Consider the following 68,150-nt stretch of genomic DNA (forward strand, 5'->3'; position numbering starts at 1 on the left):
GGTTTTCACTGAGACCAGAAAGCCGGGCTTTAAAGACAAACTTGAGTGAGGAAATCAGCACTATAAACTGCACTTAGGAAAAATACACATTTAGAAAATAACTGCTTGCTATCATAACCATATTGTTGGAAGGGACCTTGGAGGTCAGCTGGGACACCCTACTGCTGAAGGTCACCAATACTAGGCTGGCCATGGTTTTGACTAGACAAGGCTTCAACACTTCTGGGGATGGAGGGCTCAGAGCCTCTCTGGGCAACCTGTTCCAGTGCCATACTACCCACCCAGCAGAGATGTTTTGTCCTAGTGGTCACTTCGAGACTCCCACCCTTTAGCTTGTGTCCATCATCACTGCTAGAAGAAGAGCACTTTCTTTGTAAGTCCCCTTCAAGTAGTTGTAGACTGCTGTTAGATTCCTAGTTAGCCATGCCATCACCAGACTTAAGTAAGGCCAGATCCTTCAACATCTCCTTGTAGATGATACGCTTTAGGTCACTGAACATCTTGGTATCCCATCACTGTACCAGCATCTTAACATCTCTCTTGAATTGTGCTGACCCCCAAAACTGGATGTCATTCTGGGTGCAGCGCTGCCAGTGGCAAACAGACCATTTAATCTGCCCAGGCAAGATTTGCTTGTCCAAGGCAAACGTTATTCACAATGAGAGCAGAGACAAACAGAAAATAGGAAATCTGCTGAGTAGGTGTCATGCCAGGGCACTGGCTGTCTTCAGAGCCCAAGCCCGTTCCCACCTCGGATGCCCCACCACCCTGCACTCCCTAATCAACGGGGCGAGTTGCAGCACAGCTTCCTGAAATCACAGCCTGGCTGTGCAGCATTAAGACAACAACCTTCACATTTCAAGACATCGGTGATTTGTTTCCTCTACAATCTCAATCGGAGAGGGGGATAATTAAGAAGGTCTCGAGAAGGACTCGATCCACGAGTGATTAGCCTGGCTCCAGGCACTGTGCTGATCGCTCTGCCTCCCTCGGCAGCTTGGCTTCGAAGCGATGCAGTCTTTTGCTGGCAGTACATGGGTCTAAGAAGCCACCACGCTGCCCTGAGAGAGCCCATCAGCTTCGATAGCATCCATGTTCACAAAGATGAACGGCGGTGTCGCGCAGGAACGTGGGCCAGGAGAAATCCTCTGGCTGCGTGGGGCGCAGGTGGGAGAGGGCAACGCCAGGGGACCGAGCCCCGGCAAGCTGGGGGCAGCAGCTGCAGGGCTCAGCCAGGGACGGGGTGAGCTGGGGGGCTTCAGAGAGTCGATACCACACGCACACAAAAATGGAAAGTTCCATTTGTGGGGTAAGGGGGTAAGGAACGGCCTCTCCGCACAGCTCTTGGGTGCACGGCTCCTGGGTGACTTCCTTCGTTGCTTGTAAGACAGTGGAGAAGAGCCCGGTCCCTGATACTGCCACAGGGACTGACCAAACTGGATTTGCTCCAGTGGAAGGAAGCATGAGGATCTGTCTTTTTGGCAAGCCTCAATTTTTCCATTAAATAATTACAAATCTACAAAATTCCTGCCCGTTGGTACCCAGCGTATGGCTTCTTCCCCCCGGCTGCTTCTCGGGCGGCTGCTCCTGGGTACGGACCACCGGCTGCTGCTGTACGACGGGAGCGCGGCAGCAGCAGGACCGCGGCACCCGGCTCCGGGGAGATGAGCGTGGAGCGCTGCGGGATGCGACGAAGCCACAGGACCCTGCGGAGCTGAGGGGTCTTCTCACCCGGGGAGGTGACAAGATCGCGCAAATCAGCCCAGTGGAGATGACGCAGAGTTTGAAGAAATCCTGTCCCTGTGGTGATAACGTGCTCTCTGTGCGGGCACGAGCTCTGCCAAAGCTTTCCAACCTTTGTTTGGGTGAAAATACATTTCATTTAATTCTACCATAATTACCCCAAAAAATTAAAATCTGGGAAACTGGAAGCAAGAGAAAAAAATATTAAACAAATGCAGCCAGCAGCAGAGTGGAAACTAGAACATACGCTTCCCGACCGGCAGTTGGGATGTGTTACACATCGTCACGTGCAAGACTCCTGATGCAACACAAAAATATCTTGCTTTTCCAGTTGCACTTACAATTTTGCCAAAGGTTGACTATTTTGATAAATTAGAGTCTGACTTTATTCTTCATTGTGCTAAAGGATGACATGTCCAAAAGCCGCCTCCCCAAATTGCATGCAAATCAGTTTCTAAAAAAAATCTGCATTAAAATAAAAAAATCAACTTTATTTTCCCTATTGAAATGATGAACAGCAGACCTTTTCCCCCATTATTTGAAATGTCAATCTCCTGGAGTGCTCAAGCCTCCCAATGGTGCGATACAACACACTGTCAATAAATGACTGCTGTTGGTTAAGTCAGGGGCATTTAGGACTAAAAATAGTGACTTACTGATGATGAAAAAATATAAAAAATATTTTCATTAATTTGTAAGTTGCTAAACATCTATTTTGCCAATATTTTAAGTAAGTTACTGATTTTGACATTGAAATTGGTTCCTCTGACCCTATTTTTTAAGTAAATGAAGACCTGAGTGAACACTTCTTTAGGTGTTTAGTAGTACATGTCCTATAAATATGCAACAAATGTACAGAGTATTTTGGAAAAGGAGACATAGCATTTCAAGTAAAATTATGTGGGTTTGAAAATCTCATTTCAGTCAGAGTTTTTAATTAAAAAACAAACAACCAGCAAAGCTGTTTTTCTCAGTAAGAGAAAAATCAATCCAATAGTTTATGCCCTCGTTTCTATTTTTTTACTAATACATAAAGCTGTCAGGGTAACATACAGCTGAATGACAACAGTTAAGCCATTAGGCTTCATCTTATTTTAAAAACTCGAATTATACTGTGCCAATTCATGACTTTTTAGCTAGCAAGGGGTATCCATGCTGTCGCAGGTATTTGCAACCCTACCTCAAGCCAAAGCCTGCAACCCACAACAGGTCCCAGCGTCCTGTAAAACTTCTGCAAAGATGGGCTTTGGGCATTGCCCAAGACTTTCTTAGGCTCGGTTTAGTCAGACTTAGCAGATAATATTCTAGCTAAAACAGGTTTAGTTTTACGTCAAAAGTAGCGGTGGTGTTTTGTTTTTTTTTTAAGTGCTTGTTTGTTCCATTAATGAAATCAATTGCTGCATTTTTTTTACCATTTTTTGATGCATGTGGAAAAAAGGTCAAATCAGAGAAAGCAGCCATGCTATGGAGAGGCAAGTGCTGTTTGCAGAGGAGGCCAAGTAAATGCTGAGACACCCATTCAAGAAAAAGTATTTTCCTTCCTGGAATTATAGCTGTATGTGATTTATTGAGAAATTTGCCTTCAGTTATATGGAAAGACATAACAGTTCAGCTATTTTGTATTAATTTTACAATGTACTTTGCTATTTTATCATAAAAATGTTAGTGCTCTGTGTGCAATTCGATTTTATGTGCAAGATGTATCATTCCCACCGCAGATGCTTTTAAGACTCCCTTTGTCACTTAGGAAAATTTCAAAAATTAAATCCACAATTATTTTTTTATGGAAAAAAACCCTTGAAGTCAACAGCGCAAGGCTTAGGAGGAGGAAGAGCTGAGTGCAGTTCAGGTGAGAAATTAAGTCTGTGTAACGATGGAAAAGGAATGCAAGATGAGAGGAAATTTAAAATGAGAAGTCCCAGTTGGGGGAGTCTCCTTAGAGAAATATAGAATCATTTAGGTCGCAAAAGACCTTTAAGATCATTGAGAACAAGATACTGAGAATTAAATTAGAAGAAAGCATTTAGGAACACAGTGAGGGGAGTAATCTTGCTTTGCTTATTGTGGCATGTTTCAGGCTACCCGGCAAATCTTTGCCAGAGCCATTGGAAGCTGCCTACAAGCTATGAATGACTCGCGTGTCGTGTTGGTGAGTATTTCCACGCTGGGAAAGGCAGCCGGAGGAGAGAGAGCACGTAGGCTGCATCCCACTTCCTAAGCACGGGGTTACACAGTTTGCAGTGTCTGGATTCCAGTTGCATTTTTGACAAGTGTAAAGGTGTCAGATGGAAAACATTTGGGTGGACGCTTCTAAAATAATGAACTGGTTTTGGGTTTCAGATGTTTTCTGCTTGGGTTTGAACGACAGAGGCTCCACCTAAAGCCCTCAGGAACACCGTGACCTCCACACCTTAAAGTGGGATAAGGCTGCAATCAGCATTTTGCTCACGGGTGCTGTCACAGTCCCTGTGACGGGTGCTGCTGTTAACTCTTCCTTTATTAACAAATCACCATGCAAAGCGAGCTGGAGACAGAGGTGTTCGCTTTCCCTCTAGCAGGACATTTCAGTAGATGTATCCAACCAGGTGTGCTCCTGCTTCCAAGTAAAATAACAGGCTCACATTTTCCCTTTGATCAAACAAAAAGCCTCAGGATAATCAGCTGAAGAGATGATGATGATAGCTAATGGTTTCCTTCTGTATCAGAGATCTTACTGATGTGATCTGGATACACGTCACGGCAGATGTGAGCTGAATGCTGCTGCATTTGCCAGATGCTTCTCCCCTTTTTGGAGGCTGTCAGACAGCAGAGAAGCATCCTAAACCTGGGCATCCTCCCCCCATCACTCACAGTGGTTCATTTCGATCGAGTGACCATCAATCTGCCATGCAGAGCAATTGTGACTCCCTGTATTTTTTGGCCTGAACTTGAAAATTTTATCTGAAGACAATTAAATTTGTTGTGGGTCGTTGACTAAGGATTCCAGGCCATATCTCCCATTTCACAAGAGGAATTAAATTAGTGTCAGGGCTATAACAAAGCTGGCTCCTCTCTACGGCCAGTGGTAACCTCCTGTAGCCCTGAGAGGGAAGCACGCAGACCCCCTCCTAACTCCGCGGGCAGCGGGGGCTAGTTACCGAGCTGGCACAGCTGCACTTGACACCACAGCCCTTCCTACCCCTGATCCTGAGGGCTCCGGTTGGAAAAGGGACTCCAGGTTATCTCAGGGCTTTCAGAGGCTGCCTGCGAACGGCAGACGGCCACCCTCGGAGCATACAGAGGATGCATGTGTCTTGCCCAGTCCCTAGGGGGGTAAGCCATACCCTCCTAAAAACAGGGGAAATGGGGAAAAAACCCTTGTGTGTGGCAGGAGATTTCTGTATAGCTATGAACAGGACTAAATGGACTTGGTCCTTATCTAGCAGGAGACTTGACCGTGAACATACGTGAGGGACACACGCAACCATGACATGGTCGAGAAAGCAGGGTATCTGCAGGTATGCTGTGTCTCTGAAAAAAAATCAGATAACTCGAAATGAGTTTACGCTGAACACCTCAGTTCCATAATATGCCAGAAAACTGGGTGCAATGTTAGAGTTGAATGAGAATCAACAATTAGAAAGGAGAACAGTTGTTAGTTTTGTATCATGAAGACATGTTGTGAGAGGCTTCCTATGGTAAGAGGACATTTTTCTGCTTCTTGTAATGGGTGCTAAAAATGTTCAGGTTTGTTTCTCTTAGTGCTAGTCTAAAAGCTATACATATTCCAGAGGTATGTATGCATTAATCAGTGCTTTAAGTGCAGCTTCTGTATCTATTAAACATTTATGTAATGCAATAATCTCAAGTCGGAAGGACTTTAAAATATTTACAGGTCTTAATAAATGTTTAAAATGCAATTTTTTTAGCAAACAGCAGAACTGGACTTCCTATGAACTGATGGACATTTCTACATCTTCCCGTGTCTCTAGTAAGATATGAAAATACAGAGAACATGGATTGCAGAGGTATCTGCAAGTTCCCATCCCATATGAAGTCAACAATGTAAAGGAGAACCTAAGTAGATGGTCGAGACACCTTGGGCAGAGCAAAGGCCCATGGAGCAGAGTGGGGGCAGCTCAGTAAACGCCTTTGGATGGGTCAGAGGAACTGTTGCATGGACAGTTTTTCTTTCCTAATTTTCAGCCAAGTCGTACTATGTACCAGCAACACAGTGGGTGTCTCAGTGACGGCTCTTCCAGCTATAGGGCTGTCTGAGGTGAAGAACCCCGCACAGCCAGCACTGCATATTCAGCACAGAGCCAATCCTATATAGTGCCATATTCTGTATAATGCCAAGACTATATAGTCAGACTTGGCTCAAAGCAAGGGATTTCATTCTCTCTACAGGGCAAGCATAGTCATAGCTCATGTCAGTCTCATACATACAGCACATAACCAGACATGAGCTGGGTTTCATGCTCTTTGGCACGGTAACCTTACAGTGCCTTAGAAAAGTCTTTAAGAAAATGAATCAGCTTTCTAATGTGGGAATAGGGAAAAGGCCAGCTAGGAATGAGAGTATCTTTTTGTACCTGAATTTTCAGCATTTTAGATCTTTCCTTTTGCACAAATGACATGTAGGTTTTGTAGGGGTTTTTTTTCAAAGGTCTTTAATGTCTTCTATTACAGAGGGGGACCACAGTTTCCATACATATGTGATAGACTTACACTACCATACTTCTTAGTGGCCCTAATGGATTGGCTCTAAAGCAGCAGCAATGGCAATCTCAAAGCATTAAGATGAAATGAATGAAACGGAGAGGAACGTTCAGCCAGTCTTCATGTATTAGATAAATATGGAGCTTGCTTACATCTCCAAATCATCTACACTTTTGTCCACAAATTGTGATGATCTTAGTACCTGAGCTGATCTCAGTTACCCAATGTGGTCCAGCTTAACAAGCTAACTTCTATTTTGGAAATGCTCCAAATTCCAGAGATACTCTTCTGTTTCAGGTGAAAGCTACCATTCATCTCCCTAGAACTAGAATCAATCAGACATGGCTAAATTTTCCTATGTAATGAGTAAAAATTGGCACAGTCTTCAAAACAATTGAGATTAAGTATGTTCTAATGCTGCTCCAGAATCTTTGGTACTATAAGAGAATAAAATAATTGGTTGTATCAGCACAGGGAAAAACACCTACTTCAAAAACAAATAGGAAAAAAATGGCTTTGGATGATCTAAAACTAACCATAGTGTGAGGACTCACAGGAAAGTAGTCTAATGGATGATTGCTTCTCAAGTATAAAACAAGTATTACTGCTTGTAATTTTTGGAAAACCATTTATAATGTCCATTTTATTAAAATGCTGTTCTACTGTAGACAGGACATGGCAACAACTTCGTTAAACAAAACCAGGAGATGACAGAAAAAATTAGCAAACAGACAAAATCTTTTTTAGATCCTGTTCATAGTAAAACTTAGAATGTAAATCTGAAAACTTAGAGCTATTAAATCTTGAGGAACTATTCAGAAGTCAGTTATTCCCAAAGATGTCTACCATACCTCATTCAGGACCCTATTTCACTTGCAAAAAGCAGATTTAAAATTATTCAAAGAAAGCACTTCCGTGACTCCTCAAGACTTTTAGCAACTCTTGAAGAGGAAACAATCTCCCAAAAGAGCAAGTTGAGGAACGCTAATTAAAGGAAGAAGGAAATTTCAAATATAGTTTGAACTGAGAAATAAAAGCATAGAGCAGACAATGAACTATCCTGCATATTAAATAAAAAGCTAGCAGGACTTGAAATCAAATTAATTTTTTAGCTGCAGACAAAGTAAAGCCCATCCAGCCCTGCCAATGCTGAATGACTAAGGGGTACACTGCTGCTCTTGGGTACCCACCCAGAATATGGCGATCTTATATATCTACTAAACATATTGGTTCTTAGCTTTAATTGTGAATTAATCATGTTTTGTTAATACTCGATTCCCGAGAGTATCCATGCACAGCATGCATGATGACCAAATTTTCACTGAATTTAACAGAAAGACTTTCCTTTATGACTATCAGAATGAGGCTTCAGTGACAAAACACACCTCATTTCTTCCTCCCCACCTTTAAATACAGAAAACTGATTTTTTTAACTTTAAGTACATATGGAAAAATGATAATCCAAAAAATAACTGAACAAGAGACTGGCTTGATTAGGAATGGATTAGAGAACACACTTAAACCAATGTATTGTATTACAGAAAACCTAGCCAAAAAGAAAAGAAAAATCCTACTAAGAAACTTCACATTGCTTCCAGTACCTTCAGTACTGTTTTCAAACATCATGTTATTCTTTTTAAAGCAGGTTATAATTCAATTACCATACTCTATTGCCATTTTCTGCACCTCTAAAGAGACTACCTCCTTTGCAATAGCAATTTTACCATTATAATAATAATAAGGAATTTCAACCACTTAATTTCACAGAGTGCTTATACTACTGTTTCCCGATGTGTGTATTCTGGGTTATTCTTGAACTTAAGAGAGCTTTTCGTGATGCTCAGAACTAAAGTGGAATAGTAAATCCATTAAAAAGATGACAGGTCTTATTTTGAGTCCTGATTCTGCAAACTATTCTGCATTTATAAAGCCTTAATCCTCATGCTGGTTTAATCTTTGTATAAGAAAAGTCTAATTTAGTTGGCAAATTGTAAAAAGACGTGAAATTAATTTGCTGCTCACCAGTTTCTCAGCAGCATTCTAAAAGCCCCAGTGAAACTAGTATGTTAAACACATTAGTGGAGGATGATATTGCAAATTTGAACATCACAAATTAAGGCAAGATGTACACTGATGCTATAAAACTCAAAATATTGATCTAAATGTGTTAAAAGAAGAATACTCCCCTATATCAAACAGCATAATAAAGCTGTGGAACTATCTGTATAATCACTCTAAAAATAAGCTGGAGTCATTCAGTGACTCACTAGCATGCAAAAATCTTTTCAAAGCATTACACAGGAAAAGAAAATAAAACACCTATGGTATGAAATGCTTCTGACTCCAAATTTTAAAGCTGCATTTAGTGGTAGTTTAACAGAAATCATCCCCTTTCATGCATGCTCATAGAACAATTGAAATGGCCACAAACTCCTTCAGAATGGCAAATGATACACATTTCAAATAACCTGCCTCTACTTCTATTTACCCTAGAGATGTTTCTGAAGTAGAGGAAAAAAAGAGAAGACATTGAGGATGACCAAGCAAGAGCACTCCAACAGTTACTCAGCATCAGGCAGGAGATAGTAACTGATAAAGGCAACGCAACAGGAGCTTCTGGCTGGTCTAGCTCATCAGCAGAATGAAAATGGTACAAGAAGTTGCAGGAGGAGCTTTAAGATGACCTGCAGTTTAAATGAGGTGAATAAGCCAATATGAGCAGGAATCAAATAGAGAAAATGCTACATGCCGACACAAAAGCAAAGAGACGTGAACTGGCCCTAGCCCTAATTAGGCTAGAGATTATAAAGAACGGTATGAAAGAATCTTCTAGCAGGTGGAGGGGAAGAAAACACTTAATGAATTTTAATACAAAGACTGATCATCTTATCTGCAAGATTAAAAATATGGCTGCTTTGATAACAAGAGACAGGATAACATCTCAGGACGTCCCTTTCAATTGTGTGCTTTAAGCAGTATAAAAAGCACACAATTTGCCTCTAATAGAATTTTTAGTAACTTTTCTTACCCACATATATAGTGAAGTAATTGACTATTACTGAGATGTATTTAAAGAAATCAAGTTGGAATACTGTGGAGGGGTTGGCTTGACTGGAGTTAAAATGGGTTTAGGGAGTACAGCTTTTGAGTAGATGAGAGATTCTCTGGTATCCAAGTACTCTTTCCTGCCTCCCCCCATATTATCTTCATGCAGTGGAATAATATTGTCCCCAAACTTGGTGGTAAGAGCTTTTTACCTCATAACACTAGGTAGCAAAGTTAGCAAACCCTTTTTTAATATGCCCCTTCCACATAGGAATCAAACTCCTTTCCACATCATAGATTACTTCTTATTCTTCTAGATGTCAAGGTTTTCCCTGCTTTATCAATGTCATACTTTCCCCACTCAAACTCCTCTTTAACCACATCTTACTGAAAGAATTCTTTTTTCCTCACTTCCACCATTCCCCAAAGTATCTTTTTTTTCCCCCAACTCCCTTCAACACGAGTTATATTTTAGTTCCCTTCGTGAAAACCAAGTTTGTCTCTGCCTTTTTATTCTTTTCTCCAAATAACTTCCTTCTGCTTGCTCCTGCCTCTCATAATGAATGCTGTGTGAAAGTTTGCACCTCTTTCTTTCCCACAGTATCGATTTTGCTCTCTCCACCACACAATGAACTTTCCTCTTCTTGAAGTACTAAATTTTCACATTACCCTTTTCCATAATTTACTGTTTCCATGCCCAGATTATTCTAGTCTGTCAACATATTTCCCCTTTTCAAATTTCACTGAATTTGTCCCGTTTAATATTTTTTCCTCAATTCCACAGTCTAAACACTCACCCATCTGTCAGCAAACTGTACCAACAGTTGTTTCTTAATTACTGGGAAAATATTTAACACACTAAGGATATCACCATGACTAAATACTACAATGCCCTTGCGCATCAGATAAGCACAGATCACAAGTATCTCAAGAAATTTTAATTTTTAAGAATCTTGCAATTCATTGAAAAAGAACTTTAAAATCCAGTAACTCTAATGAGAAAAGTGCTTGAAATGGCAGCTTAGTTGATTCAGATGGCAGTTCTATCAGAATAAAAAAAATTTGCATCTACATCTGTACCAAAACTAACCATTTTGGAAAAAAAAAATTAAAAATTAGTTACATCTAGTCCATTTAAAACAATTTAATAGGAGTATTTCCCACAATGCTACAAGAAACTATTTTAAATAACATTAATACAAACTAAGAAAAGTCAGAGAACCTGAAGTTAGAAAGATACCATCTTTCTCTCACATAATGAAAGATAAAATACATACAATTCATTCAAACAACTATATTACCATAACTGTAAGAAAAAACTTAAATAAAAATGTTTAAATGAGGGAGCTGAAAGTCAGGCATCTAAATCCATGTATAGGCACTGAATAGCTGGTTTAATTTTCAGAACTGCAAACACTTTCAACTTCCACAAAGTTTAAGGTGACCGACACCTACAGAAGTCCCATTAATACTTATTCACATAATTAACTTTATTCATCTGAGTAGGTCCATCAAACTGAAAGGGAGGATTTATATGGATAGATCACATGACTAATGTTTACAGGATTACAACATATGCTGATATATGGATTTAGTTGTCTAATTTAAGTCTCAAAATGTAAAACTTTCGATCACAACATTTAAAATATGAGTTGTTTATGTAATGATGCATTTAGGTTGTATGCTATAGTCTTTAAAAAACATATGCCATGAGGAACTCCCACTAGATTTGAAAACAGAGCAATTAGTACATTTTTTCAAAGTGGCAACCAGAGTCCTCATGATCAATGTATTATTTGAAATATTGAGGTATACAAATAAGAGAAATTATTCAGAAGCAGCTATTTTCCTTAATGACCTTATTTCCTTAATGACCTTCCACAGTTTGAAAGGTGAAATCCTGTTAGCAAGAATGGAGATTTCTGCTTAGAAATGGATGACATAGATAGTTCTGGTATTTTAGAAGTCTATGTAACTTCCTAAGTGCCTAAAAAAGAAACGTAATCTTTTATACCCCAACTTTTAATCAGGGATCAGTATTTACATTTGAATCAATACCTCTAAATACGTCATTAAAATCAGGATACTGGCCATCACAACACAATTAATTTCAGTTCGTTAAACATCTTTTCAGTTGCTAAATTAAAATACACTTTCCAACACAAGCATTTTTAATCATTCATCCATTATTACTTATCAGGTCAGTGTCACATTATTTGTCTTTACTATGCTCTTGTTCTAACAAATCACAACAGCAAAATAATTAGGTTGCTCTTTTTAGCAGAAAAAAAAAGGGCTCAGCCCTATACACACTTCTCAAGTGTCTAATTTTATAAATGCTGATCATCATATTAGTATACATAAAATAAAGGTTGAGAAGAAATGTTTAGACAATCAGGGTTCAAATCAGCATAACAGTTACTACTGATATCAAGTCTGCAATGGTCAGAAAGCTACAGCACTGAAATTGCAAAAGAAGAACATCACCATCTAGTCAGGTAATGTCTATGAAACTGAATTCATCTGAGGTCTACTAACCACTTCTGTGGTAAAATGAAAATATATATCCACTTTGTTCCTGGGAGGGAAAGACAAGGCAAGCCGCTGATTGGGTCTTACCCTCTTCTTTGTCACCACTGAATGAACAATTAGAGATTGTTCTGGTTTGCAACACAGGTAAGGAACTGTTCTTTTAGAAGACCAGATCTTTTAAAAATGTAAAACTTGATGAAGGATTGATTTGACCTTCATTGTGTCCACCCAGATGTCTTCAACTAGCAGGAACCCATCTTGGTTTCAGAGTAAAGGTCTTGACTATCCTTCTAGTTCCATCCTATTTTTTTAAAAAAAAATCATTAAGGCTGTTTTATATCTGTGTCAACTTGATTTACTTATACCAAATTGAACAATCACTTTGAGGACCTTCAAGTGGAATGATCAGTCTTGTCAATACTCCAGGAAAAGTCATTGTATCCATTGGAATAATTAGTCTCCAACATCGCCATCTCTGTCACCTATGAGCCACAGAAAATGAAAACCTACAGCTAGTAAGGCAGTTCCAAGGAGATCTCCCAGTGCAGTAAGGTAAGGGATAGAAAAACTGTCAGGATCTTTTCCTTTTTTCCAGAAGTGGTGTACCATCCAGTCAGCAATCCATAATAGAGTAAACACCTATGCAACATCAAACAAACAAAATTTGTATTATTATCATATAAGTTACACTGAAAGGAAGTCAACAGCCAACATTATTGTCTCCTTAGTACACAGCACTATTGTATACAATATTTGAATTGTACTGCTATTCAATACACATTGAAATGTATACAGCATTTGAAAAATATAAATAATGTATATGAATTAATTTCAGACTAAAATTCCCCACACCTAGAGGCGGGGACACTTAGCCAACTTCTCTCAGCCAAACACATGCACAGGCAGAAGGAACATATTGAATCATTGATAGCATTCTTCACCCAGTCTATGCTTGAGGACTTCTGAAAATGAGAAAAGGCAAAAACTCCAACCAAACAATGCAACTGCACTTCTCACAGAAGGCATCGTTCTGTACAGTGAGAACTAAGTGGGGCTTAGAGATCGTTCAGAATCGACTGACGTTGCCCCAGATGAAAACACTCAGCCCAGGCGTAACTTTTGTTTCCACAGGTCTAGAACTGACCTGAAATCAGACATGATATAAGGAATACCAGGTCAGATTAAGAACAGTTTCATCTCAGTTTTATGAACTGCAAAAAATGTCCTCAAAGCTACTTTTATACCTGAAATACCACCTTCAGCCCTTCTGTAATAAAGCACACCTGCAATATATATTATGAAATTGTCACTCCAGGCTGAAGTTGTCCCAGAGTAAAAGATTTCATTCCCAACTGTGAATGTCTGAACATTCGAGAGGTTTGATCTTAATACCAAAGGTATGCATAATCATTAATCCAATTTTAGAAAAGAATTCTTTTAATGTTGCACAGCTGTATGATAAGAGATTCTGGTTCAATGGAATCATGTGGTGTGGCATTGGCACAAGATGAATGGAGAAAGGACCACTAACTGAGCTTTCATTTCTTCTTGTCTCTCCTAAGGAGTTCCGTAAGATGAAAAATCACTGTATTTTATGTATTTTTAGTTAATTAGATCTTTGGGAAGGGTAAACTTAAGACAGTTACTACCATCATTAATTTTTTAAAAGTCTACTAGGTACATTTAAAAGAATATGCAGTATCAAAAATAGTAAAAAGTACAAAATTAATATTTTATTTAGTCAATGATCAATTACTGGTATCAAAAGCATCTTTATATATGTATTCACTCATTTATTGAAATACTGATATTTGCAAGACACTTGTCCACAATGCAAAATAAAGTAAAATGAATGTCATAGAAAAATTGTGTTGAAAATGTTTCTCAATTAATCTTTGCTCTGAAAAAGTATATGTTAAAATGCAAGCCTGAATTTCTAATTTAAAAAAAAGAAAGGGAGGAGTATTTGCTTAATGAAAAATGCATGGCTTATTTATATAAACATATCTTCTGAAAAGGGAACTCTGTAGTCTAAGCTAATTATGCAAGTCCTAGGTGTGCTGACTGGAATCCAAACAAATATATTTAAAACAGATGTTTTCCTTGGAAGACTATCAGATTCTTTGAGTCAGGTCCTTCTTCTAACAGAAACAAAAAAAGGCCTGTTTATAAAAGATATTGTACATTAACATCTCCTACAGGACGTGCAGAGAAGACCGTGCAGCGCCCCACATCAACAATAGTTACACATGTTCCATTAGAAGATGAGAGTGTTCGTTCCACGAATAATTTATAATGCATTTATATAACACAACCAATTAGACATAACATACACAGTCCAGTTTAAATGACTCTATACACTTTTTGGCTCTTAAAAATCATGGCATGAAAACCTTTAATTTGTCTATGTTTCCATCCTGAAATAACTGACTTAGACTACTGTGAAAAATGGGTAGTTTGGAAATTAAGTTTTGTGAACATTCCCAAATAATTATATTTGCTGTATTAACTTATGGGTGCATAACAACGCAAATTATAACAAACCTGGCTTCTGTAAATAATAGGAGAAAAGTTATAGCATATTATAGTAACTGATGCCTGTAACAGTGTATGATGACAGTTAGGACATAGTGCTTACAGAATGTTATGAGACTGCAGTTCACAAGCCGTTATTCTGGTGAAGGAATAATGCTATCATCATGCATTTGCATGGCTAGAAACTCACTAACATTTAAGAATTATGCAGATCAGTCTTTGGAAATGGTTACTTATTTAGCCACAGTAGTTGGTGTTGCAAGACAGAAGTCAATCAATGTGACTTAAATCTTTAATGAGATTTTGCTTCTTATCAATGTTGAGGGAGTGATCAAAGTCATCAATCAACTGTGATTTTAAAAAAAAAAAGCAAAAGCCCTACTACGAGTTTGCTTAATCTTTGAAAGGAATACAGTCTTTGAATTTAAAGTGATAAGAAAAGTCACTCACAAAGATCTGACACGTGTAAAAAAAAAAGAGGAAAATCACACAAAAGACATTATGAGACCTGTTACTTTAGTGGCACAACACGTCACATTTTCTGAGATTTATCGGTGACCTATACGCATTTCAGCAAAATGATACAGATGGCATAGCAGTACAAATACTGTGTACTCCTGCTCTGCTCTCATGCTATGAAGAAAGCCTTCCTTCTTCAAGTTGAAAACCATCTGGATTTGGGGGAAAAATAAAGGGATCAACATTACAGAAGAGCCTAATTGTATAGTACAAAATGTATCTGTTTAGCATGAAATGCTGTAGAAAAGTGATAAGGAAAGCTCGTAAATATACGCAGAACTGTTCAAGATGTGAGCTAGTATTTTAAAATTATTTAATATACAGAGGAAGAGAATAATTAAGTGTTTTCTGCAACAAAGGAGATAGGATTTTACTAGTAGAATTATGAAACGGAGCCCTAGGAATTCTTCCAGTCTGAAGAATGAAATAACTGCAACATTTAAAAACAGTAAAAAATAACTAAATAGCTATATACATAAAAAGTCACTGATCAAGAAAAAAAGCCCAGAGCCAGGATTGCTTTTGCAATACAAATAAATAAATAAATACAATAAATACAGGCAAAATTCCAGATGTTTTGGTATTTTAAAAGGAAGATCATGCTACATCATTACTCTCCTGGGAAAAAATTACAATCAAAACTGAGGAAAATGAATCTAAAGACATCATCAGTTTCAGACTGTGTTTCTAAAACGATCTATCAGTCACATTGTCAAAAAAGGTCCTCAGAAGACAGAAGGAGCAGAACATAGAAGTAAGAATGGGAGGGAGGGAGCTCAAATGTCATGATTGCAAGACTAGAAATGGGAGCATTGTACACTACAAACCTTTTTTTTTCCTTTATTATTGGGAACAAAATTTACTTTCATTCTTTGCAGGTCTTTGATACAAATAGCAAGATTAGCTAAAGAAAAGTTATTTTTGGTCTTTTGCATGTGGTAAGGACCCCTAAAAGCTATCTTTATTTTCTAAAGTAATTAATTTCTCATCATTTCTGAAATGGGAAAAGAACGAAAAACTGTTATTTAAAATAAAAATACATAACTCCCACCAAACATTCTTAATACTGCCTAAACTTCCTACAGCCCAATTGATACATTGCAGGATGCTATAATATTCTTATTGTTTCTTTAATCTGGGATGACCATATTTCATCAGTGAATGAAGGCACTCAAATGCATAATATTTGTAAAGTGGATTTGAAACTTTCAGGTTTATATATGTTTATACATTAGTTGCTGACATTAGTGAATTCCAACACCAAACTGGAAAGAGGAAGTTTAGGTTATATATTTGCATACGCTTTTTCACATGGGCATTATAAAAATTCAACTATAACTTTAGTATGCAGAACCAAGACTTTTTAGCAGTTTATTTAGTGTGCCTTGGACAGGATATCCTGCAGGTTGCTAGTGCTGCTGAGTCACCTTAAATTGTTTCCATGTGAAGGTGCATTACAAAATAGTTTAATTCTGCTACTTTAGACAGGAAACACAGATGCAAATAACCTGTGGTATCTTGTTTTCAAATGTGTTTTAATTCTCCTTTATTCTCAAACGTATATTGACTCAAAATTCACCTATAATGTAACTATGACAAGATCTGGTCAAGATTCTTACAAATCTATGAAATTAAAAGGTAATTTTTCTTTTAATTTTTCTTTTAATTCTTTTTTCTTTTAATTATGAGTGAAAACTCCCAATTAAGAATCTCTAAAGACTACTGTATCCTGACTCTGACATCATTCTCACCAGATTTATGGTTTAGGTCTTCTAGTGATTTTGACCTTCATTAAGTTACTTTTTAAATTATATATTAAATTTCTCAGATTCTAAATGGCTTTTGATGTCTTCATGTGAAACTAAGTGGTAACTGTAAGGCACTCGTAATAGATTTACACTGAATTTACTTGCTGAATTTCTGTTGTCTACAGCTAGAATTTTGTAGTCAGTAAACTCTCAGAGTAGGGTCTACATATATGTTTCAAAATAAATTTTTCTCCACTCTCTTCTCAGGTAGCATATCTGGTATGTCTCATGTCCAGGGGAAACAAGTCACTATTTCCTCCAAACATACAGAGATTTCCTTCAATGTCTGGCTGCAAAGAAACTACCAAACAGCAAGTTCTTTCTTGCTGCTCTTGTTTGTGTTGTAGCTAAGTGGTATTAGCTGCACTGTGGTATCCAAGTACCCAGACTGCATAGCATACATTTATGTTATGACTAAAACCTCATCTAAGTAAAAGAGAGGATACCATCTTAACTGAAGTTGTTTCTAAATCAGTTTGATTATACTGATGTAATTTTGTGGGAGGGAGCTTTTTTTAATTCCACCGTTTGAATGCAATTTCCTCAGATTGTCTGAAGCCCCCATAATCCAAGGGGAAATGGTTAGTGACCTGCTACACCACTTACACACAAGTCTATGGGGTTGGATGGGATCCACCCAAGGGTACTGAGGGAGCTGGCGGAAGTGCTCACCAAGCCACTTTCAATCATTTATCAGCAGTCCTGGCTAACTGGGGAGGTCCCAGCTCACTGGAGGTTAGCAAATGTGATGCCCATCTACAAGAAGGGCCAGAAGGAGGATCCAGGGAACTACAGACTGGTCAGTCTGACCTCAGCGCTGGGGAACGTTATGGAGCAGATAATCTTGAGCGCCATCTCATGGCACTTACATGATAACCAGGTGGTCAGGCCCAGTCAGCATGGGTTTATAAAAGGCAGGACCTTCTTGACTAAACTGATCTCCTTCTATGACAAGGTGACCCGCCCAGTGGATGAGGGAAAGGCTGTGAATGTCGTCTACCTAGAATTTAGTAAAGCCTTTGACATACAAATCAACAGCATTCCCCTGGAGAAACTGGCGGCTCATGGCTTGGACAGGCGTACTCTTTGCTGGGTAAAAAACTGGCTGGACGGCTGGGCCCAAAGAATGGAATGTGGTGAATGGAGTTCAATCCAGTTGGCAGCCGGTCACAAGCGGTGTTCCCCAGGGCTCAGTACTGGGGCTAGTTCTGCTTCATATCTTTATCAACGATCTGGACGAGGGGATCAAGTGCTCCCTCAGTAAGTTTGCAGATGACACCAAGTTGGGTGGGAGTGTTGATCTGCTGGAGGGTAGGAGGGCTCTGCAGAGGGATCTGGACAGGCTGGATCGATGGGCTGAGGTCAGTTGTATGAGATTTAACAAGGCCAAGTGCCAGGTCCTGCACTTTGGTCACAACAACCCCATGCAATGCTACAGGCTTGGGGAGGAGGGGCTGCGGAGCTGCCTAGTGGAAAAGTACCTGAGAGTCTTGTTTGACAGGAGGCTGAATATGAGGCGGCAGTGTGCCCAGGTGGCCAAGAAGGCAAATGGCATCCTGGCCTGTATCAGAAATAGTGTGGCCAGCAGGAGTAGGGAATTGATCATGCCCCGGTACGCAGCACTGGTGAGGCCGCACCTTGAATACTGTGTTCAGTTTTGGGCCCCCCACTACAAGAAGGACATTGAGGTGCTGGAGCGTGTCCAGAGAAGGGCAATGAAGCTGGTGAAGGTTCTAGAGCACAAGTCTTCTGAGGAGTGGCTGAGGGAACTGGGGTTGTTTAGCCTGGAGAAAAGGAGGCTCAGAAAGACCTTACCACTCTCACAGGTACCTGAAAGGAGGTTGCAGTGAGGTGAGTGTTGGTCTCTTCTCCCAAGTGACAAGCAATAGGACAGGAAAATGGCCTCAAATTGCACCAGGGGAGGTTTAGATTGGATATTAGGAAAAAATTCTCACCAAAAGGGTGGCCAAGCATTGGAATAGGCTGCCCAGGGAAGTCATTGAGTCACCATTGGAGGTATTTAAAAGACGTGTAGACATGGTGCTTAGGGACATGGTTTAATGGTGGAGTTGGCAGTGTTAGGTTAATGTTGAACTCAATGATCCAACCTAAATGATTCTATGATTAGAATCCTCACACTACTGAGAAATCCAAGACATTTTTGATGTGAGCAGGAAGTCATTATAAGCACTGCTGATTTCTAGGTTTTCTATTGCCCCAAACAGCCCTGAAGCACTGCAAGTTACTTCACAGCAGTAGACATCTAACTTTCATTGCATAAGAAGGACTGCATTTTGGAATTACTTATTTGCTTGGTAATAGCTCTGGGAACCTCCTATTGTTCGTTTATTCCCCAAGTCTTTAGTGTCACTGTGTGCTCAGATTTGGTTAGGGGGTGTGAAAATTCCTTAGAGGGCATTTTACAGACTCAGTGAGAACATGCAGAACAGAGGCCACCTTTGAATGCTCAGAGTGCTGTGCTGGGACCGATGGCTTGGCAATGCCAGTGCTGCTCTCATTCCACTGCAGGTTGACAGAGGATGAAATTTTACTCAGTGCATAGCCTCATACAGTTAAAAAATACTTGTGCCTTGGTGAGGTACAAGAGGAGGACTGTTTTTCAATTAATATAGTCTTTGTTGGTCAAACACCAGATTGTACCTGCATGTGGCATACTGGTATGTACTTGTGTATGACTTGGTTTTGTAAAATTTTCAAGAAAAGAGTATTCCTCTTAAATAACGGCCATTCACCAAATCTAAATTACATTTAAAATCAATACACTGGTTTTCATTAATGCACACTGGCTTGCCCAGATACTGTATGTTGCATTATGTGAAGTACCCTACATACTTACAGAGTATACCTTCCTCATAATATTTTTTTTTGTATTTTCCTCTGATACTGCCATTCATAGTGAAGAGAACAGACTCTTCACTAATTCAGACCTTTTGAAATCAAGCCTAAAAGTTCTAGTTGAATGCAGATTAATATAAATATTTGTGCAGTTTTCCCCACCTTTATGACAATACAATCGTGAAGTCTTAGCCCCACTAAAGTTAAAGGAAGTATTGCCTTGGATTTCAATAGAACCATTTTATTAATTTAATTGAAGAACATTTGAAGAATATGTATTTATTTAAAGAACAGAAACAACTGTACTATTAAAGGTAGGATGATTAAAATAAAAGAAATTAAAACGCTTTCTGGGTTTTCTTAAGTCTAGAAACCAGAACTGTTTTGTTCATAGAGAATCAGAGAAAATACAGATCATAATACAGGCTACTCATATTACTTAAATATCTTACTTTAATGATTTTTAGAAACAAATACATATGCAGTGAAACTGTACTTTGTTTTACTACATAGTGTATTTTTGGTCAATAATAACTAAATCATACTATTGCTAATGTATATCATGTCATATTAATTACTTATTTACCATAAATATTTCAATTAAGTGACAGGCTGGGGAGAGAATACCTAAGAACAGGTAGGGACAAGAGAGGAAAGAAGCTGCTAGGCCCAGGTGGTAAAAAACAAAACTCAAACAATGGAAGTATCAGAATTGGATGAAAATGAAATTAGCCATCTGATTGAAACTTTGTATAGAGTTTGCAACGCAAATAAATTCTGTTTTATCACTTTGGGAAAAGGAATATTGAAGTTTACAGGCAATCTGAAGGAGTCGTGTTGAAAAGCCAAATAGAATTCATATATATGTTACAAATTTACTGTAGAGATTACGTGGAATAGCATAAACATACAGAGGAAGAGAGAAATATGAAAGTCATAATTAAAGTTTTTGTGTTAACTTTTCCTTGATTTTTTTCAGCTTACTATAACATTCCAGTTCTACTTTTGTCATTTCCCTTAGCCTTTCCTCTTCATTTTAAACACAGAGATAGATAATCAGAGGTAATAAACAGATCTTGAAGTTAACTAAAAATCTATTTCAGTCCACTGTAAAATATGTCATTAAATAATTTAACATCTTACAACAGTCACTTGAATTTTAAAGATAGAAAATTCACTTTGTTGTGGTTGTTGTTTTTAATTTAGCTTTAATTCTTTAACACAGTGGAAAAAATGTAAATAGGTGGTATATTGCCATAATCATTATTCAGCTACTCTTTCTACCCACCAGCTCAATATAAGTAAGGAATTGGAAAGGGCAAAATAATGGTATCAAATCTCCTCAAATACAGGACTGACCATAATTAACTCTTACCTTTGGGAATCACTATGTTCTATTAAATTATCATCCACCACCTCAAACATTAAAGATATAGCCTGCAAGCAGGCTTGTAATTTTTGACATCTATTTTTATATGTCTTCCATACAAAATGAAAATAAATGCCAAGTCCAATATATTATAAAAAAGGCCTAGAATGCAGATATCTCACTGCTCAAAAGACTGTAAATGGATTTGTTTTGTTGATAATTGTAATTACAATAATTAGCTATGAGGTCTTTCAGTTTTACAGCAGAACTGGAAAAGCTCTCATTGGGAGGACAAAAATACAAAAGAATTCTGGAAAAATGAGATCAGTAAATGTTGGCTTGTACCAAAAGAAATGTCAGCTTGAAAACTGTTCTTTACTACATGCAGGTGCATAGATGATGTCACTGAAAAAAGGGAAGAGGAATGACTACAAATATTTAAGTGTTTTCCTTGACAAAGGAGAAACTTAAAAGCACACAACTGCAGTAGGGAAGTGCTTCAGACCGACAGGTAAATAAATTATGTTCAAGATGTAAGCGTTAAAGCAAGAATTGTCTCTCTGAAAATTTTAAATCTGCTCTAATTAAAGGTATGCAAAACTACAATAATCCCTACTAGAAAAAAGCCAGAATAATTAAAATGGAGAAAAGAATCTATTAAGTATTTTCAGAAGGTCTTAAAAAACTTGGGGTTCCAAGCTGTAAATCTGTCAAGACCCATGAGAAGTTATAGTGTGCGATACTGTTACTCAGTTTCAAAGTAAATACATCTCAAAGTGCCTGTTATGGCTAAAGACAGAAGGTAAAGAGGAAAAAATAATATATAAAAGGGAGCAGGGAAAAAAAAAAGCTATATGTCTGCTTTATAGGTGAAAAATCAAGAAAATCAGGTGTGGCCTTATTGACTGCGATGGGGATGCATGACTGCAAAACAGAATGCCCTAATCAGACCTTGAATTAATAAAAATCAACTTTACACGTGTATATGTGCTGATGCTGGGTCTATTAGAATTACTTTGTGATCTGAAAGTCCTGCCCTAATGCCTTAACTTGGTTTTCAGATGAACTTCTGCATTTCTCTTACCCTATCCTTTGCTGCTGAAGAAAAGGTTTGTATCCCTAAACATGTTACGATTGCAGTTCTATGAGCAGGAGGACTGTATGGATTTCACATGGATTTATGAATTCAAGTTGATTCCCATGTGAAATCTCTGAAGTCTAATAATGGCTGAAATTGCACTGCAGTCTTACCTTCAGCAGAGGCATTAACTCTTTCCTCAACCTGTTTTTGTTCAGCTTAAAGTATCACTGAGAGACCCGAGCCTTAGAAAAACTTGACTGAAATGGGCCAAAGGATTCAAAAGTAATTAGAAAGGACAGCCTGACAGACAGAACAGACAGTGAAGGAATAGCATCATTTCCTCAGGAAAACACATTATAAAACAAATGATAAGGCTGAAAACTAGGAATATTATGCAAAAGGAAAATGAAAAGTATAACTTTTAGTATGACATTCTCACTTGCAAAGGTTGGAATGTTACCAGTAATATTCTATGAAAAAAGTATAGAATTTTCATGTCAAATTAAAACAGTGACAGTGTTTGAAACTTATCTTTACTGAAACATCAGTGTGATAAACACAGAAAGACAATTCAGAACACTAAAACTTATAATTTTTATTAAGGATTGACTAAAGATCATGTTGTTTGTATTTTAAAACTAAATGGTCACATTTTGAGAAGGAGTATGTATATTAACTTATGGATATTTCAAATGTATTTTTATTGTGTAACATGAACAGTCAATTTTTGTTTTTAGGTACAAGGAAACATTATAATTAATTCAGCCTAAATTAAGCTAAAAATTGGCTTTGGATTTAATAAAAACATTTCATTTTGTATTAATGATTTTTCTAAGTGAAATTATTTCACCTTAAGACATTGCTATTTCAAAAGGCATCTTTCAAGAACTGTCCTTGCTGGCTGTGAACAGGCCACTAGGTAAGACCAGCCATAATAATGTAACAATGTTTGACAATTAATGCAATTATAATTTCTTGTACAGTGATCACTGTCGGACTAATTTTGGCTTTAGTAAGTATTAAGAATGCACCAAGCAAGCCAAAATATTCTCATCTACTGAATTTTTACTATGTTAACTAAAACAGTAATGTGAATCACTTTAGGAGATTTCTTTGAGAGTTTTCCTTGATGTATTCATTATTCATAAATGCTACTTTTCCTTCTCTCCATCTCCCCTCTAGCTGATTAAAATGATGGGGTTTTAGATGCAATGGTTCCAAGATGCATGTGAAAGAGAAAGTGCAAGATGTGATGACTCGGAAATAATGCAGTCAAGTGTTGTCTGAAAAGCACTCACAATACAGATACACGTGTGTAAGCTGTACACATGTGGAGATAAGCAGTTACTTCAAAATTATGCTGAAAGCCTCTATTAACCCATACCTTCTTGCACTATTCATGAGATTTCAGAAGTCAGATAAAACATTATTTTCTTCAAGACCTTGATTTTCTACAAGCATTTTCAAGTTGTACTTGTTCTTACCTGTAGCAGAGCTGCAAACAAATATACTGCTATAAAGATAGGAGTTAACGAAGTGTGGCCGCTTTTCATTAAGTGGATAGTGTATAAGAAAATCAGGTGTCCAGGAATCACCAAAAGAAGCAGAACTTGGGCTGATTTGTTATTTACTCCTACAATAAAAAAAAAACAAAATTCAGTTAAACTCTTCAATTACTAAATCAGATTTTTATATTTTAATATAAAAAGCAGTTTTGGAATTCCACAGCATTGACTATTGTGCAACAGGAGGCATTATTTTCTGCTAAAAGCCTCCTTGAGGATTTTCAGTGTGGGGAAAGGCCACCCCTAGTGTCTGCCAGAAAACTTAAGCAGGGTCCTTCCAGAAGAGGGTGCAAACTGTCTGTTTTCATTCTGTACTCATGTAATACCATCTGCTTTTTTGGAGCTGCAGTAACCTCCTAAAGCCTTCCTGGGAAAGGGGATGTTTTGGACACCATATTCAATATATCCTCAAAAGTACCTTATATTTCTAAAAAGTAATTCCACATTTACCATTTCCTCATCTGTTCCAATTAATTTCAAAAATTTGAAAGTGTAATACATGCTGTCGACACATCACATTTCACCACAGTTACTACATTATTAGGAAAGGGGGCAATACAGGGGAGGAATAAGTTGTGAAGCAAGAATCTAGAAAGAAAATGGAAAACAGGAAACGGAAGCCATGGACTTGGCTTAGTAATAATGTTAGATATAAGGTTTGGTCCTAGCAGGAGATTGGTTTGAACTTCTGGAGTTAAATGACAAAGGTTAGGCACAAGTAAACAAGCTAAGGAAAGATGAAAGTTGAAATCCTTCTGAGTGGGTATCATCAGTGTCCTGCCTCATCAGTCGCTATCTTTGACCCTTGCAGGGTTACACCTTTCTTTGTGTTCCTCTCTATGCATTGCCTCCTGCAGGGAGTTCCTTGTGATTCCCACAAGCAAACAGCTGCAGGCAAAGGAATCTGCCAAGCCTCTGCTGCCTTTGAATTGCATACAGCAAGTTGTTTGTTGCTGTTTCTCGCTGGGGGTACAGTCTGACATACAGGGGGAAAAAGAGGAGACATGAGACAGTAGTTTTAACAATTAACTGACTAATACATACCTGTACCATAATAGGTTCTGCATGGATAATAGCAACCCTTGGCTTCTTCTGGCAGTTCTCCAGGAATGCTATGTAAATGAAGGTAGGTAGAAATTCTGCTAGCTTGAATAGCTACTAGATTACCACCAATACCTGAAATACAAAAGGGAAGAAGTGGTAAATTTTCAACTATTTTTTCCTCTAGTAGGCAATATTTTTGTAAATTTACCAACTTCCTCTGTTTACCACAACATCCTATACACAACAGTCAAAAAGAGAAACATCTTTAGAATGTTTGTTAGGTATAAATGGGCTAACACCAAGCACTAAAATAAGCCAAAAAACTTGGGCTACAATTTGGTGTATCACTAGATATTTGGAATATCCACATAGGAAATTTGGATATTTGGAGATCAGTTTTGATTCATGATAAGTACAAAAGATTCCTCAAAAATGTTCAATCTGATGCTTTCTCATAGATGAAGCTCCCTTTTATTGCTCCCTCTTCTCTGGAAATGCCTCTTGGAACAATAGAAGTACTATGTAATTATGCCACTGCTGGATTACCTTCCTAGGTCAGTATTGCTGGGAAGTATAAATAACGCAAAGCAGATGCACTGACTACCACAAGCATAAATGCAGATTTCACACACAGAATCATAAGGCTGCAAAAGACTTTAAGAGCTAATCTATCCATTCCCCTTTGCCACAGAGCAGGATTATTTATAATCTTCTGCCATTCATAATTCAGGCTGGAAGGAGAAGACAAGTGTTTGAATAACTGATTTTTAAAAGCATGGTAGTGGTGGAGATTCTACCTTCTCCGTGACAGCTGTTGATATACTTCCCATTAGAAAAAAGGTTTCTATGAAACAAACCATGCTATGATGCGAAGTGGCTGCCATTGTTACAAGGCCACTTTCTATAATCTTTAAAAAGTCATAGAAATCAGGGGATATCCGTAACGACTGGAAGAGGGCAAATGTCACACCCATCTTCAGCAAAGCATTTGACAGTTTCCCACAGCTTCCTCCTAGACAAACTGGCAAGTTACAGACTGGATGGTTAGTTCGTGAGGTGAGTAGGAAATTGGCTAATAGGTCACACTCAGAGAGTGGTGACTGATGGTTTTTACTCGGGCTGGCAGGCTGTCACAGGTGGGATCCCCCAGGGATTGATACTGGGCCCCACACTATTCAACATCTTTAAAACTGCAAAGTCCTGCACCCGGCACAACACAATCCAAAAGCCCAGAACAGGCTAGGATCAGTGTGGCTGGGGAGCAGCCTTGCTGAAAGGGACCTGGGAGTCCTGGTGGATGAGAAGAACATGAGTCAGCAGTGTGCTGCTACAGCAACAAAGGCAAATCAGATACTGGGTTACATTCATCTCTACTTGCAGAGATAGAGGTGATCAGCCCACTCTACTTGGCAGGCCACACCTGGAGTACTGTGTCCAGTTCTGGTCCCCACAATTCAAGAAAAATGTGGACCGACTGGAGAAGGTTGAAAGGAGGGCCATGAAGATGATCAAAGGGCTGGAGAGCCTGCCCTATAAAGGAAGACTGAAGGAGTTAGTCCTTTTCTCCCTGGAGAAGAGAAAGCTCAGGGGAGACCTCATCACGGTTTTCCAGTACTTAAAGGGCAGCTACAAAGAAGATGGAGGCTCTTTTTTCACAGGAAGCCACATGGAGAGGACATGGGACAACTGGTACAAGTTGCACCAGAAAAGGTTTCATCTCAATATAAGACAGACATTTTTTACAGTGAGAACAATCATTCACTGGAACAACCACCCTAGTGATGTGGTAGAATCCCCTTCACTGGAGGTTTTCAAGTCGTGACTGCACAGGGTGCTAGATAATCTCATCTAGCCTCCCTTTCCCACAAAAGGTTGGAGCTTTCCAGATGATATTTCAACCTAGGCTGTTCTATGTTCTACGAATTTTTACTTCAATGAATAGAAAACTAAAGCCTAAATCGGTTTGTTATATCTACATTACAGAACGCAGTGGTGCTAGCGTTATAACAACTTTCCCGTTGTTATTATCCTCTAGAGTTGTCTACTTGCATGTCAAGCATGTACCTTCTTTTTTCTTCCCCAGACACTTTGCATAGCAATGGGCTGCTCTGAGAAGATATGGTTAGGCAGCAGTAATGCAGCTCTTCTTCCCACTTAGGAAGGAGAAAGTCCTTATTTATTGTAGTTGAACTGATTTTTATCTGATGCTTAGGGCTTTGTTGCAGAACAAATATCTGTGGTCACCAGAAGACTGTATTTGCCAAAGTCTTTTGGTGAGTATGGAGTGGTTTAAGACAATGATCTAATACTGAGAACTCAAAGATTTCCTGCCTCACCACTGCTTAAAGACAATTAATGGCCAAACCTAACACGGAAGTAGGACTTTTAAGCAAAAAGCTTCAAATATAAATCAGGAAATGAGGTATTAGAAAAAATCATGGAGTTGGCAGAAAGGACTGTTCATCAAACTTACCTGTATCTTCCCAGTCAGAAGATACAGGGACAAAATATGAACTACCAAAAGGTTGAGTCAGTCTTTGCAAAGAAAATTAAGATAACAGTAGCTTTTTTCCAGACAAACTACAGGAAGAGAAGTAAAACAAGGGATTTATATAAATTACAAAAGGGGTTTAAACAGATTTTTAAAAATCTAAGTCGGGTCCAAAGTCTGTCTTTTGAGACAGAAAACAATTTTGAGAACAGTAAGTTTGAGACTTCTGACTAATAAGAATAAAGTATGGAAAGGGAGGCAGAAATAAAATTAAGGATCAATACACTACATTTCAAGAGGTATCAGATAATTTCTGTGTCTGAATTATGAAAAAGCTGTTATGTAAAACTGCTTCTTAATAAAGCTGCAACGCTGGAGATGGTGCCATATGACTAGAAAATATGAAAGAGTTTCTACTTAAAAAAGAGGGGATAAAAGCAATTGGGTAATTACATGCAGGCTATCAACTGCAATAACTGATATATTCAAAACAATATTAAAAGGAAAAATTAGTAAAATCTTCTCTCACTATCCCTATCTATTATAGCACTATGAGAAGAAATAAAAAACAGAAACAAATTGGGCTGTTTTTCAAGGTATGCTTTGAGGTTTGTAGCAACACAGCCATAAACTATGTTGGCACAAAAAAACAGATTTCAAGTATTTCCTAGGATGTATGCAATTTTCTCTTGTGACTGATAATTATCTGCTTCAACAAATCCAGACAATCAGAAATATGATAGATGATCTGGACCTCAAAAAAATAACAAAGGAAACTGAGTGAGAGAAATGGATTAAGGAAAATGGAAATTTACCTATTTGAAATGGCAATAAAAAAACTGGCTGGACAACAGAGACATAGACAAGTCTATCCAAGAAGGTATGAGATGGGTTGTTAATGCTTTGATAATGTTTTTAATAAAAAAATCTTTTTACTTTTATAACCATCATTTAGAGAAAGTATGCCCCAAGCCCTGTGGTGCATGTACATAACAAGAAAAATCAATGAAAAGTAGTAATAGTGATTATAAAACAAACTGGCCAGCCATGAGATGCCAGTAAAAAGGAGGTGGTATCTGCTCTACAAAGGAAGCTGACATGCTAACCCAAACAGCCAGTGCGGAGTCTGATTTCAAGATGTGTAACAGTCTCTTTTCTATTTTAACTACACCGAAGCTGAACATATATGATCTATTTCAGCTAACTGGAAATGCAATATTCATATGTTAAAAACATTATTGTAAATTTTATTTGATCTGAGTCTCAATAATCTAATATCAGTGGTATATGGATATTTTTCAACTCACAGAACAGAATCACAGAAATCACAGAATCACAGAAACACTAAGTTGGAAAGGACCTTCAAGATCATCAAGTCCAACCATTAATCCAGCGCCACCATGTCCCCTAGACCATGTCCTGAAGCGCCACATCCACACGTTTCTTGAACACTTCCAGAGATGGCGACTCCACCACCTCCCTGGGCAGCCTGTTCCAATGCCTGACCACCCTCTCAGTGAAGAAATTTTTCCTAATATCCAATCTAACATAGGCAGGTGTACTGAAGTGTAAAAAAAGCTTCTAGAATCCACATAACCTGCTCAGTCTCAACCAGCTGACAATGTATGGTGATGGACAGCAGCAGTTACATTGTCTTTTAGTTCTGCCACCCATCTGCCAATTCTTTCTTCTATTTTTGAACCTTTGGACCAATGTCAACCATGTCCAACACAAGGATTCCTTGAGATATGAACTAACCATCTCCAAGTATGGTTAAACAAGTTAACAAAAAGGAAATGGTGGCCAGGTAAATAAAGAGAAAGAGTCAAGCCCATGCCCTTGGTGAGACAAAAGCAGTAATATGAGCTGTATACTTAACAGCATAAGCATGCCAGTTGGCCAGTCAGCACCTAGCTTGGAGCTAGGCGTGCTGCCTCTTGTTCAGCCAGCAGTTCAGTGACACGGAAGAGGAATGATGATGTTGTGGAAAGCAGAGGGAGAATGGAGAGAATGTTGTGAGCAGTGGACGTTGCAGGGACCTGAGGCTATAGGGAACACTGGGGGTTGAAAACACTAGCTGGTGCTCTAAAAACACAGGATACAAATCAGCATGGAATCAGGTCTCATTATTCTGCTGGTCACAGAATGACTTGTATAAAGCTGTGCTTGCATTGAGTGAACCACTTCAGTATGTACACAGATACTCAGTTTGTTTTGTAACAGCAGGTACTGCGCATGTGAAGTTATCTCAGCAGTATCAGATTAATCAGATCCCTGCAAGAAGCAGAAAAGATAAAACTGCGTAGGTTGACAAGATGTCAATACACAAAATTGATAGCTTCTCAGCATGTACTGAATGCATAAAATGGTCGTGTGCTCAGTAGATGCTCATATTATGAAAATCTCTAGATATATATGAGGACTGTTTCCATGAACATTTTATTCAGAATTTTTTTTTCCAGGAAAACAGTATTGCAGTCATCATAGCAAATTCTTTATAATAAAGACTAACTTTGTTAGCTTCTCTTCATTCTCATGAGAACTACAGCACAGAGGAAAATAGTTTCTTTCAAAAGTAAAATCCTACAACTGTTACTGCATTCCTCTCAGATGTGTTTATCTTCAATATGAGAGTGCTACTTTGTCAATAAGCAGAAGAGACATTGCCTGCTAAAGTGTGAAGGATGTCATGCTGACTTACATTAAAAGAAAATGTAAAACCTCATCATTTTATCGAGCCAGTTAAGGGCTAAGCAAGAGCAAATACTTCTTATGAAAATTGCTATCACAGTTCTTTTTTGTTTATCAAGCACAGAAAACCATATTCAAGTAGAGCCAAAACCATGTCATGTATTTGCAAATAGGCCTAGGGGCATAATTCTATTAATCACTATCTTGAAAAAGGACTTTTTTCTAATAATAGAAGTAACCATGCTATTCGGAAAAGCATGTTAAAAGTATTTTACATCAATGCTTCTTAAAGAATATTTCAAAGGTCTCTCCCAACCTAAATGCTTCTGTGATTTTATAAAAAAGTAAATAAAACCACCTCTTCCTCCCAACACTATTTCAGCTACATTTCAAATGAACAGAGCAAGCATTACTTCCTTGCTGCTTTTGGAAAACAGATGTATCCATCTAACCTTAGATAGGGACTCTAGATTTTGAATCTTGAGCAGACAAGGTACTTGTCTTCCAGTGATTTTCCAAGGTAGCTCACAGTTTTTCAGACACTGTTGGGAGCCCCGTGCTCAAGGTTTTCGTTTCTCTGCAGAAGACCAGGCAGAATCATAGGTGTTCCAAAGACAAAGTTCATAGTAAATGCAGCCATCTAGGTTGCATAGTAAGCTATCTGTAAATGCTCCATGTGTAGAATTGGTATAAATTACGATGCTGTCGAATAATATGACTACTATTCTTCCTCTCAGACCTCTAATTCAATGCCACAAAATATTGTCTAAATACCGCATTGACATTTTGTTTCATCCTTAGCATAAAATGAATGCCTGATAGTCTTATTTAGTATCCACTATTCAAAGCTTGAACTGAATAGAGATCTACTAGTTTCCTTTCTGCTTTTGAGTGGTGCTTGTAGCTATAAATCTGAATGCTTTACAAACAGTAATGCATTTATCTTTAAAACATATCTGCAAAGTGATATTTTTGTACTATCTGCAAAGAGCATTCTTCAGTTTTGGATACCTAATGTAAAGTATTTAAGTGGATTTTTTTCCAAAATGTTTACGTATTTAAAGCATATTTCTCAATGATTTCATTTGTACCAATGAATGTTTAGTATCTCTGCAGCTCAGATCCAGAATCTCTAACCAGGGATTCCAGAAAAAGAGAAGAATTAAGTTATTACTAATCAGTAAAAAAATCTGGTTTAAGGTACTTTTTTAGCACCAGGGGAGAACTGTATGACAGGCAAGAGCAATTTACCAAAGCAGTACTCAACTACCTTATTTATAAAGTCACCTTGTCTCCTGTATGTCCCCATCTCATTCTTCCTTCTTTTCTTTTTCTTAAATTTATATAAATGAAGGCTTCCTGCAGAAAACTGCCTCCTATGAAAGTACTGAGAGCACAAGATAAAGCCTACACACTAGCTTTAATCACCAGTGCCATAACTGTTCATGAGACAATAAAGAACAGCTGCATGATGGGGCACACAAATAATTGTGTAAGAATAGGCAAACCATATGCATACCAAATAATTGAGAATAAAGATTTTTAGAAATTCAGTTCTATGGAGACAGCTTAATCAGCCACAGAATACCATGTTGTTCCCAAGAACCTACTCTATAGCTTGCACAATGGGACTAAAATCAATTAATATCCACATAAAGGGAGAATTAGACCAACACAATTACCCAATTGATTTTTCTTGTAAATCTATCAAGAGAAGGAATACAGAAGATTCTCACTTTTGCACACTCCTGATCACAATCCATAGTTCAAAATAGTCTTGCCAACAGTTTTGCCAATTAGTCTTTTTGGACTTCAACAACAACTTGCTTTTTGATGTCATTTGTGTTATTAAAATTAAATGAAAAGGAAGGAAAAGAATCTTAGTTACAATAGTGACCAAAATCTCTACATTATTGAATAATCGGATTATCTTCCAGAAAATGCAAGATTAGTTTTTGCCTTGACCTCTCTACCACTAAGTTCAAAAAACCATGTTTTATGCAAGTGAAATACATAGATTAGAAGCCTAGCTTAACTAACTACCTTTTTATGTTGGTTTTTTTTAATCCATATTTCTTCTGTCTGCCTTTTTACTTTGTAGCATTTCTTTTAATACTTAAAAATGTTTGGGGGAAAACAGTTGGAAATTATTAGCTTTTCCTACATGGATGTTTTTTAAGAGAAGTCTTTGAGACATTATATATGCAAACTATTACATTTTATGTTTGATTTGACTCATAAATAATTTCTTTCTTATGCCTAATAAAAAATTGTTTCTTGACTGTCAAAAAATGAAAATTTTCTGGATATAATTGCACTGTGAAAACTAACAGTTCTTGAAATCTTTGAAAAAATTTACAAGTAAGACTTAAAAGAAAGAACACACATCTACAATAGCACAGAATATGCAGATTTACATGTACAGGTTAGCAACTAAAAAGTAGTAAAACTATTACCCAATAATGCATCAGAAGTAAATATTCAAAATCAGAAACCTTCTCCTTTTTCATGCCAAAATAAAGATTGAATTATGAAGCTCTTATACAGTATAGGTGCCTTCATTCCAATTCAGGATGCAGAAAAATTAATTTGCTGCCCAGCCAAATTGCTCTACTACCATACAAGCACACTGATGTTTTCACTTGTAGTTTACAGAGGCAAATTTCAGCCATTCAATGGTTATTTTCTAATGAAAGCATTTCACTGATGTATGAAAGCTGAGAGTACAACCATGCTATAAGATATTAAAATATATAAAGTTATTTAAAAATTCACTTTAGTTTTTGCGCAGGAATGTTTTCTGGGTATTTTCTTTCCATACTCTGCAAAGCAAACAATTTACAGCAAAAGTTCTCTGAAAAACCTGAAAGTCTGTCATTCAATTTATCCTGCTAATAGATAAAATAGGTATGGTTTGGGTAATATATTACACAAGCTTAACTTTCACCTCCCAGACAACAGACATTCAGTAAGTTTTGTGTTAAAGTTTTTCATACAGGTTTCTCGTATTCCTTGGTCTACATTTATTCTGTCCAGATATCAAATAAGCTTACAATATGTACAGACAAGGAGTAAGAAATACCACAACAGGTTTGTGTTACCCTTCAAGAGTATTGCTTCAAACCATCTGCAAAGGCACAGGTTTCTACATAAAGACTGCAAAGCGTTTCTGATTTTCAGGTGTTTTCAGAATCAATTTGCAGAACCTCCATTCTACAAAATGCATAAAAATGGGCTAAGGTCTACCAACATGTTGGTTATTGTGCAGTAACTCCTGAAATGAAAATACTTAGAAGATATCTCACGTTTTGTCTAAGCATACAACAAAAATGGAAAGGAAAATTGCTCTATCTGGTAACTGCACCTTAGTTCATTTCTGCTGCATATTCAGAAGTACGTAATTGTTTAAAGCATTATCTTTTTTCTGCACAAAAGGAACTCGACTACTTGCAAATTGCAATTCCTGAGCCAAATTCAACATGCTGTGATGCTGGAAGAGGATTTGCAAATTTTAACTATCTCATCCATTAGAAAACTTAAAGATCAACTTGAGTATCTAAGCTGAAGCACAGCCACACTTGGGCTTAGTTATTTTATTCAGAACTTCAGTACATCAAACACAGACATCTAAATTTCAAGTAGTTTGTAAGTATCACAATGGCTGAAACCACAAAACAATTTATTTGTTTTTAAAAAGCAGAGTTACAATTGAACCCAACCAACCATAGAATTAAAAATAATTATTCATCTCAATGGAAAAGCGGTTGTGAAATACTTCTGGCCACCAGGAGTAAAGCTGACTATAAGGGCATGTCTGCTTACGAACTATTTTAATATTCTTGGCATGTGAAATATGTTCATCTGATTCGTGTGATGAAGTGTAACCTTCTGTACTTTTATGGATTTCTCCTGCACCATAAAAAGGGGTATTTTACAGGAGAAAGTTAAACTACTTTGCTGGTATATCAGCTCAAACCAGTTTGACCACTGACCGCATAGTATTGTGTAAAGAGAAACTTGTAAAGTGCATGCATAAAGTTTGGGGTCATCCTGGGGGCACGCTGAGGAAGATTCGAGAAGACTCTAGAAGGAGAAGAGGGCATATGTATTAGAAGACACGCCTATTCATGAATATGTATTAGCAGACAGGATATAAACCAAGAACAGGAACTGTACCGCGTGCGTCTTGGTGGAGCGGAGACTCCTGGCGCACCCAGCGCTGTTTGCTTGCCTCTATTCGCTTAATAAATTGTAAACTTGAATTGGAATCCTGTTTGGGACTAAATCATTTATCACAGCAAATATTTGCTGTTATTGTTAATAGGGGTAGGAACCTTTGAGGTTGCTCAAATTCCAGACCAATATTTCTTAAACCAAAAGATTTATGGCTCCACAGTGTAACATATGTGATCAAAGTAACTTGTCTCACATCTAAAAATATGCAAACCATCTAGACAGGACCAGGTTGAAATCTACTTACTTAATGGTGCACACAGGAAGCCTAACACCTGACAGCTTTGCAGTGCATACTGTTCAGGATTTGAGATATGGCAACTGGCACTGAAAAAAACAGTGTCAGCTTGAAATCCTGGACAAATTTACACTGTCCTCAAATTTTGGCTGGACACAATCCAAATAGGTTACTATATTTCTTTGAGGTTGCCCTGGTTTCTTTCAGGTTTTCTGTGTCATAGGAGCGACAAACCTTAAGGTAAGAGAAAGGAAAAGGCACTTGAAAAGCATTTTGAGGGGAAAACCCTGAGCTCCTTTCGCTACTTAGGTTTACAATGAGAATTCCAAGGGCAGGAAAGCACTGGTAGAGAAAGCTTTCTGCAACAGTAATATTTAAAAAGCCATCTGTTAAGTGGTCTAGCACACCTTTTGTGTCAGTAAAGCAGTGTCAACAAATATGCTTGTTTAACTGAAAGATTTCCTAAACTCCAGTTTACTACATTATACTGACCAGCAATATCAAAAGGTGCCAGTAGAATTATGAAACCCAAGAGAGGCTAATCTAACAGCAACCAAAAAAATCACCTACCTACAATTTCCTTTTCCCGGAGCTGTACCATAAAACAGGCCCACTCTGCATCTTCTACACAGAACATATTTTCTTTATATTTTCCAATAGAAATGCCTCTATCCTTAGAATTCTGAGGGATGAGAGGGTTAGCACATGCACATACAACATATCACACATTACTCTCCTCTACTCTTTTGTGGACGAGGGAGAACCAGAATTCCTTAGTGCTTCTGTTGTTGCCCAGTGGCACAGCAAAAGCATTATCGCTGTTGGTAGTAACAGGCCATGGGCCTTAGGTTAACTCTGCCTTAGGCTACCATTGCAAGACTCTAGTCTTGGCCTATTAGGCTTGTTGTGAGCTTGTTAGCAGCTCCAAAATTGAGCTTGGTAGGAGGTTTGTCCTCTAACAACTTAGAGTTTAAGTCTGGGATAAGAGCAAAGGTCCTGACAGCACAGACACAGGACTATAAACAACTTGCTGATGGGCCATTACTAGTCACTGAATAAGTTTAAACTTTGAGAGCTGGGAGAAAGATTGCTAACAAGGAAAGAAGGAAAGAAGGAAAGAAGGAAAGAAGGAGCTAAGCATGAAAAATCCAGATGAACAATGGAGTAAAGCACCTGAGGTGGCTTGGAAAGTAACATTCTCAGGCATTGCATAGTAGTCCAGGGGGCAAATGACAAAGGCTAAAGACAGTCTAGAAATACAAAACTTCTTATGAAAAAGCAAGATTTTGAATGCGAGTGGTACAATCATCACAGGAATCATCACCACAGGACCACTGTGGGACTGCCACAGCTACAAGCATGCCTCTTACTGTCCCCGCCTTCCTGAAGGTCTCTTTCTTTCCTTGCCTGCTCCAATACCCCCAGCTTTCCCTCTCTTCCACCTACCTGATTCTTCCAGGACCTTATGACCTGTCAGCTAACCATCCAGGGCAACGTATGTCTTTTGGCTAGTTCTTTTTCTCTAAAAATAGTTCAAAAGAATGTATGCACGTTGCCTTAATTCTGTCGATAAGCTTATGAAAGAAAATAAGAAAGTAAATGTATCATTTACTCTTTTCTCTAGAGGTGTGTTTATAGTGAGTTGTCATTCTTAGCAATTAAAATTATTTACTTAAGTCCAATCATTAGCTAAAAATGTTAAAAAGGTACAATGTAAACATGCAGGCAATCCAGGTTTCACAGCCAATTTCTGTGAAAGAAAATGACCTTGAATAGGATACCTAGTTCCATTTACAAGAGCAGTCCCTAACTGCTACAGGGTAAAAGACCATCATCATTGCAACATCTGGTAGGAGAATGAAGCCTTAAGAAAGGTGTGTATCCATGAGATCCGTATACATTGTAGGTAGCAAGTCTAGAATAAGTAGAGTCTATAGAGAAAATCCAGAAGTATTCTGGTATTGTACTGCAGCAGAAATAGAAGTCTACAGGGAAAAGTAAGAAACAATCACCAGACAGTTGTTCGCTTTTGTAATCAAGGGATGTCATCTAGGAAAGCAGGGCCACTGGTTTGGGTACTGATTTGGGTACACCTGCCTAAAAGAAAAAACAATCCTCTTCTCTTAGGAAGGAAATCCAGGGGGTTACCAAAAAGGACCATTATAAGAAAAGTTACAGATGTAAAGCAGAAAAAAGTTGAAGATCAACATGTCTGCCCTGCTCTTTAGGTATCTGGAAATCAGAATGGAAACGCATAAAAGGTAGATGCAAGAACTTGCAATTTTGAGCTAATATAAAGGCAAGGCACAGGCAAGGAAGCATAAAGGCTGAAGTGTAAAAACTAATTTACAATTAGCAAGGAACACAAGTGGCAACACAGAAATGCTTCATATTAAGAGTAAGAAGAAAGGAAATAGACAACCTTAATGGGAAAGAAGAACAAGCAACTTGCTCTATGGAAGATTGAAATAATCAGTTCCTTTTGTCTATTGACTTCATAAAAATGGTGATATCTGGTAACAAACCTGATACAATATCTGATATGTATTAGAGCCTGAGGGTAAGTTAAATGTAGTGCGTCCTTAGAGAGCTAGATGAACAATCCATGAATTACCAGCGATCATTTTTGAAAACTGATTATCTTGAAAATTAGAGAATACCAGAGGGCTGCAATGGGGAAACAGAAAATATATCTTTAAAAAAGGCCAAAAAGGATGATCTGGGGAATCTGTATATCAGTGAAATTTATATTCCTACATGAATATTAGTACAAATTATTAAAAAGACAATTTATAAGCAATTAGAAGATATGAAATCTGTAAAACAAGAGCTAACATGAATTTGCCAAGAACATGCTTCTGTCAAAACCATACAATTTCCTCCTCTAACTGAACAGCTTGCCTAATGGTTGCAGCAATAGATATACTAACTCTCAATTGTAGTAAAGTTTATCAAAATGTTTTGGTGCTATCCCATGCTACATTTGCATTAGCAACCTCTAGATAATTAGTTATATCTGGGCAATGTGGTTCAAAATTAAAACTCAGTGTCCATATTAACATTGTATTATCAAGGTGGAAAGCAAGTAGTCATAATTCATTTAATTGATAGCTTAGAAAACAGAATAGAATATATCATATGTAATTTGCAAAGGCCAAGTTAAGTCAAAAGCACTTTGCAAGCCAAAAATTAGAAGTCAGAATCGTCTGGGTAATTGGAGAAATGGTTTAAAAATCAACAATACATGAAAGTGCAAAATAATGTAAGAAATCAAATGAAGAAATACAAAAGGTGAAAAGAATAGCTAGGGAGCAATACAGTGGGAACAGATTTGGTGATTAGAATTATTGCAAACTAAATATGTATCAATACCGTAATACTGTAGGAAAAAAAAAAAGGCACTTTCAAACTGCATCAGCCTAATAAGATAATCACTGTTCTTGCAAAATTTGCCTTGTTATCGTTAGAAGATAGAACACTTAACTTAAGGACCAAATTTTCACAAATACATTCTTACACACCTGGAAAGTGCATACCAAGCATGGGAAACAACACACATCTTTCTTGGGATATCTATTTACTTGCCTGCAGCATCCCTGTTAGTTCTTATATGTATGTACATTACATGTAAATAGTAAATTACTGTTTTGAAAATTTGTCCCTGGATGTTCATAAGAAAATCCTTCGAAATAAAATTTTTATCTACATTTTCCTCAGCCATAACTGTTTCAATTTAATATTTGAAGATACTACTTCAATATTTATACTTTCAGTTTCTTAATGCATACTTCAGGTTCCTACTTCTTACATTCTCTATCATGTTTTAATGGTTGTAGTAAATAAGAACAGGAAGCACTCCGTAGGTGTTCAAATAAACAACTGTTGACATGAAAATCAAAACTTGAAATTAATATACTAGATACTAATTAGCATAACAGAAATTTACTATAAAAGACTTTTCTCAAACCAAGGTATATCAGTTGATATATAGTAGCACATAATCCTGTCAGAGTCTTACCATTAATTACTGGGGTATAAACAACAATTCCAACTAAGTTAGGATCAGATACAGTTGTGTCCAGAATAAGGCCACCAATACTGAAAACAAAGTACAATATTTAGAATAAGCCAAGCAGTTACATTAATTAGTATTTAAAAACTTTTTTAGCAAGCTGTCTTAGAATATCTTTCAAGACACAATTTTCGTCTCAATTCATCTCCCCCCCCCCCCATGACCTCGTTCTGAGCTACAGACTAGTATTGCTACAGTTATTTATGTGTTAAAATTGACTTATTGTATAACAAAGACCATAGAACTTCAGCCAATCACTCCACTTTTAAGATTCATGGTTTTCATTTGACTAAACAATCTCTTAGCTCTGTGTGCAATTTTGACTGGAAATTGCAGGAGATGAGTAGCCTTCATTTGATACGGCACACTTTGCTCCGTCGTTGCCACAGGCTACTGCTGCCTCCCCCACTCATTCCCACCTGCGACTTAACTTTGTAACTTCCTCATTTTGGGAAGATTAAAGTTTATTCACACTTTACATTCTAGAGGCCCCTTAAAAGTTTCTTTTAAGTACAATCAGGTGTTAAATAAGATATTCAGAGGCACAGGGTGACTATCAAGAGGAAGCAAGACAAATAGACTTACCTGCTTATAACCATGGCAGTTATAACAGGCTCCCATCCTGAATGGAGAACAGTTCTGGTAGCTGGGTGTTTGGCAGCTATGACAATCCCCATCGGAGTCAGAGCCAAAAAAAAGGCACCAACCAAAGGAGATACATAGTAATATGTCTCTAAAATAGTAATATAGAAAAAAAAAAAAAGCCCGTTTTACTTTCAAGACATTCCTATAAGTTTTTCTTAATTTAGAACTCTAAAATAAATTATAATCTACATTATATGCAATTGAGGAATTTTAATAGTCTTTATCACTACTGTACCTAAAGTTTCAACTACTGCACTAAACAAGATGGTTAACATCTGCCATCTGTGATCACTATCTCCCATCTTCTCAAGGACAGAACTACTTATGTAAAGTAGGAATTTCAAAGCGGATTTTTGTATGATGCTTTATGATAAAAATGCAATAAATGTGGAATAGAAAACATTATTTTGTAATATCTACTACAAAAAAAAGAACCTGAATATATTGAAAATGCATCTTGTTTATAAACAAATTCATAGCATATGTACACCCCCTTCTTTCCAAAGCACAGACAATATGGTAATCTTCCCAGAAATAGCATATCTAAAATTATGCAAGCACAATATGTAATATAGAGACATTTATATCAGCCGCTCAGTTGTTTTTTATAATGACTCTGATCCTGAAAATTCACAGCCACAATTCTGCTGCTTGCACCTATCCATCAGAACTGCATTACATTTCAAAGAAAAAGTTATCCTAATGCGGGGGGCGGGGGGAAGTATATATGTAAACTATGCAAACATTCCACTTTTACATATATTTAGTCTTACGAGAAATGTGGCCATGAGTTTAATGTTAAATACATTTTGTCTAAACTTTCAGAACTTGGACAAGTCTTATTGCAAAAGAAATTTTAAATTAACAGGTTGAAGTAGTTAATGTAGAACACACAAACACCTTGCCAAAGAAGAATATTTAGTATACAAAAAAGTATTTTCACCCATGTTTTATGGCTTATTACAAAGGCTGCAAATTCAAGCAATTACTACTTCGATATTATCTTGGTGAAGCTAAAATTACTCCTGGAAGAATTGCTGCAGTGTCTTTAGAAGTTACTGACCTTCTGCATTGACTGGTAACAACCTCTGCAGCAAAGCCCACAGAAAAGATATTAAGATACCTTTCATTGTGTAAGCTAAAAGTAGAAAGCTATTAGAATGAGAATGAGACAAAGCCCAAAAGATAATTTTTTCCCTTCCCTTTCCAACTATTCTACAGCGTATTATCTCCTTCTTCCTTTGTGGTGCCTTTTTTCCTCCTTTCTCCTCTTCCTGTGAACTAAGAGGTGGGCCTAATGTAAAGAGTTCTTACTCAGAAGAGGACAGAGTACATGATTCTTTTATTTCATAATTATAGTTCTGTTTTATCCAACTTAATAAAAAGACAAAAATGTACTGATGTAAAGTTCTTGAACTACTTACTGCCCAGGTAAACGCATCCTTCCCTCCACTTGCAATGAAGAAAGATCCCTGTATGCACTACAGTTGGTCACACGGAAAGGCATCATTCATTCTACATCTATTTATTTAAAATTTTGAAACCTCCCTCCTTTTCCCCTCTGCTTTTTTCCCCCTCTCTCCCCCCCCCCCCCCCTCAATCATACTGTATTCCTGCTACTTTTTCTTTCTCCTTCTCTGTCTGTTCCTCTCATATAGAACCAAGGTAAGGCATTAGCATGTACCAGATGCCAAATAACTCATTTAAAGGTGTCTTTGCCACATTTTTGGAGAGGTTGCCAATTTTATTAAAAGGTGAAGTCTGCTGGTCAGCAAAGATCCTCTGTTGCAAACAAACACTGAACAGAAAAATACAGATGCAATGGTGAACATTACCCTAATTAATCACCATTTAAAAAAATTCTTTTACTTGTACATCAGCAATTAGCCCACTGTACTTTTTACTTCTACCAACACAGGAAAGGAAATTAAAGTTAAAAAAAGTATGCCTTTTACAATAATTTCTTTTTTAATCCCACTAACAATTTAAAGAACTTGTTAGAATGTGTTAATAAAAAAAGAGAGAGTATTTAACTATCTGGACCAGCCTCCAAGCTTGGAGACCTAGTCCAAGAATGTAGTCCAAGAATTACAAAGAACACTAAAAATAAGTAAAGTATATCATATAATTCCTTTCTTCTGGGAAAACAGGAAAAAAAAGCACACATAGATAAAACTGAAATCAGTCCAGCAAATGAACAATGAACACTAACCAAGAATTATTTAATAGGTAACTTCTAAATCAATAATAACTATATGTAAAATATGAAATATATATACACATATGTCATGCTGCCACAGAAATATTTTGTAAGAAGTTTAAAAAAATGCGGAAAAAAAAGAGAAGACAGTCTCGTTAGTGTATAATGATTCATGAATTATAACAAAAATAAATATAATTTATATCTGCAGTGCGACAGGACCATTTCAGAAAACAGCAAGTAGTCAGAAGCAAGGGCAGCTTTACAAATCTTAGAAAACATGACTAACCCATTGCTGATTGTCAAACCTTTCGTTAGTTGAATTCAACATATTTTAAGTGAGTTAACAGCAGCTACAGGAAAAAAGGAAATATGCATCCATAAAATGACACAACCTGTCATTTTTACAGCAAAGAAAGCAAAAGTTAGATGAACTTTCAAGAGGGTGAATATGTGTTTTATAGCAATAAAACCAAAGTGCATAGTGATATAAAAGATAATGACATGAAACAAAATGCAACCGGTGTTTTTTTACACACTAAGATAGCACTTTCAAGACTACTCAGCAGTGGCTTAGCTTTGTTCCTCTGAGTCAACTGCAAGTGAGAGGAATTAATTTTTTTGGCCTTATTGTTCAACATTTTAGTATGTCTAAATGTCTTAATTTCACCATGGAGAAAAGTACAAAACAGGTTTTATACCTGAGTCCTTTAAAGGGAGTTGGACATAAACTGTATTATAAAAGCTACACCATTGTTGCAATACTGCTGTTTCTTCTTGAAAAGAACAAAAGCCAGGAGTGGCTCTGAGGAGTGAGGGATCTCCAAGGAGAGGACACAGCCAGAACTTAGATTATTAAAAAAAAAAAAACTTCAGGTATGATAACACACTAGCACGTTGTTGGAATCCTCTGTTCTAAAATTCTAAAGGGAATGATGAATAAACAAATAAATAGGCCACCAACCATCCCCATACTGATAAACAAGGAGGAAATCAGGTATACATATTCATCTGTTTACAAATTTTAGACAAGACAACTGAAATTCACCCTGCCCAGGTTTTTTTAAGGCAAAGATGATCTAAAAATTAAGGCAAGGCAGGTGCTCCCTACCAGAACTTCTAATTCTACTGCCTGTCTATTAAGTTTAATTGAAAACAGAAGTATAGAAGCAATTAATAGTTTAGAATTATATTACAGAATCTGTCACAAGTGAGCAACAATAAACACCAGTTTCCTACCAGACCCATGAAACTACTCAGCTCCAGCCTTGGGAACAGAGTGCAGGACTTTTTTTCAGCTATGTGAAACTCTACTGTAGAACACCCTACTATAAGAATCTAAAAAGATGTTAACCTTGAGATGCATCTTTTAATAAAGGGTGGGCCATCTTCCTCTTCATACTTAACTCACAGAAGAAGAAAATGTATTCTACAATAGCTGGAGAATGGGAAGAGGGAATAAATGACTCCTCTTTAAGGGCTCACTTCACTCCATTTTTGATAGATTTATGTATGCAGGTAGCTTACATGATAAAAGGCATCTCAATCAACCTGGCTCTGCTATAGAATTTGTACCATCCAACAGTGGAAGATCAGCTCCTAAAAGCACTCAGCTCTTCAATGAACTTCTGACTGTAACCTTAAACTAAAAAAGGAAGGAGAGAAGAGGAAAGAGACAAGGTTTTCAACTGAGTCCTTACTGATCTTCATTTACTTTAAGCCCTCATGCCTTTAGTAAACAGTGAAACAAATTAATCTTCTGGTTCGCAGAACTCAGATGCTTAATGTTTTATTCCTTGTCCAGGGTATCTACTATGACATACTGTTCAGTGCAGCGTCACTGAAAACAATGCAGCCTCTACTAGGAATTAGAGGTGAATTGAAAATATACTACTTCAAACCAACTGTAGGAATCTGAAAATAATAATGTGAATCACACAGTTTGTCTTCGCAACCCACGTCCAACATCACAAGAGATAAGGGCATTTATTTAAGCCACATTCTGTGAGAAAAAAGGAAAGCTTTACAAGAAGTCTTCAGGTCATTACTGACAAATGACAAGCAACACGGACCTCCACATTTCATATACTGCGTTTTCCTATTCCAGAGCATTCCCCGTTTTCTGGTCGAGGAACCGGAGCGATGGTCCTGGGGAGCCCTCTAGTGCTCTCCCCCAGCTGTTTAACAACGATTCACAGATACAGCTCTTTTAAGGGCATTAAGGCAGAAGGAACATTTTGCTATTTAAGTCCCCATGTCTGATGGCTTTTCCATCATTTTTAAAACACTCAGATGCACTTCTAAGAAATTTATATATGATGGTGACCAAACAAGATGTTTAATTTGGCCCTAGCCTCGGTAAAAATGTTACAGTCCTTTTTCCTGGGTATACCCTTTCTCCCCTGGGTATGCCATGAAGCATCATATCAAACCAAAGGTTGAGCACAGGTGTACAGCTTTGTTACATACAAGCATAAAGCTTCTACACAAATTATTTCCCCCCCTTCCAGTCTCGTTATCTGAAAAAAACTCTTCCCATGCAGAGAGAAGCCAGAAACTTACTTTTGCTTCAGTACATTTCAGTAGTGAGGCTCATAAATCATAAGTGAAAATGGTTAATTCAGAATACAGTTCAGAGGTGAATCCCATCTGCTTCATTACTAGCCCATAAAATGTAGATTTCTTTATAACATTCCCATGGTACTTGTTACTCTAGCATTGAGAAAGCAGGGAAACAACAGAAAGAACAAAATAGTATCTGTGCTGGGTGAGGCCAAAGGTCACATCTAGTCCAGTATCCTGTGTCTGACTATGGTCAACAGTCCAGGCTTGTGGAAAGAAAAAAAGGACAAGTTTAGAGTGATGCTTGTTCCAGTGTGCTCTGCCAGCTTCTGCTGGTGTTTGCCTCAGGGATTTCATCACTCAAGTTTTTTTCTGCATCTGTCTGTTCAATACTCCTCAATGGATTCTTCTCTGATCAATTTATCCAAATAGTTTTCTAAAATCACTTTGGTCCTCTTAATATATCATGGCAGGAAGTTCCATATACCAGTCACATATTGTGTAAAAAAGTTTCTTTAACTTTTTTTTAACCTGTTGCCTATTTTTTTAATACCTCTTCCCTGCTATTCACAACTTTATATACCTCTCCTGAGCTGAAGCTACTCCATAATTTTATTCCTTGTTACTATTTCATAGTTCAAATACATGCATCTTGGAAACCACACATTTCCAAGGGCTTTGTGGTATGTTCTTACTCTAGAAATACTCTCTGTTTCCTACGAGAAAGAAATATAAAAACATTGAAAAAAAAATATAAAGAGCAGAAGCAGCCATTTTAGTGGTAACTAGATAATTACATACATCACCAAAAGAGAAGTATTTCCAGAAGACCACATAGAAAGAAAATTGGGAGTAACTCTTGAGCGCACTAATCCTTCCCCCTACACATGTGTGCAATCTGAAATTGCAGCGGCTGACTAAAATGTGACAGCTGTAAAAGTAGCAAAGGATCAGTTCAAACTGATCCCACTTCTTTCTTTATTCCTCTGAGATACATTAAGCCATATGTAACTAGAGATGTGAATTTATGGAAATGTGTGAAGGGAAGGAAGAAGCCCAAGTTTCTTTCCCCATCTTCTTTGGGAGGTTGAGTGGTTTTTGCTTGGGTTTTCTTAGATTAAAAAAAAGCATGGTTTAGGAGAAACTGAAATATTAGTAGTAACTAGTTACTCCTTTAAAAAAGGAAACATATCTGTAATTTATATAAAGCATAGGAAGCGGTACTAGATATAGTCACAAAATAATATATGTTGTTTATTTACAAATTACAATTATAACTACCATTAAAATCCAGCTACTATTAAAATACGTGTAACTACGTGTGCCTGTGGCCACAATTTAAAAAGAATGGTAAGGAGTAGAGGAAGCTGTTTAAAAACATTAAGACTCGTAATGAGTCATTTGGGTTCAACTCAGGCAATTATATAGAGAACATTACAATGCAAATACATAAGAAACTAATATTAGTAGGGAAAAGAGTTAGGAAACAAATGAAAAATCACTGGCCTATTCATTACAATGTAGTTGTAGTTACTTTGTAGTTTACAAAGAAAAATTTTAAAAACTAAACGAAGTTTGACCTATAGGGCATAAGTTTCTAAGAAACTTCCTTTGAAATACTTACTAGTTAACATTTAAAGCCTGAAGTTTAGCATTAAGTATTTTACATCAGAGACAGTCCTGACTAGAATAAATTTTAATCATAAACCTAGCCGCAAATCTAATCTCAGTATTAACCCAAATTTGGCAACCTCTTCCAACTCCACACCTACCCAGATAGCCAACATATGCCAATAATCCTAGCTAACTCTCTCCTGGCTAACTCCTTTCCACCTGGCTGGTACACCAACTTCCCTGGCATTTCACTGACTAGCATAAACCCTAATTTTGAACTGAAATCCAATCAAGCATATCAATTGTTGGGACCTGATATCTATTTTAAGCAGGATAACCCAGTGTTCCAGTCTCGTAAGGCTTTTGGGCATAGCAATAAATCTAGATAAACAGTCTCTAATGAGCTAAACTCTAATTATTATCCCAGTCCTAGCATTAGCTAGAGACACCAAATTTCATGAGAACAGAGGCTTTTGCTCTGTTCTTCTCATCAGGAGAAAAGAAAGAAAAGAGCTTAAAAAAATCTTTACTAATTTTCTTTTCACTGTAAGTTTATAAGGTTCCTTAAAAGAAGTATCTAAAGGAAGTATTTGAGAAATAAGTTATTCCAATATAAATTATTTAAATATAGTTACAATACAAACAATACAGTTTAAGGTTTTTTAGAAGTATAGAAAATAGAAAATATGGCTGTATTGTACACTGATACATTTAAGCTGACATGATGTTAACACTTTCCAAATATGAAAAATCATATACTGAAAACATAAAATTATCAGTTGAAAACTAAAAGACAAAATTGCAAGTCACACTAATGTAGCTTGAGTGTTATTATACCTTTCCTGACTGATGTTGTAATACTTACACAGAACAGAACAAATTTTTACATAAAACAGTTTGAACAATGAGCATAGACATAAAAGAATATATGTGGTGATATCAACATGTCTGGTAAAACAATTATGGACAACACAAAATTTGGCCTGTGGTATACTATGCTATAATTGTCTACAATTATGTCTTTTAAAATAGAATATACTTTAAATTGTTTCTATGGAAGGAGTCAGTTGCAGCAATAATTTATTTTTAAATATAGTTCTGAACATTATTCTCCTCCTGTGACAAAAATGTTTTCATACTTTTTGTTCCTTCACAGGGGAGATGAAGAAACAGGAAGAAAAAGACTGATTTTTGAGTTCCTCATTCTCATTTTCCAAGCTCACATCTCCTTTGTGACAAGCAAGCATTTAATTACATCAGCTACTATTTGAGCATGCTTCTAACAATAATAATTATAGGCATATTCATTTTTAGCAGACATTGTGATGATGAACCTTCTTCAGTGGTCTGTTCCTTTGAGAGTAGGATTTAGACAGTACAGGCCTTAGAAATCAGAAAAACAGTTTCAAAGGGACTATAGAAACATGCAAATCACTAGTAGAAGAGAGGAATTGCAGGCAGAAGAAAAAAGTAATTTGTAACAAAATTAGTTTGGAGTTGGTTTTGTGTAATTCACCTGTTCATATCTATTAGTGGAAAAATAAGCAGATGGTAAAAAACTGTCATCAAGAAGCCAGACAGAATTCATGCATGAAGCAGGATTAGATCATTGCCCTCTGTAGTCAGTAGTTGGAGAAGGCCTCTCCTTTGGTGCTTAGCTATTCAGAGTGCTTATACATCTTTATATCTTTCATGGCAGAAGTGCTGTTCAGAAGAAGGCTGCAGCTAAATTAGCAGATTCATGTTTGAAATATAGTCACCAAATTTAAAAGACAAAACAAAACAAAGAAAACAGAAGAGAGCAGGGCCATTATTTGGAGAAGCTGGAAGTGGTTACTTTGTTTACTGAAAAGCAGAAGGAAACGCTGATAAAATCAAGCACCAGCACAGGGAACAGGAGGGAGACATGGAAGTGTCACGCTGTGAGGGAAAAAAGAGATAGGAAAGAAATGAGGAAATCGGTATTGGAAGCTGGAGTAGGGGAGACGAGGAAACAACAAGGTATTGCAATGGGAGCTGGAAAGCACTTGGAAGGAATAAGAAGGAAATTCACAATAGTCTTTGCGTAACTCATTTAAAAGTCATAGCAATCACAAAGCACAAGTCTATCTAAAATTAGGCGCCACTTCTTTGAATACATACTTGCTGTAGACTTGCTATTGTTACTCAAATTACTTAAATTATTTTTATCTTTATTTCTGGGTATAGCTACAGCTCATGATATATTTGAATGGCGTCTAAAACCACACCTTGACAAAAAAATTCTCAAAGCAGAACTCCTCTCCCAGCAGCTTATCAAGATACTCAGTTCATCTCCTTCCCCTTAGTGCAAGGGGCAACAATTCAAAAGGGCCCTAGGAAGCAAATATTTGATTAGGGTGGGCATTCAAGAAAACCTGGATGAAGACAGCTTCCCTGCCTACCCCAAGAAAGCAGAGTAAATTCAGCAACTATAGTTTCTAATTCACATGTAGATTGACTGTGATACTTTGAGAGTCTTTCAGATATTAGTAGTTGTGCCAAGATTGTGGTTAGTGAGTTCTATCATCTTAGGGGAAAAAAAAGGAAAAAAAAGATCATGGCATAATGTTGCCACCCAAGATTTATCATTCAACAGTAAAAATGTTGACAAAAAAGTCAGTCAAACTAAAAGGTTTTCTAAACCTCTCCCTCCCTGCCTTCTCCACACCCTCCTAACCTAAAAGAGGTTCCTCGGTAGACATATACACTTAGAAACATACTTACCAAGGCAAGTATAAAGACCCTGACTTATCCATGCTAGTATAGCAAGAGTGATAAGATCTCCAAAACTTGCTGCTATAGGAGTGGCAACATTGTCAGGATTAATACCAGTCTTCTTTGATCCAACAATAACTCCAACCATTATTATACCTAGGTTCAACAAAGAAGACAGTACAGTAACCATACCTACTGTTGTAACTCCACAGAAAATTCCAAGATAATGGCAATTTCAAACTTGATAAATACAAAGTCAGTGCTTTTGTCCCAGGATTATTGTTCCTCCTACCTGACTGATGTCTGTTTTTTTAAGTTTTAGTAATTTTAAAAAATGAAGTGATATAGTAAAAAAAAAATACAGTAAACACACACACAAAAAATCAAGAACCTTCTGTACAATGAACTATTTTGCTAATGATTAGAATTAGCACTATTGAAATCGTAAATCAGCTGTGTCCTGAAGAAAAAAATATGCAGTGTATTATTTCTACACCCTATTAACTTTAGCTGACTGATATTTAAATTATGCTAGGCTGAAAACAACATAAGATTAAATACTTTGATATCTGATATTGTGCAAGATTTCCAGTCATGAATTTGGCACCAAACATCAAGCCACATCATAAATTAAAAACAAGACAACATATAAAAATGCTACTTGCTACACAGTTAAAAAAATTTAAATTAGGTATGTTGGTTTCTATTTTTTTTCTATAAAGAGCAACACTAACTTTTTAAGAGGCATTTTCCTGAAGAATGCAAGTGGTTGCTAAAAATAAAATGCACACTGTTATTAACAGTCTTCTTTGGCATAGCCTGAGTAATTTCCCTCTCATCACATAATACACATAAAAGCTTCAATTGTGTATACTCTTTTTTATGTTATTTTATAGAATTTTTGAAAAACTAGTATTATAATTTTCATGTAATACTAGCAATATTATGTATTGTAGGCTATATTATCAGTTCACTTTCAGAGAAACTGCCTAAAGTGTTACACTCCATGAAATTCTCAAAAGAAAGAACTGAAAGGATCCTGTAGGATCACGATATTTCAAAAGCACCTGTTTCACATGTAGGAGGATGAAGCTTAGAAAGCAATTTCCTATGCAGGGTCACCACCAGATGACAACAAACGTTTCTCTTCATGTCCGAATTATATATGAGAAGTGGAAAAAATGCAGTCGTGTTCCCCAGTTGTCTTGCTGCTCTTAATTCTGCGTGTGATCAAATTCAATGGCTTTGTAGTCACCAGAAAAAGTGTGTGCTCTTAATTCCATGCAAAACTTTAACAATTTTGTAATTTTCATATAAGTAAGCATATTAAATTAGTAAAAAAAGTTAAACATTTTACTTGACTTACTACTATACAAGACTACTATGTTTTTTCATTAAGAATATGTCACAAGTAGAGGTACTTTTTTCCATCCCTCATGTCCATTAGGTACCATCTTTTATAGTTAAATGTTTCCTGACAATTGGGAAGAGAAGATTAAATTCATCACACCATATGGCTCCAGACAGGAGTACTGTTTGTAGAGAGGGACTTGAACTTGGCACAAATCCTTCACGTAACAAGCCAATTTGTTCACTTCTGATACAAAGCAGAGCACAAACTAACATATAAGCAGCATGGACAACCAGGGAGTTTGGATACAGCTGAGCTATTATCTGGGGCTTACCTGAGCTTAATTACAAATAACTTCTATCTGTTTAGTATTAAGAACATATTTTGTACATTAATCAATATAGAAAGCAGGGGAAAAAAGTTCTCTATCATATTAGGTAAAATATAAAAAACATTCTTTTTGTTTTAGATATGCTCAGGAGGTCACGCAAATCGAACCTTTTCAAACAATATGACAGGAGAGGAATGCAACATGCAGGCCTGTATGGACATTGTGAAAGGACATCCTATCCTCAGCTGTGTTTCAGATGTATTATACCTTAATGGATTTAAATTTATAAGGAATAGCAACATAATATACATTCACCATCCACAGAAAATGAAATAACTGTTAAAAGTAACACACATACTCCTTTTACCTTGTAAAAGAGAAGCTATGAAGGCAGTTGCTACGCTGCTAGAACACAGAAGAATTGAATGATCAAAGCGGTATTTGCCCTCTGGAATCCAGCCCAATATAACTGCTGCCACTGCTGCCAGAAACCCAACTACTGTTGCCTGAACCTGGAAAAGAAAAAGACAGTGAACAATTCTTAAAATAATTGATATACTTGCAAGGACTACACAATCATTTTCTGTTATTCTTTCCTCCTATCTACATTTAATTGCAAGGTATAAAGGGAACATGCTCATCCACTTTGTAGTGACATTGATAACCTTGGATGATCAAGTAGAAAAAATCTTAGCCAGCAGAAAAGGCTTTACCAGCATTTCAGAGACTCAAGAATAACAAAAGTAAAATCAGGGAAAAGAGCTGAGGATATACCAGGAGCCAAAGCTGAAATGCCTGAAAAGGTTCCTAATGCCACTTAAAACAGTGAAGTTGCAGTATAAACATTCCACCTATTTTTTGAGCATGTTGTATTATAGCATATGAGCATGAAACAGTTCTTAATCTTAAGAAATAGTTGCTTTGGAGAACAAGCATTCCTCAGATGACCAGCTATTTAAAATATTGTTTATTGTCCAAAAGCTCCATCACATACATCCTTTAAACATTGAATCCAATGCAAATATGGTACTGAAAACATTTGAGAGGTCAAATTTAAAAGGTTTTGCCAAACCTGAAATTTTTCTCTGATCATCCTCAGATCCTCTCTCAGAAAAAATAAAAAGGAAATATCCTTGGTACAAGCATGAAGAATACTTTACCTCTTCCTCTGATAAATATAAACTCATATTTTTTTAGAGAACTACACTGTTCAAAAAATATCAGTCATGCAAACTTTATATGTTAAGTATGAGCCAGTGTAGTAGAGCTAGTTTCCCATTAACACTGTCCATCTCCATACTTACCAACGTTTCTGATGGACTTTTTCAATAACTTTGCTTACTTACAAGAGTTAATCAAAGTAAGTCCATCATATTTACCTGTTTTAAGGCCAAATTGCCAATTATTAGGTTCCATTTCTCAATGGGAGAATCCATTTTTCCAATATTTACCTGTCAAAGTTACAAAAGAATTTCAGACATTTGTGTCTAAAATTGTGTTACTTGAAAATACACCAACGCAGAAACCCACAAATAACTCATACCAAAAAAAAAAGACATTTTGAAAGCAAGCTAAAACCAAGTTATACTTTTCTCAAGTCAAGCAGTGCTGTTGATTTTAAATTGTACTTACGGTATCTATCCAAAAGTAGCTAAACTTGATGTCGTTTTACATAGTAACTTGCTTAACATTAGCTTCCTGTGCAAGATATACTGGTCATCCCACATTCCAGGAATGTCCAAGCACCACCAGTGATTAGATTAGTGGCTGGAAGAGAAACTTACCAGTGTTCAGTCACTTTAGACTGAACTTGTTTCTATGGCCCTTAAATTCTATGAGACAATAGAAAGATGTGTAGGTATGTGTGTGTGGACACACACACTGTCATGGAAGTGTGTTAATTGACTGCAATTACCTGCACAGAGAAACTGCAAGTACTTACAGAAGATCAGAAACCACATCTAATACTGTTTAGTATTCTAACTTTTTATTTATATAATACAGCTAGAGGCTTATGATGCTGTAAATGATAGAAGTCCAGTCCTAATGCAGTAGCTGGAAAGACAGCAAATTAATTATTCTCAGAAATGAAAAAGTATATACATACTCTTTTATAATGTATTTCCTACTTTTACTTATTTTTTTGAGTTAGAGGACAAGATCTGAAGGACAGTATATACTACTGCAGTATGACTATATTTAAAATAACTCTCTTTTTGAGATAACTGAGCACTTTTTTACATTGAGCGTAAATTTTAGTGTTTTTTCCCCATAGAATACTAATTTATAAGATAACATATCTCTCAATATACAGAAAATCTTAATGCATATTTTTTTCCTCTTTGATAACTTCTTTCCAGTTGGTTTTACTTCCGTTTCTTTTGTACTTTGTTCCATTTTGTAATAGTAGTGACTTGCGAGGAACAAAGTATTAAAAGAAATGCTAACTTTAAAACTTAGAAACATAAGAAGACACTTTATCTCAATCTACACTATAAATATTTTATAGTGTTCAAAATACAGTCAATGCTCCACAAAGACACGCATTAAATTTAAATATTACAGCAATATTTAGGAAAGGGCAGATAAGAATCCCCTTTGCATCCTTCTTAAATATATATGCTAAAAAAATGAAATGGCAGGCTATGGAGAGCTTCACTCTTTTTCTCCTTTGAAGAAGTTTTTGAAAAGTATCCCAAAAATCCTTGTTAAAACAGTAATCTTGCAAAATGCTTAATTCAGCCTAAAAGTGACCTGCTGCCAAATGGCATAGTTGTTCCCTCCCCTACTATCAGCTACACATTCACATTTTCTTTCTTGAACCAGATCTACCAACTCCATGAGTGAGTTCACAGCAACATAAATTTGCTTGCTCATTTGATGGAAAATGCTATTTTTCACAGAGCAAAAAGGGGTTATCTTCTACAAAATGATCTGATCCATCATATGCAATCATGTAACCATGCACAAATGCTCTTAGGGTTTGGAAGGGAGAAAAAGAGCAGGATGACTCCTTCCAGCTGCAGATTTCCATAAAGTAAGATGAAGTTTTATTGTGATACTGTGGAATAGATGGACCTAAACAAAAAGTTTGTAAAGTCATACTGCTAATGCCTAACCCTGATAACACACAGTCAAAACAAGCGCTTGCATGACTTTACAGGGATGACTGGATGAGTGGTGCTTTGGGTTTAGGTTGTTTTTTTCTTACTTCCTCTTAAAAAAAAAGAAAAATGAATAGGGAGAAAAGGCAGCAGTGTGAATCACGACAATGAGAGTGACTCAAACTACAGAACAAAGCTGAAGAATACAAAACACATAATATAAATATTGTGCTTGGGCATTTGACCTAAGTATACCTCACACAGTTATGCCAGCACAGCAGTGGCGGGGAGGGAGAACAGTTTACATGAACACTAACATAAAAGAGAAGCACAAGTTATGCCCTGAGGTAGATTAAAAACACAGTCTTGAGACAGATTTAGTGAAATGATTGTGAAAAGTCATTTAGTGAAAGTGGATGAGAAACTGTAAGTGACCAGTAACAAGCAGCTAAAATAGGAATTTGGGCAACAAGATGACTGAATGTGATCAGGAAAAACTTGAAACCCAGTGTATTATGGTTAACAGAAACTTGCTAACACGACAGTACTTTTTGGCTGGCTACTTAGTTACAATGGAGTAAAGATAGTTTACAGGCCCAACAGCATAGACGTGTCTACAAATTCAGTGGCAATTATAAGCTAACGGAGCAAGAACGTTATGGATTAGCTCCAATGCTGAACTCATCAGAAATTTCCTCCTCAAAGCTATTCACAGAGCACAGTCCTGCATTTACTGTAAAGACAGTATCTGGTGGGGAGATATTCCAAATTCAGGTCAGAGAAAGGAAGATCAATCATACAAGTGCTTCCAAATAATTGTTTAGATATGCCCTGAATTAATATACTCCAATTTTCACCTAGGATGAGAATGACAGAACCAAAGATTGGATGGCTAAAGAGCGTAGGGGGTCAATGAAATCAATGTGAAGGGTACAAAGGTCAGAATAACCTCTTTGACAGAGGTCTGAGAGAACTGGCATGTCAATTACAGGTCCAGTAGTAAGTGTTTTGATTAAACTCTCCAGTAAGGAATGATACACTATGACACAGCACCTGTTTTTAAAACCTGGGGGAAGGAGAGCAATCAAGGCAACTGTCCTGGAGTTTAACTTCGTATCTGGCAACTAAACCCAAGCTGTGTGCTGTAAGAAGTTACATGTAACTAACCATTAGCATTACTGAGTTCTTGTGGGGTTTTTCTGAGGTGGTTTTTTTTGCCTTTGCGGTAGGCAAAGGGATGCAAATGGCTATCCACCAGCTCGCAGAGCTGTGCACATTGCAACTGATGTTGAGCATGAAAAAACATGCATAAGAGAAAGCTGGAAGGTTCTTTGCAAGATAAAAGGCATTTTTTCTGTTTTTTCGCATATAAAAACTAAGTATAATATTGTTAGCATTATCCTGATAATGAATGATATAAACTGTTCTTATTTTGTACGATATTGTTCTCTCAAACCTCCACTGTGTTGTGGACATACGCATACACACACACTCTACAGCATTTACTGATGAGCTAGAACAAATTAGAACCAGCTAGAACAAATTAGAGCCACCCCTGGCAAAAGAGAGAACGTTCACCAAGCCATGACAAACCTCTACCTGCTCCCCATGAAGGGTGTCCAATGAACTTACAATATGACTAGGGAAGTTCCAGAAAGTATTTCAATCACCTGTGCAGCTTAGCCCAGGGTCTGTCACGATTCTTGACGAAAACAGGTCATACAAGGAAATCAGAGGCATCAGAAAACAAACAAACAACCCCCCCCAAGTCTGTTAATGCAAAGCTAGGAAATAGCTTGGTGCCAGAGGTGCTGTGACCGTGACATCAGGCAATGCCAAAGAATTTGGAAGTCCCACACACCACATAGCACTGTCTGAAGAAATGTGTATTTCACTGATTTCTTCTCAGCCAGTTAATTAACCTTCATGGTGGAAGGATGCGAATAGAGTCCTAATCCTAACCTGATTTGGCCAAGACAGACATATGACAATTTCTGGGGTGAAAGGAAGCATTCATGACATGCTAGAGTAAAAACTTCTGAATCATCAGCTGATTTATGTCTTGGTGAGACTTAATGACAGTGGTAAGTGGCACTGGTAACACTCCTCAAACTAAGCCCTCTCAGCATGGGCTGGTAGGAGCTTGGACTTCAAATGGCCAAACTGTCTCTGAAAAATCGTATTCAAGACATCAACAGATCATGTAATCACACGGTTACTGGGATACTCTTAAGAGTGCCATTTTGGGCTGAGGGGAGCAGCCTGAACCTCATGATGCCAAATTTAGTTAACTACTGAACATGCAGCCAGTGTTGTTGAAACTCCAGTAACCTTTATCTGTCTGTGTGAGAGGGAACTCAACTCCTTGACTTTTGGTAATGGTTGATGGATAATATGAGCCGAGGTCAGGATTCCCTGAAAAAGGAAAAAGGGAACCCTTTTCCAAATGTCCCCTGAGAGCTGTGAGGTTCACAAATGAGATGCCATTAGTGAGGATGGGGAAATCAGCCATTGGTTGGACCAGAAGGCAAGGTCATAAGCTCAACTGAGACAACGAATTAAAGATTCTGACCCTCTTTTTTTAAGCCTTCAGTAAGGCACCAGTAGATCTTGGACTTGGTGTATTTTTCACTATGCAGTACAGTCTTCAGGCCATGAACTGTACCAGTCAGGAACAAATTAAGCAACAGATCAACACCAAAAAAAAGTAAGGTAAAAGACAAAAGTATTCATGCCTGACAGTAAAGGCAGTAAGGTTTAAACACAAAATATCATTAAGAAACAGCAAGAATACTCAGAAAAGGCAAAGCATTAAAATAAATGAGAAAATATGACAGAATAATTAATGCTGCTGTTGACAAAGATACAACAAAACATGTCAATTCTTATGCATGAAAGAATGGATATGGGGCAAAAGTAATCAGTTTCTATAATGGGCATGACACAAGTAAACCTTCATAGGACTGCTAAGGCTACGTGCATCACGGTGTGCAATTGGGCAATAACTCAATATAATGTGGCAATGAAATTTATTAATGACAGAAAGCTGAGAGAATTTGTCAATATAAAGCATTGTAATATCGTACAAAAACTGGATGACCTTGAGGATTATAGCAATGAAAACAGATTAAATTCAACAGTAGAAATGCAAGGTGATGCACTTACGGTCTAATAATATTTCTGCCAGAAGATGGGAGTGACAGCTGGAAATAACACAAAAGGAGAAATACTAGGATACTGTCATTGGTCACAAAATGACTGCAAGGTCTAAATCTGACACTGATAAGAAAATAAGCACATATAAACTTAGAAAGTTTCAAGAGCAATTTTCAAGAGAAATAAGGTAGTGCTATTCTACAAAGCCATAATGAGGTCTCATCCAGAGTTATATACACCTTTGACCAAACATTTTCTAGAAAGATTCATTCAAGCAGGAACAGGCAGAGAGAGAGGGCCTTTCTGGAGAAAGGAAAAATTATCTTACAAAAGAGAAACACTGCATAAGCCAGTGTCATACATACCCAGTTCAGGTACCAGAAAGAGTTTAGCCACATTATTAGAACATTCTGTTTGCAACAGTTAGCCACACACACAGAAAAGATATATGGTAATTTGGCTTGCTTAGGCTAAAAAAATGAAGGGATGAAACATCTTCTGAGATGTAGAAAAGAACTATGACAAATACATAAGAAGACGTACAGAAAACCTAGTTATGCTATGTTAGAGTGTTGACACACACAAAAAAATAAGCACACACAAAAAACCCCACCACAACAAAACCAAAAAGGAGTAAAATTATTTAGGCAGAAAGCTACAAAAGAGTTTCTTACAGTTTGATCAACAAAGATCTGGAGTAGCAATGGGAGCAATGCTTCATTTTTGGTGCCACACAAATGGTCGTTAGAAAAATGTGTTCAAAATGTACACATTTTGCTAGCCTATTCAAACCCCACTGAGGCCAGAGAGATCTGTCAACCTTACAGAAAACACATGTAAATCTCAAAAATCTTCTTTATCTGTTCTGACTGATGACGTAGAAGAGACCTTTGAAAAGAAGTAAAGTTTGATGTGTGGAGATTAGAAGAGGGTTAACCTTTTAACTTTGCCAGTTTAATAACAGATTTAAAGAGTCCCTGTAACAGCCAGATTAAGCCATAAACATAAAACACTTCTCTTCCAAAGATTTATTTTCCTTTTGAAATATTTACAACATGTATCTGGAGAATGAAGAGGAAGAGAAAGTTACTCACAGCAGTTGACAGCCGGGATGCCAAGGTCATTTCCAAATTTCCTTTGAGACCAAGAAGTGCAGGAACCAAGATAAAAACTTCAGTAACATTCTTGAACACATCCCAGTGCTATTTAAAGGATATAGTGGGAAAAATTCAATTGAAAAATTCTCTTTACACCATCAGCAAAGTATTCAAAAAATTCTGAAACTCATAACTTAAGCCTCTAAAAAAATCAATATTTTTATATTAGACCTAAAAGTCTAAAGGCAGAACTGTTATCTATCTAGATAAAATAGATTTATTTATGACTGCATATTACTACTTCAAAGATGAGAATACCAAAAGTAAGAGATACAAAACTTGGCCTAAAAACAAACCTAGTTAAGACAAGATGTTATTAATCTGAAGGGTGTTTTTTTTTTTTGTAATGACTTTAAAATAGTACCAGGTGCTGTGACTGCTGTTGAATTCTGCTCTTAATTCACAATAATATTTTAATCTTTTCCCTTCCAGCTGTGTAGAAACCTCACATAAAAACAGCAAAGAATTAATTGTCAAATGGACAGAGCCTGTAAGTGAAAAAAGCTTCTCTTCATTCTTTTACTTGTAAGTGTGAAATTTAGAAGAGTACAATTCTCCAAAACCTAGATTTTATAAATCAAATACAAACTCTCCCATAATGTTGTGTGCTGAGTTGTCAGCACAGAAATGCTATGCTACTTTATATTTCTGTCAATGCATGTATTTAATTTGTAATCATCAACATTAACAAAAATAAAATAAGAAAACTGTAAAATGTCTTTGTATTCAGGGTTTTGTAATGATTTAAATTATTACTTTAATTTTTAAAATTATTCAGTTCTCAAAGGTAAACAAAATCTGAGAATTTCCTATATGTGAAGTTACATATGTATTTACTACTGGGAAAGAATAACCATGAAATGGTTTGTAAAAAAACAAGCTTAGAAGGCTTTGTTGTCTTCAAATTTTAATTTTCAAAACATGTTCTGTCACATTTCAATGTTCGGCTGACATCACAGTTTAATGCTTAGTTTAAGGTGAAAAAAAGGTAATACTGACACTAGCTATTTATTTTTGCCTTTACATCAAACCTCTCTCACACATGGTGAGCTGGACTGGGAAACCAATAAAGATTAAAAGTAATATAGAAGGAAAAATCAAGACACATCTCAATCCAGCTCAGAAAACAGCTACACAAACACTTACATTCCCTGAAGGTAAGGAAGGCAAAGTGAAACACTGGGTTGGAAGCCAGTAATGGCAGTAGGCATAACTGCCTCTTTTGGCTAACCGTTAGGCTGTATCATGAAGTACATTATATATTAAGAGAATACAAACAAAGCCTCTGTACAAAGAATAAATTGGTAAGATGTGAATGAACAAAGCACAAGATTGATGTAAAACAGTGCAAGGAAGCAGTAAAGTTTGCATGTCAAATTTTATTTTCCTTTTTCTTGATGTATAAAAGTGTCTTTTCTTTGCAATTGATTGAAGTCCAATCTTCCTTTACTCTCTCAAGATTTTGAGTGACAAAGATGGTCCACTCTTTCTCCTCTTTAAATTAACTTTGTAAACTCTTTAAGTGCAGCTAAAGAAAACCCTAAAGCTGAATTAAAAAAAAACAAAATTAAAAGCAGATTAATTTCTCTGCTGTCTTTCAGTTTGAATAATGTAGTTATTTAATATTTTTTTAATAATTTTTTGTGAATCTACTCATACAGGAAGAGAGAATCCATGAGGTTTGCATTTATAAGAAATTTCTGTTTTTTAAAAAACAGATACTAGATAGGAAATAAAAGAAAATATAGCCTTCAAAACACAAGGAGAAGCCAAGAAAATAGGCTAGCCCAATAAACCTTTCTTAACTGTTACTTTCTCCAGAATTTTCTTCAAATATCACTGCACAAAGAATTACTGCACAAAGAATTATTTCATGGGCAACTGTCACTTTTAACTCCACTGAAATTCTGCTGACATCTGCAACTGTGTTAAGCTAGAAACCAGTCCTAAAAATGTTCCATATCAGTAGGGTCTTAGTGATATAATACTCCAAAACAGGTTTTAAAAATATTATTAAACTTAAATCTTAAAATGCAGAGAAAGTTCTATTTTATCTTAACCCTGAATAATTATCATCAGTACACCTAGTGTTACATAACAAAGTCACATACACCTGAATATTCAAAAAAGCTTTCAGTCACTTCATATGAATTTCATATAACATATGAATGTAATACACATTTTCATAAATCACTTGCATTATCATGGACAGAATCTACAGAGTCTTTCAGAAATTGCATAGACTCGAAGCACAAAAGGAGATAAGATAATGCAATAAATTCTTCTAATCTTTTTAAACTCCTATGTATTGCGGCATCACAGTTAATTACAACTTCCACTTGACTACATATACATTTACTAGTGTCAACAGAATTTTGCATCATTACTATATTTCTCTTGTCAGCTAAAGAAATAACACTTACCAAGACTCAAATGACCCCAGATTAAATATTGGAACTGGTTAAGATGAGGTTTGGGAAAAAGGAGTTCATAGTAGCAGAACCATACACAGGCCTAATTACTCCTCAATATTGTAAACATTTACAATACCATGCATTAGAATTACAAACCCCACAGACTGTTAAAAAAAAATCTTCCAAAGCAAATACCAACCTGTACAATATCCAAAACCATGCCAGCAGAAACTGTTCCAAATCCTGCTAGCAAAAAAGGTACGAGTATCTGTAATGCCATAATACTACTAGATTCTTTGGGTTGTTTTCTACTCCCTTCCACAATGATATCTTCATTACTGTCACTAGATAGGTTGTCTTCCTGCAACATGGCTTCTGTTTCTGAAGTGTCCATTCCATCACAGTAATTATAACTGGTAAAATCATCATATTTAGGGCTACAGCTAGATGGACTGTGTCCATTACTACCATGAAAACTTGGTTCTGAGAAGTGATGGTACTCTGTGTGTTGTTCAGACCTAACATTAAAATTGTGTCCTGCCTGTTGTAATCCATCTTGCCAGACACCATTCACTTTTTTGTGTCTTTCATCCTGGTTTATTTGGTAAACAACAGGAACCATACTCAAAAGCAGTCTCAAAAATTTATCCGACTGAATTGTATTAAGATTTATGGTCCAGTTTACAAAACCTTCTCTGTCATGAACTTTGCTATTTGTTTTGGAGATGGTAGATCTGCCTTTACAGTTAGTCATAGTGCTACAGAAGTACAGGTTGAAAAGCACTTTGTTCTTCAGATGTCAGTGAAAAATCTTGTAGATGAGTCATCAAGTGCCACACTCGATGATTTTAAAACAGATAAACTAAAATGATCCTTTTTTGCATGCAAAAATGTTTTTTCATTGATCTCAGATCTTCAACAATTCCATAAGCAATACTGGATCTGCAAAAAAGTAAAAAGTATATATTCAAGCAAGCTTTAAAATATTTTAATTCTACAGAAGACATAAGATACTGGTTTAAATTTTCAGATCACCCAGTATCTTTCCAAATGAAGTACTTGTAGAAATGCCAATGTCCTACAACATTCAACTGCCTAAATTGAAAGAAATTAGAAAGTAAAAAGGGAAAGTTGGTGGGTGAGGCAATTTCACAAACTGGTGTATTTTCCAGTGAAAGAGAAAGAAAGAAATGTGGACTGTAAGTGAATTTGTGAAGGCCTTAGCTTTGCCTTTTTAAAGCCCAGCTAGTCAAAGTCTTCAGGCAGATACTGTGTGTAGCCCTAGATTTCCAGTGGCCTTGAAAGCAGTAGGTCCCCAGAGAAACATATTTCTGCAAGGTGCACGGGTATGGACAAATGGAACCCATGTGATGCACTGTGGGGCCACTGTTGGTCCTCCCACCCTACGCTAATGGCAAGGAGCACAGAAAAAATAAGGAAAAAAACCCTGACTCAGAATGCTATCAGAGTTGGTAAGCCCAAAGCAATATTCTGGGTGGCAAAGGCCTTATGTGTTGACAGTCTCTGCCCTCCATCTCCATAAAAAGATGACAAATCGATATTGCTATGTACAATTCAAAAGCATGTTAATTTAAAATCATAGTAACTGATTTTTTTCTGAAGCAAGTATACAAATTATGTTAAATATAAAGAGCTAATATACACATAATAAGACTGGACATTTTTTCATAAAATACTACAATATCAAGGAAAGGTGACAGTAATGAAATTCAGACCAATTAGTCTAAAGTAGTTTAAATTAGTCTAATTTAAAAATAAACCTGCAGTACTATATTCATAAATATGGCATATTAAGATTTAATTAAAATTGGAAAAAAAGTTGGGAGTGAGGATAATTAAAGAGATTAAAAATCTGATTTTAATTTAATTTTTCATGAAGAGTAGGTTGCAGATATTTCCTGAAAGACAGGTTATTCTGACGTCTAGTACAACTAAAATGTAATTATTTCATCAATATTCACACTTGATGTAGTCAGTTTGTTTTGCTTTCTGCAAGTTATGCAAATACAATATAACTTTTAAGTTTAATGTGATTTAATGAGCATTTATTTCTTCTTTGAAATTTCCATTATGGTAGAAAATTAAACAATTATATATTGGCAGCCTCAAGTCACTTGACATTTCCTCTGTCAGAAGCCACTTTACCTTCCTCTTCTTCAGTTTTCATGTTGTGATAATAGTTATGGTAATTTACTAAAAGAACAACAGTTTTCATTTGACTTGAAGCTTGTTGATTTCGGTGTTTATTACTAGACTCCCTGAATACAGCTAAATGATTGCATAAACAAAGAAACAAAGGTCTGCCAGACTGCACAAGCATGATGTGCGATAATACAATTCCACAAGCTCAAGACACTGTATCTATGCAAAGCTGGGAAAACATATTTTTACAGACTGCAGGAAATAAAAATAGTTTAGGGTTAGAGGATTTTTAATCTGTTTTTCCTAAGAAAATGAGGCTCCTAAGATCATATCATTTATGTTATGATCCCTATACTTCCCTTCCCATCCTATCAATGTTTTTAAGTTGCCCAATATTTCTGTAGCAATTTCAGATAGATTTGACAGAGAATAGAGATGTCAAAGCTTTGAATAACTAACAGCCTTAGAAGAGATCCAAATTTGTGCCCTTGCTGTAAGGCATATTCAAACATTAGTTAGGATAATTCACTCATATGCAGCCACAGCAAGTCAACTTCAAAAGTCCTGCTGGTCACAGAATATGAGTGAAGAGACAATTCAGACACAACATGAAGATTTTCCCTCTATCAACAGCTTTATCCAAGGGACCTATGACCAAGAAAGGAGTATTTTAAAAATGACAATGCAGTTTATTTCTTGATTTAGAAAGAAGACAAGTTTTGCAAGAAAAATAAATCTTTTTTCCACAAGACCAACAGAGGAATTTAAGTAACCAAGATTCCTGCAGTATCTTTTGCCGCCCTGTAGCAGATTGTGCTGTGCTGAACCTTTTAGCATAAGTACATAAAAACTCCTAGGCCTCAATTCTGGTTTCCACACACTTTAATTAAGAGTAACAAAACAACTTTTGCTGCTATCCCAGAGGAGCTCTAACCACAGGCCAAAATGGTCCTCTGTTAAGTGCTACAGAAAGACAGAACAAGAAGAGGCAATTTTGTTGCTTCCTGGCCCAAAGGTGGCATTATCTAAGTAAAAGAAAAGAAACTATACAAAAAAAAGCAGACAAGCAGAAGCAGATGTATCATTAAACTGGCAAACTAACTATTACCAACCTCTATGACAACAGCAAAGAGCTTTACAGAAGGATTAAGAGGAATACAAAAGAAAAGAAGTTCATGGAAGTTCAGGAAAATTAAAATTTCAGGAAGAGTATAGCCTTGGATGCTGAAGGTTGACGACTGTTTTATGACGAAGGGAAGTGGCCCACTACTTGTGAAGCTTGCAGAGGGAAAAGCTTTGGATCACTTTAGCCAGCTGAGTTTCGGTTGGTCACAAGAAACATCTACATCAGAGAAACTTTATGACAGAATTCAAGAATGGGATGTAGAATTAAGAAGTAAAAGTGTCCATGATGAAATACACGTACTTAGACCAACAGCAACCTCATTGGGTTTTTTTGGGGGTGGTGGTATTTCTTTGACGAGAGGTGGAGGGGTAATAAATGAAGGATTTTATTTCACTCACGGGGAAATACATTGAGAAAATTTCCCAATAGCTTTAGAAGGTAGAGTCTGGCTCTCATTGTGGTTTCTCCAATACATCCTCCAGTCACATCACCAGAGTGCTAGACCAGTGACTCACAGAAATTATTCACTAGTCTGGAACTCTGGCCAAAAATATTTGTGTTAATTAACCTTATTTCTCTAACATATGGAATTTTTTTCATTTTAAGCTTTTACTATCTTTTTTTTTTTTTTAAGAAACAAATCTTTTGGGAAGATCATGGTTTCATTTAACATGAGAAAGTGTTAACAAATAGAAATGGCACTTAAAAGAAAAAAGGAGGAACAGAAAAATGTTTCAGTGAACTAGCAAGTTACAGAGCGAGGAAGAGATTGACATGGATGGCAAACAGTTGAAATAGTACAAAGCAGTTTGGATGACAGTCATTTATGTTTTTCCTACCAAAAAGACTTGGAATGACAAAAGGTGAGCTAATGATAAATGCTGAAAAATTAGAATTTAAGAAGACAAACTGAAAAATATACTATATAGTGAATAGTAATTACTTCCTCAGAGCATGCAGAGAGGAGATAACCATGAAGCCTTCTGAATGTAACTATTCATTTCTAAAAACGTGTTCCAACAAAGATAATTTTTCAAATGTCATCTGATGCAAAAATTTTATCCTGAGTTACAGGATGCTGATATTGCTGTACTTTTAGGGGTTTTTTTGTACCTATAGATAATGCAGCAAACCATCCAAGGAACAGTATGATCTTAGGGACAAGAACTCCATAAGAAGCTTTATCATTGACAAGAACAATGCCAATTTTACTGTGTTGTCTAGAAAAAGATATAGCCAGCTCAAGAAGCAAGCTCTACTCAAGTAACTTATATGAGGAAAAGGAGGTAAAAATCTCAAAAATCACATTTCCAGTTTCTGTAAGAAGTGGAGATAAGTGAATCTGGTTTCTTGCCATATAATCAGGAGGTTACAGAGAAAGGTGAAGTACTAAAAAAATGAAAAGAGAGAGACAAAGATCCTTTGAGAAGCCAGGAAGCAGCCTCAAATTTATCATACCTAGCATGTTATATACGAAATGAAAGGACACGTTGTCTTTGTCCCTACAAGCAAAATAATGAGCTATGCCCAGACTATGAATATAAATAATTTCCACTTCTCTATTGTTTCCCAAGTATCTACTTTTAATAGTTGCTTTTCCTTCATCATTTTATAACACGTAACAATTACTGTGTGTTTTTGACCTTTCTCAGTCCTGCAAACATACACAAGCATAAACAAATAGTCCTGCAAACATACACAAATAGGAAATACAGCCATACCCTGCTGTTTGCTGAAGACATGTTCCTGAAAAGTAAGACACTGCAATCCAATGGATAACAAACCAAATTTCCCCATAAGAATTAATACAATCAATGTATACAGCAACTTAAAAATTACACACAGAGACAGTATACACAACATGGAAAATGGACACGCAGAAGCAGATGTTGTGGAATATAGAGAGGACCATGAGCTGGAAGAGATGCTGACTTTTGCAAATGGATACTTGCTTTTAGAAAAATCTCAGATGCTTCAGCTATGAAACTGAACACCTGATCATTATCATATTTTTCCACCATTCACCCTTGATGGGCTTGTTTGGCTTGATTTGGTCTTGAGGAAGATGAAGATGACAAGGAAAATGTAATTGTTCAGGAAGAGGCAGCAAGAATGCTCTTCATTATTGTCCAAATGAATTGCCAACACTGCTTCAGACAACACACTCATGATTCAGTTCCCAAGAGCATGGGAAGGAGATGCTTCTTCTATACTTTCCTATGGTTTAAAGAACACCCAGCACTAGCAGGATTAAGGGACTGGATTCTACAGCTAAATTTGATCATTTAGTGATAAGACTGCTGATAATTTATTTAAAGCATGAAAACAATTAGTAATTAAATCACCGTGCTTTTTAAGTACCTTCAAAAAAAGGGGAATGAAGAAGAGTGGTGAATCATTTGAGTATCAAACTTTTGTAGAGTCAATGTTATGACAGGCTAAAACAAGTATTTATCAAAGTCCAAGTTTAGGAAAATTAATTTCTTTCAGAAATTTCAGAGTTTAGATAACAAAACCAAAAGATAACACTTATCTAAATAATACTGAGGGCTTTCACAGTATCTAAATCTAATCACACGATAGTCAAAACCCATTTTTCCTAAAAGCTGCAAACACTTTTTACAAGTAATCTTTTAAAGCAAGAATAACCTCTGCATTGTACTTCTAAGTAGTCTACAATGAAACACAATAGCTTAAACATGCCTGCCTGAGAAACACCTCTCAGTACAAGAATGAGCCTCGGAAAGGGATATTTAGGAAAGTAATATGAAACATAAATTAAATACTGAGCTTTAATATTTTGCCATAATGAGCAAAGATTAAGCTGGATTCTTTTCTGGCTTCAAAGACGAAGCCAGACTCTTTAGTCAAAGGATGGGAGGTAGTGGGCACAAATTGAAGTACAGGAAACTCATTTAAACATAAGAAAAAGCTTTGTTTTACTGCGCAGGTGGTTGAACACTGGTCCAAACAGGTTATGGACTCTCCACCCTTGGTGATATTTGAAACTTTAGGACATGCTCCTAAGCAACCTGCTGTACTTGACCCCACACTGAGCAGAGCTGGTTGACTAGACCGTTGCCAGAGATCCCTTCTGACCGCAGCAGTTCTGAGATTCTGGGAAGTTTGAAGGTTTTGGGGGCCCTTTTTAAGTTCAGAATAATATTTACACAGGTGATACAGGGATCTGCACAGCCTCTTTTGTGTCCTGCATACAAAGAAGTTCCCAGTGTCACACTGACATTCTTATCACAGCTGTGGCTATTCACTTACATCATTGTATCCTAAAGAACATAACAGCAGAAAGTGAAAGCTACATTATATCACCTCAGCACATATAGCAAGTAAACAGACTGTATTATCAATAATCATTTTGTAGAATCCAGAACCCAAAGTGGTACACTGGGCTAAGATTATTTAAACCAGATACTTAATGTTTGGTATTAAAGACTGGAAAACATGCTGAAAATTAACAAATGTTGCATGCAAAGCAGATATATGGGCATTACATGTCATTTCTTAAATATTATGCAGTAAACTGGTTAACATGGTGTTTATTGTATGGCAGCTGTAGGTTAAATCAACAGCAAAAGAAAGAAAAGAAAAAATGAGAGGAAAAAACAGATTAAAGAACCTCCAGGTGCCTTTTTGAATATAAGACACTGAAATTGCTGCCAGCCTCAGGCTCTGTTTTCAGACAAGTTTGGGACTGCTGCATTCCACTTCCTGAACATGGCAGCTTTCGATTCTGGCCCCAAGGAAGAGAAAAGCAGCTGTGGGAAAAAGATTTGGTTTGCCTCTGTACTTTTAAGGCAACTCAATTAGAAGAGACCAAAACAGAGCCAGAAACAAGGTAGCAAGGCTGTGAAATGTGGTCAGGATGTAAAATCACCCAAATGGAATGCCAATATGAAAAATACCAGGCAAATCACATCCAGCCCATCAAAAGCAGGTGGGAAAATCTGCAGTATAAGAGATAATGCAGTCCTATAGATTAAGTAACCAACAGGTACTTACCAGGATGACTCCTAACTGTACTATTTGGGATCCTGATTACAGGTTTCTACTGTCATCACCATGGAGGGATGAAGTGCTTATTAACTCAGGCACTAGGATACAGACTTCACATTGTTTTTTGTGGATAATATCCTAAGGTATTTGAAAAGCAACACCAGTTTCACAATCCCTTTAAGGCAGTATGTGTAGGGACTGCTCTCATCTTTTCACCAGCATCACTGAACTGGTAAACTGAGGATAACTTAGGATGTCTGCTAAAGCCTGTTATGCTACCTAGAAAAGATATATGAGCAGACTTTTTTTCAGGTATTATGTTTTGTTCCTGATGCTAAGACTAAACAATTATTTAATTTTACATATTCCATTCATCAGAGTCTGGCTAATGTACTGTGGTCTATAATCTAGGATCAAATGTGAGTGAAGCAGCTACACAACTGCATCCTGGACAGCATGGGGAGTGGGGGGAGGAAGTTACAACATTCACTGAAATTAAAGAAAGAGGCACAGCTATTGCTTGAACTGAATTGAGAATTAATGACAGAGTAGAAGTAGAATAAATCACAAAAAGCTCCTCTGTTTTGGCAGAAAAGTGTGGAAAGAGCACAAATGTACCACCACGTATTAATTACAACGCCAGTACACAAAAAGAAGATGGTCTTTGAAGTCTGCATGCGTGCTGTTCGGGTACTGGTTCCATGCTTGTCTAGTAACTGCATCTGCGGTGGCAGATTCTGCCATATTTTTATAGGTGCAAAGGTGGGAACAGAAATGCAGGCCCATACGGATGCACAGAGTGCCAGGGAATGAGGGCCATGGGAAATGCTGGCCACATCTTGTGCACGCACGGGGAAACCAAAGCAAAGGCTCATTGTCCGGGTTACCTGGAGCAGCGCATAATTCCGCGCACATGATGAAAAGAGCTGCCGGGGAGCTGCTCAAAGGAGGACCACAGGGCATCGGGGCGCGGGCTGCCCTTGGCGCCTCAGCATCCGCGGGCCAGGCGCAGGACACCCGGGCCGGCGGGAGGCGAGCGGAGCCCGCCTTGGCGCCG

At 36.9% G+C, this 68,150-nt stretch overlaps 1 protein-coding gene across 1 annotated transcript; it reads right to left on the reverse strand.

Moving 5' to 3' along the window:
- Window positions 1-10,618: 10,618 nt before the first annotated feature.
- On the reverse strand, window positions 10,619-60,737 carry SLC41A2 (solute carrier family 41 (magnesium transporter), member 2). Its single transcript, XM_010289032.1, has 10 exons — window positions 59,993-60,737; window positions 57,317-57,424; window positions 51,342-51,413; window positions 50,330-50,474; window positions 48,290-48,436; window positions 39,109-39,256; window positions 38,470-38,549; window positions 24,799-24,930; window positions 23,674-23,822; window positions 10,619-12,660 (listed from the first exon to the last, which is right to left on the reverse strand). Exons 1-10 carry the CDS (start codon window positions 60,545-60,547, stop codon window positions 12,475-12,477), a joined length of 1,722 nt encoding a protein of 573 aa, XP_010287334.1. The 5' UTR covers window positions 60,548-60,737; the 3' UTR covers window positions 10,619-12,474.
- Window positions 60,738-68,150: the final 7,413 nt, after the last annotated feature.

Source organism: Phaethon lepturus, unplaced genomic scaffold, assembly GCF_000687285.1.
Source record: "Phaethon lepturus isolate BGI_N335 unplaced genomic scaffold, ASM68728v1 scaffold10586, whole genome shotgun sequence".
In the NCBI taxonomy this organism is placed as follows: domain Eukaryota; kingdom Metazoa; phylum Chordata; class Aves; order Phaethontiformes; family Phaethontidae; genus Phaethon; species Phaethon lepturus.

Bases quoted from the DNA above. Each gene is read 5' to 3' on its own strand.
- SLC41A2 (XM_010289032.1), bottom strand. From the start codon at position 60,547: ATGACTAACTGTAAAGGCAGATCTACCATCTCCAAAACAAATAGCAAA. The intron at 24,931-38,469 runs GTAAGACTCTGA...TTTGTATTTCAG, and splicing joins TTATACCCCAGTAATTAATG to GTATTGGTGGTAATCTAGTA. The intron at 23,823-24,798 runs GTATGTATTAGT...TTTTTATTGTAG, and splicing joins CAGAACCTATTATGGTACAG to GAGTAAATAACAAATCAGCC.